Source organism: Phascolarctos cinereus, unplaced genomic scaffold, assembly GCF_003287225.1.
Source record: "Phascolarctos cinereus isolate Bilbo 61053 unplaced genomic scaffold, phaCin_HiC Scaffold_5;HRSCAF=322, whole genome shotgun sequence".
NCBI classification, from domain to species: Eukaryota; Metazoa; Chordata; class Mammalia; order Diprotodontia; family Phascolarctidae; genus Phascolarctos; species Phascolarctos cinereus.
This window is the reverse complement of record NW_027555958.1, coordinates 310,483,983-310,556,071: the sequence shown is the minus strand read 5'-3', so window position 1 is coordinate 310,556,071 and position 72,089 is coordinate 310,483,983.

The window sequence follows — 72,089 nt, the reverse complement described above, 5'->3', positions numbered from 1 at the left end:
GACTTAATTATATGGTCTCAAAGTTCCCTTGAAGCCCTAAATTTTATGATCCTATGAGCTAGCTATAGTATTCTAATTCCTGCAGGCTTCCAGGATGGTATGATGAGATTCTCTGATCTAAGATCATCTAGGTTGAGAGTCAAGGGAATACCTTTGGTTCAGACAGGGAGCTCCTGATGCCTGAATATCTCTGGAACTCCACAACTTTCAATATTTAAGGCTTCAGTGTTTAAGTCTTTCCCTAGAGGGGCTACAGGAGGATAGCAGAGAATCTTCCATTTCATTCACTAAAACAAACATATTAAGTGCTAGCTATGTGCTAGGTCTCAAAGATCCAAAGACAAAGATGAAGACAGTCCTTGTACTCAAGTTACTAAGCCTGTAGATGAAGGCTAAATTGCAATTGGACTGGAGCCATGCTATGCATCATCATCATCATTATCGTATTAATGATCACAGCAAATATCATTTACAGCCTTGTACTTATTGTGAAATGCTTCAGGCCAAATTCTGATTCTGACACTACTTAAGTAAAATTGACAAAGTCTCTTTATGTCCTTGAACCTTGCTTTGTTCTGTGGAGTGAGAATAAGCATCTTTATGCTACCTACTTCACAGGGCTATTGTGAGGAAAGTGCTTTGTAAGCCTTAAAGAAATCTACAAAAACAGATTAATTCATTTTGAGGGACTGTATGGATGTGAGAAACAGATGGTGAATTCAAGTGTTGAGGAGATTCCAAATGAAAGATCACCTAAGGGAAATTCTCTGGGAAAGTTTGATAAATAAGGTCAAATATTTCACTATGCTCAAGTTTAAAACAAATGTAGGACTAGGATTGAAAGAAAAGTGAGGGAAGAATATTCTAGATGGGGGGATAGCAAGAGCTAAGGCTCTGAAGGATGAATGAGCATGGTGGGCATGGGGACAAGCAAGGAGAAGTTAAGCTTGATTAGACCTGGGAACAGTGGGTATTAATAACATTGACAGATTGAAAATGTGGTTGCATTCTGCTGCTCTAAATGAGACAGGGAAAACATTCTTGTTGCTTCCCTCCCAACCCCCCCAGCTCTGTATGTGCTTGTTGAATTTTCTTGGGCTTCATCTTTAAAATAGGAATAGCACTCTTGATCTGCTCACAGATGTAAAACTACCAGTATTAATGGTTAGCCAAAGTGGAAGTTTCAGGTGGGTACTTAATTTCTTAATCACAAAAATTCATCATTTTATTGCCTCGAACCCTCTTCCACAGTGAACTTCAGATCTTAATTACCTGAGTCTCAGGCACAGATAAAAGCAAATAACAGCCTAGTGACAGGATATTTGCACTTCTCACAGATTTGTGAGATTAATAATAAAAGACTCTGCCATTTATTAACTGAACTAGCAAACAAACTCTGGAACATTTGTTTCTCCCATCAGCGGGTTAAGAAATGCAACTGAGCTTTCATATTGATCATCCAACAGTCCATATCATCATATAGAAAAAGTATACAGAGTATGTCCTAGGAAAGCACATCCCCAAAGATCTGTCTAAGCACATTTTAGCTTGAACCCGTCTGCATTTTTTTAGTAACAAAGATGGAGAAAGAGAATCATCTCTGAGGTTAACAATGAGTATGAATGAGTTCTCAAAACAAGCAATTAGGGTAATTGAATAGAATTAGAGATCATAGAATTAAGAGCTGGAGGAAATCTCGGATATTGTCTAGTCCAAGCTCCTTATTTTATTGATGTTGGGACTAATGCTCAGAAAGGGGAAGAGACTCTATTAAAATCATATAGTTAATAAGTGACAGATACATGATTTGAACCCAAATCACATAATCATGGAACCTGAGAGCTAGAAGGGACATCACTAGCCATGGCTCCTTGACCTTGAGATTTCACAGGCTTTGGTGACCAAATATAAGGAGAAATAGAAAGGAGAAAGAAGAATACCATTTGTGCCAGTTGCCAAACTCTGGAGGAAGTATGGAACAAGTGTGTTGCCTTTCTATAACATAAATACATGAGAGCAAAGTGTAAGCTGTAATTTCTTAGCAGAAGGGGCATAAAAGTGCAACAGGCACTGTTGAGAACAGGCTTGGAGTGAACTAGAGGCCACTGGAGAGGTGAAGAACAGATTGAACTGAACCAGCAGTGAGAATAAATAGAGCTCAGTCCACAACTTCTGGGCATAGTACCAGGGAAATGCAAAATGCATACACAGGCTTTAAACCTCAATCTCTTTTCCTTCTTGTACCCTCAGTTTTGCTAGGGGAAGAGGTGGGTAAAGAAAGGAGAATTCAACCCCGCGTGCACATCCAGTAACTGAAAGTGTTGTTTTGTCTATTTGTAATTTTATGCTATTTGAGAAAGCTAGTAAATTACATGACCATCAACAGTGAGCTATATAGAATCCTATATGTTTGAGGGCTCAGGATTAAGGAAGGAAGACAGGCTACATGAAAAAAATGAGACTCAAGCTAATTAGAGAGGGGAGAGAGAGGAGGGAAGTGAAGTGGAAAGGAGAAGAGAGGCAAGGGAAAAGGGAAGGAAGGAAAAAGAGACAGAGAAAGAAAAGGAGACATTGTGTATATCTATCTATCTATACACACACAATACATATATGAATGCTATATACATTTATACAATATACACACATACATATAGGTATATACATATGTACATGTAAATACACACACATATTCACACATGTATATGCATACTTATAGAGAGAGAGAAAGGGGGGAGAGACAGAGAGAGAGAGAGAGAGAGAGAGAGATAAGCAGGGAGGGAAGGGAAAAAGAGATAATTTGTATTTTTTTTATAATTTTTTAGTGTACCAAAGAGCATGCCCAACAGACTTCCTTTTAACTAAGAGAACAATAGATCAAGGAGATGAGACTTGGAGTGGTGTGGTGGTCCTTAAATACACCTTTTAGCATTGTTTCTGGTATATTGTAAAACAGGTGATCCATACCTCCTCAAACCCAATTCATAGAAGTAATAAGATGCTTTACAATTTGATGTCTTTATCAGATTTGGAATTCCTTTTTGATTAAACTCCAATGTCTATTAATCAAAGGTATAACCTAAGTGAGAACAAGGTCTAGACATCCCTTGAATCAATCTTTCAATCAAACATATAAACTAGGTATGAACTGAATGAAAACAGAGGAAGCATGCAGGCAGTGTGTGGTTACTGCTTAAAGAGAATCAGTCATGCCTTGCAGAACTTGGAAGCAAAGAGCAAGCCAGTTTTTAATCCACTATAATTTAGTGGTATAGCACCCCCAGTAAGGCCCCCAAAAGGGGATTGCTTGGGAGGGTGCAAAGAGTCTCTGTCTCCTTCTCTCAGCTTTGCCCCACGGATGATCTTGTGTGCTTTGAAGAGTCAGAAGATTTGGAATTCTCATTAACATTGGTAGCTGTGTCTCCAGAACAGCAGAAGCCGATGGCAGTACCTGCATTGGAAGTGGAGGACATATTTGACATGTTGAGGATAGAGAGCACCAGGATCTTCAAGCGCACTTACTCTTGGAGTCCTGTAGAAAGTTATACCAATCGAAGGGGATTTTCCCGAGGGCTCTGTAAAGGGAGAAAGGACTTCTAGAAACCAGAAACTGTGAGTTATGTCTTTGAATATATGTTCTCTAAGTTTGAGTCTACTCTGCTCAAGGATTTTGTGTATGTAAGGGGGAAAGTGTGCCCATGGTTTGGAGGGATGCTTCTGTAACAATGATTGTTATTATACTGCATCAGCACATATTCTTTTCTAAATGCCAATTAAATCTGGCTGGCTAATAATCAATGGCACCACGCTGAATGGGGGCTTGTGAGCATTAGTGTTAGAAAATAACCTCCAATATCAACCCTGGTTAACACTAGAACCCTAAATGGGAGAAATAGATAGCTGAGTATCCAGCCTGTCAGTTCGAGAGGAAGTTGGGAAGTGAGACTAATGAAATTACTAATGAAATTCCTACTGACCTTTTGCCTTATCATACTTGTGTTTGCTTTATTTTGAGAGGTAGTGTAGTATAGTAAGCTATAGAAAGCTGGCCTTCAAGCCAGCAATTCTTGAGTTTAAATCCTGTCTCTGACATATACTGATTGTGTGACTCTGGGCAAGTCATTTAACCTCCAGTTTTCTGTACAACTCTTTATGACTAAAGAGAATGTGTCAACTTATATCGGTGAAGGGAATTTCCTCTCCTATATGTATGTTCAGTTGTTTTTCAGTTGTGTCTGGCTCTTCATGACCCCATTTATTTTTGGGAGGGCAAAGATACTGGAGTGGTTTGCCATTTCCTTCTTCAACTCATTTTACAGATGAAGAACTGAGGCAAACAGGTTTAAGTGACTTGCCACGGGTTACACAGCTAATAAGTATCTGAAGCTGGGTTTGACCTCAGGAAGATGAGTCTTGCTGACTTCAGGCCTGCTACCCTGTCCACCTAGTCAATGAAATCACAGGTTCAGCATCTATCTTTGCATTGTATGTGTTTATGTACATGTTGTTTCCCTGATAGAATGTAAGGTCCTTGGGGGCATGGGTTGTTTGGTTTTTGTCTTTGTTGCTCTAGATGTAGTACTGGTACAAAGCAAATACTTAACAAATTCTTGCTGATTAGGTCAACAAATCTAAATTTCAATTCAATTTGCTAGCCGATGACCTTAGTCAAGATAGTTAATCTCTATGAGCCTTGGTTTCCTCACTTGTAAAAATAGGATAGCATTATTTTCATTCTCCCCCTTACATGGTTGATCTGAGGAAGCTGCCTTGTAAACCTTTAAAAACTATATGAAATGGGTTACTATAGTGAAAGAATTTTCACCTAGTGGACAACCTTACTCATTTTCTCATTTTAATTAATTTACTATTGCAGTTTATATAATTAGATGTAATTACTTATATAACTTTTATTAGTAGTAAGTCTTAATGTGTCAAATAAATATGAATTTGTATTATTACTACTAATAAACTCTAAAGAACTGCACAAAAATGATCTAGTAAAAGAACATAGTTTTGTCTGATCTTGAGGAAAGATTAATTGCAGCCAATTCCCTTTATATGACTCCATCTCTAAGTCTCAAGCTGGTTTACTGGTAGGATCATGGGCACAAACAGTTGTTCGTTTAAACAGGATGGAGAAGACGGGAAGGAGATTCCAGGACATCAAGATACCTGGACATTAGTTCTCCTAAGCTTTTGAAACTCATAAGTTAGTTCTCTAATCCTTTCTTCTAGAACAACATAAGGCCCACCAAAGCGGCCTGTGGGAGATATGGCCTGTGCAGGCCTGTTCTAGACCATAAAAAAGTGAATGCAGAGGCCATGAATTGAGGCCTGTTTCATGGGGCCACATTTCAGTGATGTAGGGGAAGGCCCTTACAGCATTCTTCCTTGCCAGAAACTGTCAAAGTGATCCACCAAGATTGGGAAGTAGGACAGAACAGCTCAAAGATGAAATGACTGAGGTCAACTAAGGTTCTTTTGCAGACATTCATGGCTCCATTTATGCAGCCAATCAAAAATTTTTCTCCTAAGCAAGTGGTTAGGAATCTGAGCCAGTTATGGAGGGTTTACACATACTCAAGGCTATCTAAAGTACTGCTATTACATACACCATGACTCCCTTGGAAGCAGGCTCCTCAACCTCTCTTCATGCAGAGGCACCATCAAAGACACTCTGAAAATGTGGCAGTCTCCATTACAAATGTAGGGGTGAATTGAATGTTTTGTTAGCTCTGTTTGTGAAGAAAAGGTTAAGAATCAATCAATAGGCAAAAAAAAAAAATCAAAGATTTATTTAGCAGCTGCCACACACCAGGCATTATGCCAAACACATCACAAATATTATCTCAGTTGATTGTCACAATAGTCCTGGGAGATAGGTACTGTTATTATTCTCATTTTACAGATGAGGAAATTGAGGCAAACAGAAGTTAAATGACTTGGCCATTTGCCTCAGTTCCTCATCTGTAAAATGAGCCAAGAAAACCCCAAATGGGGTCATGGAGAGTTGGACACAACTGAAAAACAAGTCAACAACAGCTTCTTATTGGTGAGGAGAATAATTACTTGATGCTTTGTGCCTGCATGAAGAGTATGGTTGGGTTAGAGATTGGGGGAAGAGAGATGCTAGGTTTTTGATTTCAAGATAGGACACATGTGGATCCAGGCTTTTTTCAGTGAGAAGTCCATGGAGGGAAAGAAAGATTCCAGGAAGAGATGAACATGTCCCTGTTTGGTGGAGACTTTGCAGACTTCCCTTTGGGTGATATTCAGGACTTTCCATTTTCGTTGAGCTAAGATATCTTACCACAAGTGGGAAGAATCATTCACTTCATGTATTATCTCGTGTATTCTACATTATCTCATGTATTGATATCTATTTCCTAGTAGCTTGATAAATGGGCTTATTTATTATTTACTGTGTATGTAGGTCTTTGTATAAAAGACATTTCATTTGAAGGAAATCAGTCCTTATGATGTGGGTTGGGGCACTCCTTCCTATGAATGAATAGTAACCAGGAGACTGGTTTGAATTTAAAAAAAAATAGTTTTCCCTAGACTAACAAGATTTAGAAAGTCAGATAAATAAAATTCTAATATGACACCCCTCCTACCCTCTTTGAAGAAAGCAGAGAAGCCAATTTCACGTCTCCAATTTTCTGTTTCCCTCCTGGAAGGAATAAAGTCTTCCTTGGGAAGGGATAGGCGAGATTCTAGCGATATCTAGTCATATCTACCTGTGAGCCACATTTAGACAGATCCATATGAACATTCACATAACTTATACAGGTAACATACATATCTTACATATATGTGTTATTATTATAATTGCAATCATATTCTTGTCTTTTTTGACAGGGACACAAATTCTCCTCCTTGATCAGAGGACAAGTTGCTATCTGGTTATGATTATTTTACATTTAATGCTTTATATTTAATGAGAACCAAAGCAGAGTTCAGATTGAAGAGGCATTCCCTGTATATGGTGAGGTGCTTCAGATGATCATTTGCAAATGACACTGTCATGATTCCTCAAAACACTGCAGAGAAGAGAACTGTAATCATTCGAAAGAGTGTAATCCACACAAGAAACACCGAGTGGATGAAAAATGTCTCATGCCAAGATTTCAACATATATTTGGATTAGAAGCTTCCTATGAAAGTAAAGGTTCACTCTAGTAAGAGATAGGAAAGAATGCAGAACACTAAAGTATTTTGCGTCCATTCAGAAATGGGGAATTAGACTTAAGAAATACGGTGTATTTAAAAAAAAAGTTTAAGACCTGGAGATTGGAGACCTGTATTTTAATCCTGTTTATGATATTTGCTAGCTGCTGACCTTTTCATCAAGTCGTCAAGTCTCTGAACCTCCCTTTACTCATCTCTACAATGCATATAACAATATTTGTTCTACCTTCCTCAAAATATTGTTGTGAGGAAAACACTGTATAAGCCTTAAAGAATTACATAAATGTAAGATTTTTTTATCCATAAAATGAGAATAGTAATGCTTGTACAACCTACCACACAGGCTTGTTATAAACTTTGAAGTCACACATGAATTATTAGGTAAAGAGACTGGAGCTGTGATTTCATGTATAGGGAATTCAGGTAAGGAAAATCTAGCAATGAAGTTTGGCACCTTCTTTGCAGCTTAGCTTCTTAGGCAGCTCTACAGAGCACTAAGAAGGAGCATTGATTTTCCAGGGATAAATAGTCAGTTATGTATTAGATGTTGGAATTGAACACAAGTCTTTCTGCCTTGGAGACCAGCTCTATAGCCATTAGTACCTCTGTGCCTCTCTTGTGAGTTATTCTAGTTGCTTAAAGAATAATGATAATAGCTAGTATTTACATAGTGCTTTAAGGTTTGCAAAGTACTTTACAAATATATCTCATTTTATCCTCACACTACCCAGGGAAGTGGGTGCTATTATTATCCCCATTTTACAGATGAAGAAACTGAAACAGGTAGATATTAAGTGACTTATCCACAGTCATGCAGGTAATAAGTGTTTGAGGTAGGTAGGATTTGAACTCAGGTCTGCCTAAGGATAAGACTAGTGCTCTTTCCATTGAGCTGCACACCTGCCTTAAAAGAAGCAAATTTGTGCTTCACTTCCCATCACCTGCTCAAGCACTTAGATATAGAGCTGCCTAAAACATGGGTTCTTAACCCTTTTTTTTCATGTCATGGGCACCTTGAGCAGTTTAGTGAAGCCTATGGATTTCTTCTCAGAATAACCCTATTAAGTATATGAAATAAAATACATAGCATTGCAAAGGAAAACAATTATATTGAAATGAAGTTTATAAAAGAATTTTAATAACCCAGTTCACAGACCCCAGGTTAAAAAGCCCTAGCCTAGATGGAAGGAGAAAGAGTAGATGAACCCTTGAGTTTCTATTTTGCTCTGTGAGTACAGAATTAATTATATACATATAACAACAACACAGCTAAATGTGACAAAATCCCACTTCTGGGAGTTTAGAATTTGCTATTTTAATTTTGACTCTGCTCTTGATCCAGAATATCGCTCTTTTGCTGTTTTTGTGTCTCCAAAGATCTCAAGACTGATCCCTTATTTCTCAAAACAAATTAAATAAGAATTTATTCTTTTATATACACATATGTTTATATACATATATGTTTATATATATTTGTACTAAACTGAGACTTAATTGATATAGTGGACTCCCAGTGAGAAAATCTTCTTCACTAATACAGATCATCACCTTCTTTGAAAATTATGTTCTTAGAGGGTTGCCTAGAGCACAAAGGTATAAGTGACTTGCCCAGGGTTATACTGCCAGGAAGTATCATAAGTGAGAGCTGAACTCAGATCTTCCTGATTCTAAAACTGACAGTCTACTCATGATTATATCAGGTTGCCCCTTGTGCTTGCATATGAAAGGTAGCAAATGTGGCTTAAAACATGTGAAAACAACTATTTTGTCAGCTAGGTGGTTAAATTTTTTCTCATAGTCTACACTAACGGTATCAAACTCATTATTAGTGGGAGGCCTGTACCTGATTAAAATATAATTGGGAGATATTTAACAAAATAAATAAAAATACAATACAATATAGATAATGTTAATTTATGGTTTTCTAAGTCAATATGTGGGCAGCTAGGTACAGTGGATAGTGCAGCTGTACCTGGAGTCAGGAAGACCTGAGTTCAAATGCAGCCTCAGACACTTACTAGGTGTGTGACCCTGGGCAAGTCACTTAACCTTACCAGCCTCAGTTTCCTTATCTGTAAAATGAGCTGGACAAGGAAATGGCAAACTACTCCAATATCTCTGGTAAGAAAACCCCAAATGGAGTCATGAAGAGTCAGACACTACTGAAATGACTGAATAACAAGTTGTTCTCTAGAAGCAAGTACTTTAAGGTGGAAAGAGTTGGTGGTGACAGAGACAAACCAGGTCACCAAAGAAAAGGAATAGCCACTCTTGAAGAAGGTGGGGAAGAGTGACAATGACATATTGACTTCAGTCTCTGGGATATGTTGGAGATTAAGTGACTGTAAATCCCTTTGTGATATGAAATACTCAAGAGGATACTCTTCACAGGACAGTGTATGCACATGTGCAAGATGTGGGCTAAAAGGATATGCTAGGCTGCTGCTTCCCTAGTTAGGGGAAGTGGAAAGAGTTTCAAGATTTGGACTCAATCAGAGGACCTGGATTTCAATCCTGGTTCTCCCCTTATCCCTTTTGTGACTAGGGGTATGTCACTGAACCTCTAAGACTTAGTTTTCTCATCTATAAAATGGAAGGGTTGAACTAGATAATTTCTAAGATCTATTTTCCTGTAAATCTATGATTCTTTGATTGTTTTGGCCTTTTTTGGATCTCCAATGCTTAGAGTAGTCTCTAGCACATAGTAGATGTTTAATGAATACTTGACTTACTGTTGCATGTTTTACCCTATTATAAAGATGCCATGAACTTCTGGAAGTGGTGAATGACATTCACTTCTTTATGAGATAGAATTTAAGACTTTAAAAACTCTTTTGAGGCTCTTTGAGGTTAAAACTTTTTTTTTCATAATAATACTACCACATTATTTGCCTATCAAAACACTCCTCCCTCTTCCAACCCCATGTCTATGTGAGGCCAGAATTTCTTCATATGTTTCAACCGAAACAAAAGAGATAGAATGCAGAAGCAGATACAAGAATCTAGTTATCTTCTATTAAGCCAGACATTAAAGAGATGTGTAAATATATGTAAAACAATGCCACTCTTCTCATTGATTTTATTTATTTTGGAAAATAATTTGATTTGACATTAACTTACTTAGACTTAAGTTACCACTGTGATTAAATGATTTTTAAAATATAATGACTTTGGAAGAGTCGATTTAGTAAGACACAGCTACAAGGGACAAATGAAAGTGGATAAACAGGTAGGGACCCACAAGCTGAGTAATTTAATTGGTAGATGTGAATCCACTCCTAGAACCCAAGTCTTCCTGACTCTGAGACTAGCTTTCTATCAAATATGACCCACTGTGTAAATAGATAAATTCTAATAACAATGGAAAATCAATGTATGTAGTGACAATTTATATGCCTTTAATGCCACCTGCATTTCTAACACTAGTATTCTCCATAAACCAAAATGTTACCCTTCTATGTTTATAATCATTGCTATGAACCATAGAGTTTTTAAGAGAATTTTGCAGAAGTGTGCCATTTTTTTCCCCTAAGCAAAATGATTCTTTCATTTCTATTGAATACCACCTAACACCAGAGGGCACTAACCAACCAGACTTCATTTCCTCTAATTCAGGGCATTATGGTAGCTGGTTGTCAGTGACCTATTAGTTATGCTCCTAGCCCTCACCCAAGTGGTGCTAGGATCTCTCATTTGTTTAGGGATGTGTTTGTACCTACCAATCAAATCACTCAGTTTCTAGGTCCTCATCTGCTTATCACTCTCATTTATCACCTGTGCCTGTGTCTTGCTAAACTGCCGGTATCAAAGTCATTACATTAAAAAAAATGATCAAAGTAGTAACATAAGCATGTTAACATCAAATTCCAATCCACCACCCACATCTGAGGTAGTAACTTATTCCATGTTTCATTCCTCCGTTTCTACTTTCCCTCCCCTCTCCTCACACCTCCAGGTAGTAGGGAAGTCAAAACGCCAGAAGCTCAGTTTTTGGCTTAATGCCCAGTCAGAAGCTGAGGAAAAGGGTTTTTCAGTCATCCAACATACAGTCATCATTCTGTGTGCTCTGATGAATGCAGGAATCTAGGGCCATTTAGTGACTCTCCTGAAGGTCTCCATATGCTGGTGCAAGTGGGGAGGAAGTCAGGGTTGATTTTACTTTCTCCAGCAGAGAGGACAAGCTGGTATCTGCAATCCTGTCTCTGCCATGATTGTTTCCTTCACTGAAGACAGAGTGTAGGCATCAATCGATACCTCCGATGATAGTTCTAGAACAAAAGCTATTGAGTTTTTCCACAGGGAGGCAGCAACACCTGTCAAGGGAAAAAGGAGTGAGAAGGTGGGGAGACTGTCTCATGTCCAACTACCTTTACTGCTTCCCCTGTCTTGTTACCTTCAATAATACACATGTGGGGGATATGTACACTTCACATCTCCATTACCCCAGAGCTTAAACATTTGTAATATACTTTCCTCACAACAACCTATGAGGTTAATAGTGAAATCATTCCAACTTTTTCGGAGCAAACTGAACCTGTGATGTCATTTGGTATAGAGAATTCCTGATGAGGAAACTCCATCTTTACAGACAAGGAAACTGAGGTATTGCAGGTGGTGTGCTGCCCAGGTCCCATAATAGGTAAGAATCTGAGTGGGATGGAAACCCAGTCTCTGAACTCCAAATGACCTAAAAAGTCTCTTCCCTGCTCTGGGGAGTTTTCAGAAGTGTTGGTATGACCATTTTATTCCTTTGCTCAAGGAGCTCTAGTGGTGCCCATGATGAAATATAAACTCTTTTGTTTGGCAATAAATGCCCTTCATTACCTGGCCCCTTCTTACTTTTCCACCTTTTCACACCTTACTCTTCTCTAGGAACCCTATGATTCAGCTACACAGGCTGATATGCCTTGAATGTTATACTCTATCTAGCTCCCGTTTTTGTGCCATAGCATTAGCTGTGCCTTGTGCCTGGAATGCTCTTCCTCTGTCTGTCATTCCTCTTCTCTGTCATTGCTTCCCCACTTTCCTTCAAGACTTGGCTCAAACACTACCTTTCACAAGACACCTTTTCTAGTCCCCTTTCCTTGCTGTTGTCCAGTCATTTCAGTCATGTCTGACTCTTCGTGTCTCCACTTGGGGTTTTCTTGGCAGAGACATGGAATGGTTTGCCATTTCCTTCTCCAGCTCATTTTACAAATGAGGAAACTGAGGCAGAGTTAAGTGACTTGCCCAGGGTCACATAGGTAGTGTCTGAGGCCAAATTTGAACTCGGCTCTTTCTGACTCTAGGTCTGACATTCTATCTACTGTGCTGCCCAGGTGCCCTCCTAGTTCCTTCCCAGTAGTTGATACTTTCCCTTTCCAGATTGCCTTCTTATATTCTATATATAGCTTTATGTACATAAATATCTCCATGTTCTCTCCCCTATTAGGACACATACTCATTGAAGGCAGTGACTCTTTAATCCTTTATTTACTTCCCTGGTACTTAACACAAATCTTGTCACACAGTAAGCATTTAATAAAGTCTTGTCAACTGACCCACACTATCTTTCAATTTACTTATGTTGCCCATAAGAATTCTCAGTTAACTGGAATAATTTAAGAATCTGAATGGTCCTTCCCTTTGCTCATTTCCCTCCCCCCTCACGCCTGTGCCATGGAAGCCCACCTTGCCAGATCATTCTGATTTTGAATTCCATTGTTTTTCAAGCTACCCAGAAGACCTGCACTACAGCACCACCTTTGTGGAAGCTCTCTTATGCCCCTTCCTTTGCATCATCCCAAAAAATCCTAGAGGCTCTTGGTTGCCTCCCCATTTCTTTCTGGGCTGTGGACATAGATAGTAGTTAAATGAAAGGAATGCCTTTGCCTACTGCCTTGTTAAATCAGAATAAGGCTCCTTGCCTGCATAGGGGCATATTTCCATAACTTTAAAATCAGCTTCCACTCAGTCCATTGGGACACATTCCCTTTAATCCATTTCTTCTCCCATGAGGGTATCTCATTATAGCAGCTCTGCCTTGACAGCCTGTGTAGGAGCTCATTCTGCTCATTAATTACTTCACGGGTAAAAATTGCTTCCTAAGCTTTACTCAGAACTGATTTCTTTTCTCCTTTACTTAATTCCCAGTTCCTTTCCCAGGTTCAATTGCCTGTGATAAATATGAGGGAGGAAAAATGCTCAGTGTCACTTGTACTTCAGAACCAAAAAATGTATACTTTCATTTTTCGGTTCCTTTATGAGAGTCAAAATGGTACAGTAGAAAGAATCCTCAATTTGGAGCCAAAGGATTTGGGTTTGAATCCAGGTTCTGGCTCTTACTACGTGTGAGATCTAGGCCTCTGGGCCTCATTATCCTTATCCGTAAGCTGAGGAAGTTGGAGTAGAAAACCTCTACCCTCTCTTCTAACTCTAAATTTGTAATCTAATTGTCTTTTTTGTTCCATGTAAAGATTTGTAACCTGTCTTGAAATTGTGAGCCTTTTATTTTCCCAATGAGCCTGGTTGCTGCTTGTTCTATTTTAATGCTAGGCCTGTTACTGCCTCTGCTCTCAATAATGCAGCAAGCAAAATAATATATGTGTGGAAAAATATAAATGCATTCAGGCTGACCTAAACCTATCAAATCCTATCACAATAATTCTTCCCCCCCACCCCCAGAGGAATTTATGGTGAATTGTTTAGCTCAATCTTGCTACCGACCATTATGAAAAGTCACATGTGCCACTGATGAAGGAATCGGGCTCTAGGGAGTTCAACCTTTGCTACTTGACGCATCATCTCTTGGGGGAATCCATTCTCCTTCCCTGCTGGTTGGGTGCAGGAAAGGGATTCATCATCTGAGCAATCATTGAACTTCCTTTGGTCTTTTTGTTTCAAATTATATCAGGCTGAAAAAGCATAAAAAAAATGCTTTGACACCTGATAATTGAGTTTTTCAGAATCTGGCCTAGTATGGTACACTTGTTTCCTATGATGTACTTGCCTTCACACATTCTATATTTCAATAAAACTAGCCTGCTTAAGGTTCTCTGAATTCAGTCTACTGTATCTCTGACTCCTGTGTCCTTGAGCAAGCTTTCTCCCATTCCTGGAATGTACTGCTCCTCTTTGAATTCTTGGCTTCTTTGAAGACTCTGCTTAGATGCTACCTCCCACTAGAAGCTCTTCCTGATCTCCTACTAGTTAATCCTTTCTCCTTAAAATACTTCCCCCTGGTCACCAAATCCTAGGTGAGTTCTGTAGGGGTGGTTAGTGGGGATGGAGAGAGACACTGGATGTCTTAGGACTAATGCTGGAGAGAGCTTGGATGTTTAGGAGAACATGTCAGGGTCTGTGCTAAGGATCAACTCTGTAGTCTTGTGTCTTAGGGTCTTTCCCTTCCCCAACTTAAAAAGTCAATCTGAAGGAATGTTTGTGAAGCTTTCCTCAGGAGCCAAAATTGTTAGCTACGGAAGAGATAAACTGATTATCCCATATGTAGGTGAATGATACATGAGTATTTGGGTTCTAGATTCTTACTTTGAAATCTTGGATAAATTATGGAATTTTTCCAGGCCTCAGTTTCCTCTCTGTAAAATGGGTATAAAACTAAATACACTGTAATAGTAAAATTCCTTGATTATCATGAAAGGGTTTGAAAATGAGGGAAAATGCTGTATAAATGCACATAATTAATTTTGGTGTTATATTATTCCAATTCAAGTGAATCCCACATATGCTCTTAATGAGGTTTGACATCAAAGGTACAAGTTGCAACATTGATTAAAATCACCTCATTAGCAAGTATCTAGAAATACTGGCTTAAAACAATGAATACTATAATTACCCTCTCTCCTCTCTACTTGTAAGCTTAATGTGGTGTAGTCCAAAGAGTAGAATTTGAAGCCAGGAAACCTGGGCTCAGGTCCTGCCTCTGATCTGCGATCCTGGCCAAGTCACTTAACTTTTTAGTGCTGTAGGCAACTCTCTAAGACTATAAATGGCAGAGAAACTGCCAACCTTCATTTAGAGAGGAAATTTTCTCTTTTCGGAGTTCCCTCTATCAATGAAATCACAGGTCTTGTCCCTATCCCCTCATAATTCTTACCATGTTCCACCTAGCATCACCAAAGTCCAGGGCAAAGACTCAGGCTCCTCATGTAAAAAAATGAGAGGGCTGAAATAGATGACCATTATGGTAACTTCCTTTTCTAACATTTGATTCTTTTATTTTCTTCCAGGGTCAGGAAAAGTCTAAGAAAAGGTCATCTGAAGGATGACACCTCAGAAAAGGGAGTGCTTTCAAAATGTAATATTGATATTAAACTTTTATGTGAATTGAATGGTGAGGGTATCTTTATGCCTAATCACAGCAAGATAATTATTGATAAATTAAAGAAATGACCTTGAAAAGTGAATTTCAAGTTCTACCTACACATGTGGAACAAATCTGACCATTGCTTTTTCAAAAATGAAGGCCCCATAAAGAAACTATTCTTGAGGGTGGAGATCATCTTTTGTGAATGAATTAGATTGGTTGTTGTTGGTGGTGGTGGTCCTTCATTCTCGAAGAAGACCAATGACATCCAGAGGGTGAAGTCTTGACTTGCAAGTGAATTGGAGTTAAGTAAGGTACAGCTGTGCAAAGCTATCATCCTCACTTACTTCTCCAGAGTTAACAGAGTCCAGTGGCAAGACATAGGGCCCCAGGTGCAGTGGGAGACCATGGGCTTTTTAAGCTAAGGTCTTTCCCATGTCTCAGTTTGTCTGAGGCAAGCCCATTCAGCAACTAAAGGCTAGGAAAGAATTGGACAAAAATTGCCAGTTTACTTTCATAAAAGAATCAGTCTGGAAGGAGAAGGCCCTCATCTGTGACATCAAAGAAGCACACAACAAATAAGTCAACTCTTCTCAGCTGAATCAGTTTATCTTTTATCTGGAGCCTAGGTGGGGTACCTCTAAACACAGCTCAACTCTACTGGGTTTGTAAGGTACCATTTAGGACAATTATGCAACATCTTGCTACATGAATTACCTGTACCTAACACATGCCATTGCACATAATAGGTTTTTAATGATTGTTTGTTGAATAAGTGAATGTTATTAAAGAAACTTGCACATTTTCTGCAAAAAAAGAACATTCCCTAACTGCCTGGCAGTTACTTAACTAAGGCATGATGACCCTAATAATCAAGGTAATGATCTAATTGTTTGATTGAGTCAAATATCAGGCCTTGTCAAAAGCAATAATTTCTCTTTCACTTATGAAACTGTTGAAATAGAGGAACATATATGAATACTGAGGGCATTGTGGTACGATATAAGTGATTTTATTTCCCTTTATTTTTGTCTTTTTGTGTTCTTGAACCTGTATGTTTCAGTGATTGCAACAGTCATTTATTTATATGTCAATAAAATACAGTCATGACTCCTGAGCTATTTGCATTTATAAATGAATTCTATGGAATATTTAAGGAAGAATTATTGCAAATACTATAAAAAAAATAGAGGCAGAAGGCATTTTACCAAACTGAATGAGGCAAATATAGGCCAGATGCCAAAATCAGGGAGTGACAAAGTAGAGGAAGACCACTATTTTCTTCTTAAAAATTTTTATTGATATTTTTGCTTGCGTCTAACCTTCTGTTTCCCTACCTATTAAACCATCTTTTGTACCAAAATCAGTATAGTAAAAAATCAAGCATATATGCGACATCATAACATTATTCCAATTTTTTTTTTGAGGGTGGAGGGTGAGATGGAAGGGTGATACAACTGTCTTGGGCCAGTGTTGGTTATTATAGTTACAGAGTGTTCCATTTCATTACATCTTGCTCTTTTCCTTTATACTGTTGTAGTCATTATGTTTATTGCTTCATGTCCAGCATTTCTAAAAGGCCTTCACTAGACCCTGCCATCTCCTGAAGAAATCAATTAACATTTCTCTTCTTTTTCACAGATATGTTCCTAGGGGAAAAAACAAAAAAGCTCTTTACATTCATTAACTTCATTTCTTCTTCTACCTTTAACTTCTCAAACATTTGCAAACTGCCTTCAGATTCCATTGAAATTCTTTTGTCCAAATTTGCCCTAATTGTTCCTTAATTGTCAAATCTGATGACCTTTACTCAGTCCTGGGACTTCTGAGGATCAACAGCATTTTATACTATTGATTAGCCTTTGAGATTATTGTCCATCCTCTCCTCCTCTTCTCTCTGGGTTTTTGTGAAACCCCATTGTCTTGTTTCTTCTACCACATTGCTCTTCCCATTTCTTTTATGTGATCATCACCAAATCGTGTACTTTAACTGTCAGGGCACCCCAAGGTTCTTTCCTGGACCCTTATCTCTGAACTCTTTCACCTTGATGACCTCATCAAGATCCTTGGGCTTCATTATCTTTTATGCAGAAATTACACACACACACACACACACACACACACACACACACACGCACACAAACACACACATTGGATTGACTGACAATTTCAGATTTCTGAATGCATTTCTCCTTGTGTATGTGTCAGAGGAATGTAAATAGTAACTATTTCTCTTTTGGCCAGCAGCCCTGAGGTTCTTCCACTCCCAGTCTGATTTTTTTTTTTTTACTTTTTTTTGGATTAAAGGAGCCATCCTTTGACTCACTTCTTAAAGAGACCTATTCACTGAATTGACCTTGTCTCACTCAAAGTGAGAACCTGAAAAGACCTTAGTTTAAAAAGACCAAGGTCTCTCATTGCATCCTGGGCCATCTCCAGTTGTCCTGATCAATATCTGGCCACTGGACCTCTCTGGAGGAGAAAGTGAATCTGGTGACCTTGCACAACACTCCCTCACTCAAAGTTAGTTGCAAATCATGTCATCATCTCCCTGATGTCATGGTCCTCTTTGAGAATAAAGGACAAACTGTAAATAATAATATTTGTATTGTGGAATATCCTAAAGAATAGCAGCTTTTTTTTATACTATTTTCCCAGCCATCCAAAATCACAAAAAATAGTTAGAATAAGTTAGAGAGGGGTCACCTGTAACTGTACAGCCACTCAAGATACATAGGAACCCTCATCTAGTTTTCCCCCCATAATCCTAAACCCTATAAAGAAGACTTATTGTATTACTGTTGCAGTATGTCTCAGAAGTCTACTATTTGACCTCACACCAAGGAAAAGGCCAAGACTAATTCTGTAATGCCCAGGTAAGATCAGGACAGGTCAGTATACCAGATGTTTTCACTTGCTTTCAGTATCCATGACTCATACTATAATCAATATAATACAGTGAGATAAGAATTAAACAAAATCCAGGAGACTAGTGTTTGAGTTCAGTTTCATTCAACGAACATTTCAGTGCCTACTGTATTTTATGATATTATGCTAGTTGCTTATGGTTACAAAGACAAAAGTAAAACATTTCTTTCTAATAGAGTTCATGCCCATCCACAAATGTATTTATCTTTAATAGTCATCCAGAGGGTATTTTCATCCTTCTTCATTTCAACATCACCGTGAGGAAGGATAAATTGTCCCAAAGAGAAGAATTGTCCAGTGTCATTTGTGTATGTATTGTATACATTATCTATCTATCTATCTATCTATCTATCTATCTATCTATCTATCTACAGATAGATATCATCTATCTATTTATCTTTTAAGTCAAAAACCCTCCCCAAATAATTCACACCCTCAAGAAGCCTACATTTTTTTCTTAGGAAATAATAATAACTTGCATTTATATTGCTTTAAAGTTTTCAAGAAAACTTAAATGAGTTCATTTTAGTCTCTTCACAATCCTATGAGTCTCAGTCCCAGCTCAACCAGTCATTCACTAGTTATTTTGCTTTTGGAATGTCTTTTTTCCCTTTGTGGTCTTGTTTTTCCTAATTTGTAAAATGAAGGATTTGCTTTAGATTATTTCCAAAGTCTGTATTGATTCTCAAATTCTATCATTTCTATAAGACTTACTTACTATCCTAACCCAGTCCAATCCAACAGACATTTACTATTAATACATGCAGGACATTAATATAGCTAATGGCAATAAGAAGACACAAATAGGGGGAAATTGCATTCTTTTGGTATGGCACGAAATAGAAACAGATAAGCATATATAAATTCAATTGAGGCTAGAAAGAGTATAAACAACTAGGGAGATCAGGAAAGGCTACCTGAAAAGGTGGCACCTGAATTGAACTTTGGATGAAGCAAGAGTCTTTTGTTATATGTAGTTCCCAGGAGCAACAATTCCTCTCTGCCCTTCTCCCACCAGCTTGTAGGACAGATTCTCCAGATAGCAGAGAATTTAAGGTATTTCATGGGTCTTCACTACTAAAACTATAGTTCATCAGCCCTTATCAATATTTTTACCTTTAATAGTTAGCCAAAGAACATTTCAGTTCTTCCTTGTTTCATTATTATGTTGAGAAAAAAGTCACCTGGTCCAACAAGAGAATCTCAGACCTACTCAATTTCCAAGTGAATAGGGCACCAGATTTGAAGTCAAGGACAACCTGGGTTTAAATCACACTTTAGACATTTACTAACCATTGGACCCTGGAAAAGCCACTAATTTATGCCTCAGTTTCTTCCTCTGTAAAATCAGGTGGTTGGATTTTAAGTTCCCTTCCAAGTCTGAAGCTATGATACATGACTCTGAAGACACAAAATTAGTACTAATACCAGCCTTCCAAAAGCAGTCTGACTTCCTTGCACTAACCAACCTTTCTCTGTTTATATATTTAATACTTATAAATTGACTTTTGTGTTTGAGGAGATACTGTCATTCCTGGAAACCATAAAAATTATCAATTAAAACTTTTTCCCCCTAAACTTCTATTAAATACACAATGAGCTCTGCATCAATAACGTGATATTGAATGAAATGGAAAATAAGATCTTCAGTCTTCCCTAATCTAATTATAGCAACCTGCTGATAATTAATGAAAGGACCAGAAGGTAATCATCCTCTTTTTCTGTAAGATCAGTTTTGCAGTTCAACTGCAACTGTCTGTGAATTTCAAGCTTCAGTGGTAGAAACCAATATGGAACCTGTAGATTGAACTCTTTTGGAAGCATTGTTTGGAGGCCACAGCAGAATTTATATTCCTCTCACCTGCTCCTAATCATTGACTTCCATTGCATTTTATAAGAAGATAAATACACTGAACTTCATCGAAGACAGCAGAAAATTGAATTACAATGGATTATCTCTGGTATTTCTACCAATTAACATCTAAATGCAGATTTCAATTATTTGTAGCACAGAATTAAAGAACACAATCAAATTTAATTAAATTTATAACTCAAAATGATTGCATAGAGAAATTTACCAAGAAATGACCATTAATTTCAGCCTTGCAGATAGGAGAAGAGTTCCTCACATTTCTCTTATTATTTTTCTATCTCAAATGATGTGATATCTTCACATATTTGAGCCGACAAATTACAAAGGACTTCCTGTGCCTTCATGGCTTTTAAAATCTCAGTGTAGTTAAGGAGTATGTTGCCCCACGCACATTATGTGGTATGTTTTTGTGGATGCCACCTGTAATCATATTTTTGTCTCTGGAATTCTATTTATATGAAAACATGAATTGAATGTCTATCCTGACCAAATTCATTGGTGGCTGCACAATGTTCCACTTCATTTTGGTTGCGTGAATCATAGCCAATAGTCAGTAAGTGTTTAATGACTGGAATGCATGATACACTTTAAAATGTAATCTACATTATTAACAGTTTCTGTTATCACTTTCTAAAGTCTAGACAATCAACAAAATAATAAATCAAGCTGGTTTCTATTTTTGCAGATTTACCATATTGAAAAGTTAACAGCCATAGGAGCTGGGTGCAGCATACTTCTTTCTAAGTGTCAACTCTAAAGGGTTGTAGTTGGAAAAGGAGACTAAAGGAGAAGGTGAGATCCTTTTTATTTGTTGAGTTGTGAGCTTCTGGGAGAGATAACTGACAAAGTGCTTGTAACTAAGGACAGTTGCCAGAATTTATTAGAGTTCTATCTTCTACTGCTGAGCATTTGTGTAAGTGGTCCCTAATGTTTGGACAGCACTTTTTCTTTGCCTCCAGCTCATAGAAACCCAAACTTGCCACTTCCTGTTTGAGGCTTTTCCTATCCCTCCCCTCATCCCCAGTTATTACTGAGCTTTTCTTGAAATTACTTGGAAGTAATTTGCATAAAGATAGAGAATAGGACTACTTTTGTCCATCCAATCAAATGGAAATATAAGTTCCTTAAAAAGGATGCATTGTATATATAGATCACGTATAATATAAATGTAATATTAAATATATAAAGATCATATACAATATAGCATATGATATAAACATATGTATGTCTATCTGTAGGTTTTGCATCCTCAACACTTAGCTCAGTGACTTGAGCATAGTACATGTGTAATCAATATGTTAGGTGGAATGGAATGAAATGTATTGACAACAAGCATTTATTAAGTGCCTGCTATGAACTGGTCCCTATGCTAAGCACTGGGGATACAAAGAAAGGCAACAAAGCAAAACTAATAAAACAGGCAAACAATAACAACAATAACAAACAAATCCCTTCTCTCAAGGAGTTGACAGACTAATAGGGGAGATGACATGAAAACAACTGTGTACCAACAAGACATATGCAGGATAAATTTGACATTATATTACAAGGAAAACACTAGTGTTAAAGGGGCCAAGAAAAGGCTTCCCAATACCATACCCCAAGTGTAAGGGAGGCTGCTAAAATAGATTTTTTTGTTTGTGGTTCTGAAGTCAAGTGTAAGGGTGGGAGTTGATTGTGAATCAATCAATCAGTTATCCCTCCCCAATTAAACTAAGAGACAAAATGCTAAGCCCTGATAGCATCTCTGTGAGAATAATCAATCAAATGCATGAAGTAGATCCGAACAAGGCCCAGATATGTCTATTGAATTAATTAATCAAACCCAGGCTTTAGATTAAGTTAAAAAAATTCTTTGTTAAACTGAGATGTCTTTGAAATTCATTAGATGAACTGGAGTGATATTGCTCAGGAAGCCTACTTAGATTGGTTGAGAGACTGGGTTATATCCTGTGGTGCTTTTATAACATCAGTGAGCTAGTCTAGAATTGATGATTTTTGTGCCTGGCAGCAGAGAAGAGAGGGAACCGAGCATCTAACAAGGATCCACCTGGATGTTGGAGAAGAACCTTAGTTTTGGCCTGGGCTTTGGTCATCTCTCCACCTACCTTGGCCAGAGAAGGTCCTTGACAGATACGAAAGAACTGGATGACTTTGGACTTTCCATTCATATCCTAGTAGTATCTTCAGGGCATTAGAAATGTCTGCAACTAGAACTGATGACAGACTGGACACAATGAGCAAAAGGTGGATTTAAGACTCTGCAAAAAAACCCAGCAGAAAAGCTGTATCATATTGAAGGTGAACATTTTGAGTACTCCAACAAAAGATTTCTGTGAGCTTTATTATATACTTTTGCACTTAAGCACATATTCCCCTGGATTCTACATATCTTAGTAATAAAATAGGGTATAGACTCTAGAGGAGCTATTTTGTACCAGCTATGCCACCATAACAAACACTCATTTCTAAAATCTGTCTAGCTGACTAATTGGTGTCAAGTGGTGCTCAATGGCAGAGATACATTGGTGGGGGCTACTGAACTATAGCATAAGAAGGACACTCCTATCCATTAAGGGTTACCTGTAGATCCTTGAGAGGCAACAGTAGATTAGCTGTGCTCTTCTAACCCAACCTGAAATTTTGAGTAGGGGTTGGGAGAATATCTCCAGAATCTACACTTGCTGTACAATTTAGAAGCCACATACAATTTGTCAGGATAAACACACTATCCAGGGAAAAGTAGATGTTGATGAAATGAGGATCACATGGGACTTCTTGCCTAAAAGGGTGCTCTTTTATTTTATGGTGGTGACTTTCTAGCCAAGTTCTCTCCTAATTTCATTGCATCCTTATCAACAGCAACAATCGTGATCATAGACATGGGAAGTCCGATATTTCCCCACTTCTGCTCAGCAGTCAAATTGATCTTCCTAAAGTAGAGGTCTGATCATGTCTTTCCTATACTTAATGGGCTCTAATGGCTCCTTATTATCTTCAGGACCAAATATAAAATCCTCTGTTTGGCATTGAAAGTGTGTTCCTCTTCTACGTTTCTAGTCTTCTTATATCTTACTCTCTCCTCACAACCCTTCACATACTCTTCAGTCTAGTGACACTGGCCTTATTATTCCTTAAACAAGATATTTCATCTTTAGATCCTTTGCATTTTTCACTAGCTGTGCCATATGCCAAGAATTTTTTCCCTCCTCGTCTCTACTTTCTGACTTCCTCCAAGTCTCAGCTTCTTTCCTGATCCCACTTAATGTTACTGCCTTCCCTCTGGTGATTATCTCCAATCTATCCTGAATATAACTTGTTTGGACATAAATGTTTTCATGTTTTCTCCCCTCCAATTAGACTGTGATTTCCTTGAGAGCAAGGACTGTTTTCCCCCAACTCCCTTTTTGTATTCTTAGCTTTAGTGCAGTGTCTGGAGCATAGCAGATGCTTAATATATGCTTGTTAACTGATGGACATATTAGATAGAGAGCTGGCCATGAAGCCAGGATTGCTCTGGTGTAGTTTCTACTACTGAAAAATATTGGCTGCATGATCCTGAATGTTGCTTAACTTTTCAATTCTGTGAACAATTCTTTAAAGATTGTAAGTCTAAGAATAGTTGCTAAACTGAATTAGTAGTCACAATTTCCTCACTGGGAGTTTTGGACGCCAACAAAATCACAGGTTTGGACTAAAAAATACACACATGAAAATAATATCTTATATTTATATCACACTTAAATATTTGCACAACACATTAGTGTTAATTCATATGAACCTTACAACAACTCAGTGAAGTAGGTACTGCCAGTATTGTTATTCCTATATTATAGATGACAGACAGATTGGCATGGGGCTAAAGAGCTGTCCTTAAAGCCAGGAAGACAGGAATGGGTTCAAATCCTGACTCTGATACATTCCAATTATGTGATTCTGGGCTAGCTACTTAACTTCTAAGGCCTTTAAACATCTTTCTAAGACTATGAGTTGAAGAAATGGGGCTACCTGTTTTGATAGAAAGCATTTCTTTTCTCCCCAGTCTCTTAAACTAATGGAATCACAGGTCTTATCTTCATCCTTATTATGGAAAAGAAAATTGAGATTGATAGAAGCTAAGTGACTTGCCAGTGGGGGCATAGCTAGCTGTAAAGTATCAGATTTTAACCAAAGTCCTTCTGACTCTGTCACTTGACATTGGTTTTGCCTCAAACTGAAGCATCAGAAGCCATGCCTGAGAGGAACTAGGCCATTCCACTCTTCCCTCTCTGGGAACATAGGTCTTCATCTTCACTCCAACATTTTTAGTCCTGCTACCACACCACCTTTCACCTCCCACTTTCATACTCACTATGTTTACCATTTTTTTCTCTAGAAACTATAAGCATATCACCACTAAGGTTGCCTTTGAAAAGGGTGCATTAATGGACTGCTCTATTATTCCATTTATCATCTTTTGGACTCCTCATATCATAACTTCTTTCTTTCTTTCTTTCTTTCTTTCTTTCCTTCTTTCTTTCTTCCTTCCTTCCTTCCTTCCTTCCTTCCTTCCTTCCTTCCTTTCTTTCTTTCTTTCTTTCTTTCTTTCTTTCTTTCTTTCTTTCTTTCTTTCTTTCTTTCTTTCTTTCTTTCTTTCTTTCTTTCTTCTTCCTTCCTTCCTTCCTTCCTTCCTTTCTTTTTTTCTTCTATTTTCTCTTTCTTTCCTTTTTCTCTCTCCCCTTCTCCCTCCTTCTCTCTCTCTCTCTTTCTCTCTCTCTGTCGATTGTCTGTCTGTCTGTCTATCTGTAATCTCCCCAACTAGAATGTAAGTGCTTTGAAGACAGGAACTATTTTACTTTCATGTCTGTATCACTGCCACATATAGTGGCAAATGGTACATGCTTAATAAAATTTTTAATTGCTTAATTCTTCAATTAATTCATTAGCATAGATAGCCAAGAAATCCTTTATGGTACTGCTGATTTGTGGAACTCATTAAAAACAATAATACTTGAGAAATTTTGTTTCCAAGCCAATAATGATATCGCATCAGCTTTTGTTTGGTGGTGATGAGGTCTCCAAGGCTGATTTGGATCAGTGGTGCCAAAGTCAAACTGAAACTGAGGACACTAATACAAACATAAGGATCCTTGTGGGCCACGTGTTGACTTAGTTTTGAAAGGTAGTATGTTCTATTGTATTTTTATTTATTTTGTTAAACATTTCCTACTCAGGAGTGTTGGGACCCACTTTTGGCACATGGGCTTGCTCTCTTTGATTTAAACCATCCTGAATTATCTGATTTGGATGCCTGACCTAACATAGTCATATCTTAACATTTCATTTTGATAATTGGAAGGTTATCTCAATTCAATTCAGTTCAACACAATTTATTAAATGCTTTCCATTTTCACAGCACTGAGATAGGCACAATATCTAAGAACAGGGATAGTAGCTATGATTTCATTGGTATAAGAAACTTCCAAGTGAGGAAACTCCCCTACCAATTCAGGTTGGTACTTTCTCTGCAGCTTGTAGTCTTAGAGAGTTGGCTACAGCATTGAGAAGTGTTCACTGAGCTAGCAAGTATTAAAGGCAGAACTTAATCTGGCTTTGATGCCAGTTCTCCATCCACTGTTCCATGTTGCCTCGACTCTAACTAGACGCACAAAGCAAAAGAAACCAACAACTACCAAATGTCTCCTGCCCATAAATACTTTGCAGTTTTCTGGATCTTACGAGTGATCTGGTTTTTATCATCTCTAGTCCCAACAATCAAAACAATGATAGAGTTGTGAATAAAGAAATTTAAAGGAAAAAATCCATCCCCAAGGGCAAATAGCTATCAATATTTAAATTAAAATAATCAAATTTCATCACATAGGACCATAACAATAATGACTTATCAGGAACTCCAAAAATGGTAGAAATCTCATATTGTGTTCCCCCAACAGGACTAAAGATCCTTGAGGGAAAGAACTCTGTCTTCCAATTCCTCTTTATCCTCTGAAACACTGTATTCATTGTTGTGGCCACAAAAGGTTCTCAATAAATTGTTATTCAGTGTATAAATGAGCAGAAAAGGGATTTCCTAAAGCTAAAACTTCCTTGTCAAGGAACTTCCTTTAAACTTCTGGGCAGGAGAAAAGCTCTCCTAAAATGGTAATTATTATGGTTGTTCTTACAAGGTAGTTATTTGTCCACCTTTATCGTGACCCAGCTCCATATAACCACAGGCAGTATTACCCGGAAGGGAGCTGAGCATGCGTGGTCTGTTCTTTTCTGTTCCATTTCATACGTCGTTTAGAACTTGCTGCAGTGATTCCACAAAGTCAGTACGCTTTAAAAAGTTAATGAGAAAGACAGAAAAAAAAAAACCCATAGCACTTATTATTTTGGAATGCCCTATAATGTCTAGGGTTTGTTACACGAGGCAGAGACGTTGTTTTCGTGACTTTCATTTTTATAGCACAGCATTTTGGGAAGTATCCTAGCTATACCTCCTCTGTTCGTGAATAAGAAATGGAATGCTCTCCAATTGGTTGGAAAGTTGTATCATGTTCAGCGCCACTCAGATGATGTACTCTTTGTCCCCAAGCTCCGATGTCAGAGCCTGAATCCCAAAGACTCCACAAGGGTTATTGCAAATCAGTTTTGCTTTTATAAAATAAACATTGGAATATTTTGGTCTGGAGGTACTGCTGTGAACTTGGAAGCCACAGCCTAAGGAATAAGTTTCATTCTTTATTATATACTGCGTTGTAACATCTCAGATTTTTAAAGAATCTTCTAATGTGCTCAGATTCTTAAAATCTAGCCAATACGAGAGTCACAAATGTTCAGATTCCTTAAGACTCTGGCCAACATGGCAAATCTTTAATAAACCTTGTCTTTGGCTGAAAAACATTCCCTAATATCATTTAATTTTGTGTGTTTGTCACTTAAGCTACATTTGCCTTGGTTTCTTTATCTGTAAACTGGGGATAATAATAGAACCTACCTCCCAGTGTTGTTGTGAGGATTAAATGAGACAATAATTACAAGGCATATAAATGTTAGCTATTATTAATAGTGAAAAAAAAATCAATAGACATTTTAAAGCGCCTACTACATGTCAGGAGCTGTGCTAAGAACTGGGGATATGAAGAGAGGTAAAAAATAGTCCCTGCCTAGGAGGAGTGATTAATCTGATGAGGGAGACAATATGCAAACAGCTATGCACAAACAGAATAAATAGAAAATAATAAACTGAGGGAAATCACTGAAATTAAAAGGGCTTGGGAAAGGCTTCCTGTAGAAGATGGGATTTTAGCCAGGACTTGAGGGAAACTTGGGAAATCAGGGGATGGAAATGAGAAAGGAGACTGCTCAAGGCATGAGAGATAGGCATTGAACATGCCTAGAGTCAGGAAATGGAGTGCTTGTTCATGGAACAGAAAAGAGGCCAGGTATCACTGGATCGAAGAGTATGTGGTGGGATGTAAGTCATAAGACTGGAAAGTAGTGGGAATGGTGGGTGGGGGTGGGAATAGAGGCTGAAGGGTTTTGAATGCCAAACAGCATTTTTCTTTTTGTACTTGATCCTGGAGGTGATGGAAGCTGTTTGACTTCGTTGAGGGAGTGGTGTTTCTGTGACATGGTTGGATATGCACTTTGGGAAAATAATGTTGGTGACTGAGTAGATGGTGGTATGTTTAGTATATGCCAGGCACTGTGCTAAGCATTGAGATAGAAATAGAAGGAAAGGGGCAGCTATGTGGCACAGTGGATAGAGCACCAGCCCTGAAATCAGGAGGACCTGAGTTCAAATCCAGCCTCAGACCAAACACTTGACGCTTACTATCTGTGTGACCCTGGGCAAGGCACTTAACCCCAATTGCCTATTAAAAAAAAAAAAGGAATAGAAGGAAAAAGAAAGATGGCTCTTGCCCTTAAGAAGCTTTCCTTATAATGGAGGAAAACAACACAACACATGAAAAGGAGCTAAAACCGGGAGACTGGGGTTGGGTGTGGGGTAGAAAGGAACCTGAACTGGGACAGGGTGGCAAAGTTTTTAGCAAGAGAAGTACAGTTGGGAAAGAAATGATTGATTGGCCTGGGCCCATCACCCAAAATGGAAGCTCCAGATGGAGCCGCTCATTAATGGGAGAAGGGACCCCAGAATGGCAGGGTAAGAAAGCCCCAGGCAATGAGGCAAATTTCAGGGCAAAAAAGGCAGCTTATCTTTTGGGTAGCAAAATCCATAGAGTAAGAAGCACAGCCAGGAGGGAAATGATTTGGTTGTGAAGATATCTATAGAGCTTCTCTTTAGCCAGATTAGAATTTTTAAGCTAGGGTTTGGGGACTTAAAAGAAAAGTGATAACTATATTTCGATATAATTGGTTTCCTTTGTAATTCTATGCATTTTATTTTATGCATTTAAAAGCAATATTCTGAGAAGGGGCCCACAGATGTCTCGGGTTGCCAATGGGATCCACACATAATATATGGACACCTTATACTGAATGTATATATGGCCATATTATACACATATGTCCACATGTGTGTACATGACGTATACACATGCTATATATGCACTCATATGCAAATATTTACGTATTTAAATGCATTTCTTGTTGTTTAGTCATTTTTCAGTCATGTCTGACTTCATGACCCCATTTGGGTTTTCTTGGGAAAGATACCAGAATGGTTTGCCAGTTCCTTCTCCCATTCATTTTATAGATGAGTAACTGAAGTGAACAGGGTTTAGTGACTTGCTAAGTCACACAGATAAGTGACCAAGACTAAATTTGAATTCAGGAAGAGGATTCTTTCTGACTCTAGGCCTGGTGTTCTATTTACTGTGCCACCCTACTTATAAGTATACATACATACATATGCACATATGTATGTATATATAAATAAATACACACGTATGTGCATGTATGTGTGAATATACATATATGCACACACATATATATATATATATTTATACACACATATATATATATATATGCACTTTTCAGTTTTAAAGACAGAGACCATGAATTATTATCTTCTATATTCCCCACAGGGCCTAGCACAGTCCTATGTAAATGATGATTTAGTTACTCAATAAGTAGTTATTTTGTGTATTGCCTTTATTAGGTTGTAAGCTCCTTGAGGGCAAGGACAGTCTTTCTTTTTTCATATTTATATCTTAATGCTTAGCATAGTAAATAGTAGGCACTTAATAGATGTTCATTGATTGATTGATTGAGAACAACATTTGTCACTTTTCTCATAGTACACAAGATACTATATTTCATCCTGATGCATCTGACTGCAAAGGTCCCCCTCGGACAAAGTATGCCAAAGAATTCAGATAAATTGATCAAAACTTTTTGAGCATCTATCGTGTGCAAATCACTGACAGAAATATTGAGGATACAAAATGAAAAACAGTATAATTCTTGTCCCTAAAGTTTCCAATCTAGTAAATTTAGAAGGTGAACAACACAGTTGTTACTTATCTTCTGACTTGGATTAATCACATCTCAATTCCAATTCCCTTCCCCCACTTTTTTTTTTTTGTATTTTGAATACTTCTTTTTTTTGGGGGGGAGTACTATTCAAGTAGTGTACAGTATAGTTAGTCACAAGTGTTCTACCTCTATAGTCAAGAATTCTGAAATTTCTATGTCTAACCTCTTTTCATTTTATCTCCCCCTACTTCTAACTTCTTTTTAACCTATTCTTTATCCACCTTTGACTGCTAATCTCTCCAATTATTGATACTCTTCTAGATCATCATCCCATTCTAGTTTCATATTCCTTTCCTCCTGATCTTTACCCTAGTGTTACATTGTCCACCATTCTTAAATTCCATATCCCCTTGTCCCACTGTTAATTACACACTGCTAAAACTCAACTAGGATTGTTGTTTTTCAGTGATCTGACTGTTCATGACTCCATGGTCCATAGCACACCAGGCCCTAATATCCTCATCTATCTCTCAAAGTCTGTCCAAGGTCATGTTCATTGTTTCCATGATACTACCCATCTCTTCCTCTACCATCCCCTTTTCCTTTCACCTTTCATCTTTCCCAATATCAAGATATTTTCCAATGAGTCCCACCTTCTCATGATGTGGCCAAAGTATTTAAGCGTTTCACATGCCAGTATTTCAACTTCTGGTGAATAGCCTGGATTAATTTATTTAAGTATTGACTGATTTGATCTTCTTGCTGTCCAAGAGATTCTCAAAAGTTTTCTTCAGCACCAAAATTTGAAAGCAACACTCAGCTTTCCTTATGGTCCAACTCTCATAGCTATACATTGCTACTGGAAAAAACAAAGCTTTTACTATATGGACCTTTGCTGGCAAAGCGATATTTCTGTTTTTTAGTGTACTGTACAGATTTGCCATAACTTTCCTTCCAAGGAGCAAGCATCTTTTAATTTCATAGCTATAGCCATCATTTGCAGTGATCTTTGAGCCCAAGAATATGAAATATGACACTGGTTCCATTTCTTCTCCCTCTATTTGCCAGGAAATGATGGGACTGGTTTCCAAGATCTTAGTTTATTTGATTCTTTAAGCCAGTTATTACATTCTCTTTTTTTCACCCTCATCAAGAGGCTTCTTAATTCCTCTTCACTTTCTCCCATCAGAGTGGTATCATCTGCATATCTGAGATTGTTGGTAGTCCTCTTGGCAGCCTTAATTCTGACTTTGGATTCATCCAGCCTAATATTTTGTATGTACTCTGCATATAAGTTAAATAAATAACATGACAATATACAGCCTTGTTGTATTCCTTTTCCAACCTTAAACTAATCAGTTGTTCCATGTCTGGGACTAACTTTTGCTTCTTAGCCAAAATACAGGTTTCACAGGAGAAAAATAAGATACTCTTGTAATCCCATCTCTTTGAGGACTTGCCACATTTTGTTGTGATCTATATCGTCAAAGGCTTTAGTTTAATTAATGAAGCAAAAGTAGAATTTTTTCTGGAACTCCCTTGCTTTCTCCGTAATCCAGCAAATGTTGGCAATTTGATCTCTAGTTCTTCTGCCTTTTTGAAAACCAGTCTGCTCTTCTGTTAATTCTTGGCTCACATATTGCTGAAGCCCAGCTTGCAGAATCTTAAGCACAGTCTTGCTGGCATGTGAAATGAGCACAATTGTTAGATAATCTGAACTCAGGATTACTCCTTTAAAATTTTATGCTATCTAATCTCACCTGGATTTTCACTGCAACAAGGCAATCCTTTTATTTTTCTCTAATTAATCCTCTATTGTACTCCCCCAAACAAACATTTCAGACTTTTTTCTTTCTTTCTTTCTTTCTTTCTTTCTTTCTTTCTTTCTTTCTTTCTTTCTTTCTTTCTTTCTTTCTTTCTTTCTTCCTTCCTTCCTTCCTTCCTTCCTTCGTTCCTCTCTCTCTCTCTCTCTTTCTTTCTTTCTTTCTTTCTTTCTTTCTTTCTTCCTTTCTTCCTTTCTCTCTTCCTTCCTTCCTTCCTTCCTTCCTTCCTTCCTTCCTTCCTTCCTTCCTTCCTTCCTTCCTTCCTTCCTTTCTTTCTTTCTTTCTTTCTTTCTTTCTTTCTTTCTTTCTTTCTTTCTTTCTTTCTTTCTTTCTTTCTTTCTGGCAATTGGGGTTAAGTGACTTGCCCAGGGTCATGCAGCTAGTAAGTGTCAAGTGTTTGGTCTGAGGCCAGATTTGAAGTCAGGTACTCCTGACTTCAGGGCTGGTGCTAAACCTTTTCTTTTCTCAGCCAGTGTCTTACACTTACTCTTTCCCTCACCCATTCAGTTGAAGATACTACTTTATACTTTACTGAGAAAATAGAGGCCATTCACTGTGAACTCGATATTTACTTTTTTTTTGGCCAGGCGATGGAGTTAAGTGACTTATCCAGAGTCACACAGCTAGTAAGAGTCAAGTGTCTGAGGCCGGATTTGAACTCAGGTCCTCCTGAAGCTCTCTATCCACTACACCACCTAGCTGCCCCTCCATATTTACTTTTACTTTATGTTTCTATATCTATATTTCTTGAGACCACTTTCCCCATTATCTACTTTATTATTCCATTTTTGATGAAAAATTCATCAAAGTCAACTCCTTGATTCTCACCCTTGCTCCCATCATCTCCTATCTCTTCTGATGGATTATTCTCACAATTATTTCAATAACTTCCTATCTATTGGTTCATTCTCTGCTGCCTACAAACATGCCCCTGTATCTCCAGTTCTAAAAATAAAACAAAAACCTTCATTTGACCTTACCATCTCATCAAACTATTAGCTTATAGCTCTTCTCCAAAACTCTTAGGAAAAAGTATCTAGACTTTTTCACTTCATCTCTGCTCACTCACTCTCCAACTCCTTACACTGTGGCTTGAGTGGAAGTAGGCATTAGAAGAGACATTTGTCTTTCTCTTCCTATTACAATATCAGTCAGTGAATAAGCATCTATTTAGTTCATATGATAACCGTGTACAGTACTAAGCAACGGGGATACAAAAGGGAAAAAATAAAAGATGGAAAGTAGTCATTAATCCCTTACGTATCTTTCATTGTTCAGATGTATGTACCTTTCTAGATTTCTTCCTGTGTTTGCATTTCAAAATTTCTAGCAATTCTGGTCTTTTCGATAGGAACATTTGAAAATCCTAAATTTTATTAAAGGTCCATTTCCACTCCTCACCCTTATAGAATTGTCCTATTATGTAAAGTAAATTATTTATAGTTGTACATTTGAATTTTTTTTTTTTAGATTTTGATGATTATATTCCAAGCTTTTTTTCTCCTTTGTGGTAGTTGATACTAATTATTGTACAATCCTGACTGTTGTTCCTTGATACTGGAACTCTGGTTTTAGGTTGCTTGTACCACATTTTCTTTGATTTGGAAGATTTTTTTTTGTCTGACATTCCTATATTTAAGATTGGAGTTTCTTTCAGAAGCTGATCACTAGATTTTTTTTCTGTTTTCATTTTGCTCACATATATTGATAGATTTGAGAAATTTCATTTTGTTTCTTGAAATATGGCATCTAGGTTTTTTGTCTGGTTGTGGTTTATAGGAAATCCAATGACTGACTCAAAGGTTTTTTTTTAATTTTTGAGCTATTTTCCAGATCAAATTTTTATAGCAAATGCTTTATATTTTATTGTTTTTCAATTTTTGAATTTGTTCTAATATTTCTTGTTTTTTTCACAGAGTAGTTGAGTCAGAATTCAAATGTCCCATTACATTTTTTTTTCAGGGAATTCATTACTTGGGAAAGGTTTTATACTTTCTCTGTGAAGTTATTTATTGTCCTGTATTTTTTTTTAATCCCTAAACCTAATTTCAATTGTAATTTCATTTTCTACATTTTGATTAATTTATTTTAGCTACTCTTGCAGTCATTGTGTCTTTGCAATCATTTCCTTCTCCTTTATAGTTTTGTGAGGCTGCTACTCTTTTCTTCTGAGTTTATCTCTTGGCTTTTCCTAACCCACCTTATTTTCTTCCTGTGCTGGCCACTTTCTGTTGCTCATATTTTGGGCCTTGTTTGTTGAATTGGAATTTTCTATTTGGACAAGTATCCTCCAGCATTTTTGGATGGGTGATGTTGGACTTGATTGCTACTCTCCGCTCTGTATCTTGGATGTTGCTGCTGCCATTCTTCATGAGCTAGCTTGTATTAGCTCCTCTAAACTGACCCCCTCCATCTCCATCTAGCCTTAATTCTTGGTTTCTCTACTGTCAAATTGTTTGCCTTCTGAAGGAGGGGGAAAGAGAAAGGATGGAGAAAATTTGAAACTCAAAATTTTAAAAAAGAATGTTAAAATCATTTTATATGTAATTGGGAAAAATAAAATATTACATATAAAATTCTTGTTTTCTATCTCAGTTCTCTGTTTTGGGTCATTGGTTTCTAACTTTGGCTCATTTCTATCTCCAATGGCTTCTGTCCCCTTTTATGGAGCCCTAGTGGGATGTGAGTGACCATACTGGTCTCAGGCCTCTTGTATGACCCTCTTAGTGTTGGCACTCAGGTACTTAGTTGTCCCTATATCCAGCTATGCCTCCCAGTGCTCCCAGGAGTGAAGAGATAGTTCCTATCTCTTTCTGCAGTGACTAAATGGATAGGCTCTGTTTACTGCTTGTATTCTAACAGGGCAAGGCTGGGATCCACTTTCAGGTCAGCAGCTACTGGAGCATATGCAGAATTGGACTCCCCTGTTGAGAGTACTGGCTGACTTCATGCTTGTTTGCCAAGTACAAGAGCTAGCTTCTCTGATGCAACTCCTCTATTAGCCTCAGCTAGCTTCTGGCCATCTTTTTCTGTACATCTGGATGGGATGATTGATTTTACATATTTTAAAAAAAGTCTACCATTTTTTTTTGTGATCTCTTTTCAGATGATTGTTGAGGTTTGTGTGAAAGACTTAGGTTCTTTATGACCTCTCACAATGATAGCTTAACAAGAAGTCTGGCATGAATATAAAGGAGAGGCAGTTTGGTAGAGGTGGTTTCATAGAGAGTTCAAAGGTGATAAGAATCATCAGTTCTTGGATCACCTGATGTTCTTACTCTGTGAAACTCATTACAAACATAAATAGGAATATCACCACGAAGATAATTGTAGTTTACATCTGTTCAGAGGATGAAGTGGGGAAATTCTACAAAGAACTTGACAAGCTCTTACAGATTATGTCAACATATAACTTGGTACTTATGAACTTCGAAACAAAGGTGGGCACAAAGGAAAATCAATCAACACAGAAGAGGTAGCAGCTGTGTGTCATAGTTGAAGAAAGCTCACAGCTGCTTGTGGTGATTGAGCACTCCCTGGACTACAAGAAAGTGTCAAGATGTTCTCTTGAGGAAGGTAATCAGTATAGTAGGTGTGCTTAGAAACCAAAGCTTATGGTGTATTTGCAAAATAGATGGATGATGGCGTGTAAACAGAGTTAACATTGGAGGTGTGAGGGATGGCATCAGTGTAAAGATTAGGGATATGAATCAGATGGTGAAAGAATATGAGGCTGACTATGTGACAATTTGTGGTGTGGAAGAAGAAGAAGGCTTGGATATTGGAATGAGTGTGGCTGGTATGCAACCTCATAAATTGGAAATCCCTAGGGGTGTGTGTTTTAGTATTTTAGCATTTTTTTCAAGGAAGAACGAAGATCAGAGAAGAATACGAAAGTAATCATTTTCTGCCTGTGTGGTTAGCCAGAGCAATTGAGTATGAATCCTGGGTGTTACTGCCAATTTCCACAGACTGATATTTGTACTTTGGGGGACTATAAGGAAAAGCCTAGGCAAATATCATGCTAAACTTCAGTAGTCTATATGTGGGGGGAAAGTTCCAGGACAGGAGTAGGGAAGAGTGGCACATACAGATCTGGAGCTCACGCAATGGAGTTTGACAGTATATTTGAGTGGATTCATGTCAAGGATGGTGTGGTGAGAGCAATATCGTAATTTCCCCTCTCCCTCCCTCTTCCATTGCTAGTTAAGCTATCTTTTCCTTAAAAGGCATTGGAACAGTCTTCAAAATTTAATTGGCTTAAAATGTTAATGGGGCTTCCTGGTCATGTGGTACAAACAGCCAAGGGGAGAAGACTGTAGCTCCTCTCCTAGGCCTCTGAACAGACTAATAATAATAATAACTAGGGCTTATAAAATGCTTTAAGGCTTTCAAAATGTTTTTTTAAATATTATCTAATTTGATCTTTACATCATCCCTATAAGTATCATATTTATCCTTATTTTGAAGATTAGGAAACTGAGGGAGACAGAGGTTAAATGACTTAGTCCCTTAAGCCAATCAAATTTTCTTATTTTTTTGTTTCTTTTTTTTAAAAATATTTTTAGTTTTCAACATTCATTTCCACAGGATTTTAAGTTCCAAATTTTCTTTCCATCTCTCCTCTCCTCCTACCCTAAGAGGGCCTGCATTCTGATTACTCCTACCCCCAATCTGCCCTTTCTTCATTCACCCCCCCCCTTTCCTTATCCCTTTCCCCTTCTATTTTCATATAGGATAAGATAGATCTCTATACCCCATTACCTGTATATCTTATTTCCCAGTTACATGAAAAAAAAATTTTTTAACATTCAGTTTTAGAACTTTGAGTTCCAAATTCTCTCCCTTCCTCCCTTCCCACCTACCTTGATTGAGAAGGCAACCAATTCGATATAGGTTATACATGTGTAGTCATGCAAAACACTTACATAATAGTCATGTTGTGAAAGATTAAGTATAATTCCCTCCATCCCATCCTGCCCCCCATTTATTCTATTCTCTCCTTTGACCCTGTCCCTCCTCAAAAGTGTTTGCTTCTGATTACCCTCTCCCCAAATCTGTCCTCCCTTTTATCACCCCTCTTCCCATTATCCCCTTCCCCCTTACTTTCCTGTAGGGTAAGATAGCTTTCTATACCCAATTGAGTGTGTATTTTATTCCTCCTTAAGCCAAATCCAATGATAGTAAAGTTCACTCATTCCCTCTTACCTCCCCCCTTTCACTCCACTGTAAAAGCTTTTTCTTGCTCTTTTATGTGAAATAATTTACCCCATTCTACCTCTCCCTTTCTTCTTCTCCCAGTACATTCCTCTCTCACCCCTTAATTTTATATTTTTGATATCATCCTTTCATATTCAACTGCCTTATGCCCCTATGCCCTCTGTCTATATATTTATTACCTTCAACTACCCTAATAATGAGAAAGGTCTCATGAGTTACAAATATCATCTTTCCACATAGGAATGTAAATAGTTTAACTTTAATAAGTCCCTTATTATTTCTCTTTCCTGTTTACCTCTTCATGCTTCTCCTGAGTCTTGTATTTGAAAGTCAATTTTTCCATTTAGCTCGGGATTCTGAAGAATGCATTAAATTCCCCTATATCATTGAATATCAATTTCCCCCTTCATTGATTACACTCAATTTTGCTGGGTAGGTGATTTTTGGTTTTTAATTCTAGCTCCTTTGACCTCTGGAATATTATATTCTAAGCCCTCCAGTATATAATGTAGAAGCTGCTAAATCTTGTGTTATTCTGATTGTGTTTCCACAATACTTGAGTTATTTCTTTCTGGCTACTTGCAATATTTTCTCCTTGACCTGGAGCCAATTAAATTTTAAGTGACTTGCCCAAATGTCTAAGGCTGGATTTGAACTCAAGTCATCCTGATTCTAGGTCCATTGTTCTATCTATTCCTCCACTTAACTGTCTAATATGACGAGCAATATGATTGACACTGTCCCAGAAGAATTAATTTCAGCCAAACCAAGGCTATCTTCTAGATAAACATCCCTTCACTGCTCTAAATGTCTTTCCTTTACTTTGGCAAAAGGAAATCTCCTTTTGTTAAATGTTAGGTGGACTATGAGTATCTAATATTGTTCCAATTTCAGAGCTAAACTATAAGGAGTCCAACCTAACTCAGAATTCAGACTGTGGAAGATGGCAAACACAATGTTGGAAAAAAAAATTTTTGTTGCTGAGTTATTTTAGTTGTGTTTGATTCTTTGTGACCCCATTTGAGGTTTTCTTGGCAGAGATACTGCAGTGGTTTGCCACTTCCTTCTCCAGCTCATTTAACAGATGAGGAAGCTGAGGCAAACAGGGTTAAGTGACTTGCCCTGGGTCACACATCTAGTAAGTGTCTAAGGGCTGGATTTGAACTCAGGAGCCACAGCTAGTAAGTATTTGAGGCCTAGACACCCTACCCACTGTGCCACCTAGGTGCCCCTGGAAAAATATAATTTGGAGCAATAAAAAAATAAGAAACAAAACTTTTATATGACTTGGAAGTCTTACATCTGTATATAATGATTTATTTCTTGAAGGAAAGACTTAGAAGCTGATGAAGTTAGTGGTGGGTCCCTAGCTGTGATGTCTTTTCATTTGTAAAGGATGCTACATGTAAGATGAGAATTATAAAAGGCAGTTAGGTAATACAGTGTATAAAGCACTGGGCCTGGAGTCCGCAAGACCTGAATTCAAATCTGGCCTCAGACACTTACTAATAGTGTAAATCTGGGCAAGTCACTTAACCTCTGTTTGCCTCAGTTTCCTCATATATAAAATAAGGTTAATAATATCGTTTACCTCCCAGGCTTGTTATGAAGAGCAAATGAGATATTTGTAAAGCACTTTACAAGCCTTAAAATGCTGTATAAATGCTAGCTATACCATCATCATCATCATCATCATCATCATCATCACCATCATCATTCAGGAACTACCTGCATAAACTATGAACTTTAGTTTTCTGTGCTTATAAATCACCAAATACTCCTATGCATAGATGAAATTTTACTAATGCAGCTGGGCCCTGGAAGAAATTTTCAACGAAATCTACAGTAATGATAAAGTGGTTGGAACAACCATCAACAAAGAAAAATCAAAGCTAATGAAAAATTTATATTACTCAAATAATTAAATATACCTAGATAGTCAAGCCACTGAGCTAGCCCAGTAGTATGGATGAATTATGAATTAAGCCTAAAACGGAGTAGGGACAAGAATGGATTGGATTGCATTTGGGAAACAGTGCATCAACTTCGATGGTCCAAGATGCTTCCTGTCACTAAAATAAAAAAAAATTTTACACTAATATTCTCCTTGTAGGGTCCGCTAGGTGCAGTGGATATAATGCTGGACCTGGAGCAGGAAGGCCTGGCTTCAGATACTTACTAGCTGTGTGACCTTGGGCAAGTCACTATACCGGGTTTGCCTTAACTCCTCATCTGTAAAATGAGTTGGAGAAGGAAATGGTGAACCGCTTCAGTAACTGTGCTGAGAAAACCCTAGATGGGGTCACAGAGGGTCAGAACAAGACTGAAAAATGACTTAATTACAACAAAAATTCTCTTGTGATGCTACAGGACTATATACATGGAAAACTACATTCTTAAAAGAAGCAAAATTATGAATAACTGTAAGGGCAATGAAAAGCTGTATGGTAGATATAAATAGGTGGCAGCATAATACCGACAATGACTTCAGCCAAAGTGTAAAAGTATATGTAATATAGTACATTGTAGAGAAATGCATCACTGAAAAGGGAGTTCCATTTTCTAAGTCCTGTAACTGGAAAAAAAAATGCAATTATTGATAGGATAGCAGTAACAATAGGTCTTATGCATATTAGGTACATTTTCTACTGGGTTTATGGGAAAGTATGGACATGAATTCTGGCTTGTGATCTATTGTAGCTGATGGAGTAGCCACATTGATGACAGTGCCATCAAAGTACATCAGAGTTCAGTCAGTTAACAGTCATTTCTTAGGTGCTTACTATGTAACAGGCACTTAACGCTGGTAAGACAAAGAAAGGCAAAAACAACCTCTCCCCTCCAGGGGCTCCCATTCTAAGAGCGAACTTAAAGCAATTCATCAAAAATGCAAACAAAGGAAAGTTATGCAAGGTTGGCAAAGTCCTTTTTTATTTTGCTTTCCATCGATTTTCATGTTGTAATTTGGACAATGTATCCTGGAGGCAACTTTTTTTCAGGAAAAAATTTAGATTGATGTGTAGCACAACCTCATAATTCAAAGGTTTATTAAACATATAGGGATTTGTCAGATCTTGGGTCAAATGAAGTTCCCTGAAACAAAGCTGTTACAGGGTGGATATAAAACTATTAAGTTAAAATAAGGCTTTTAGTTCTGCCTCCCACCGCAAGCAGTTTATATATTTTATTTTTTGGTGAGTCTGCTAATTGGTTTTTTCCCTAATTCTGTGCATGTATTAGTTTGCAACTTCATCTGTGATAAATGTAAAAATAATCATAAAAGACACTAAAGACTGTTTTAGGTAAGAAAAACATAAGAAAGGAGAGCAAACAAAAAAGTAAATATCCAAATAACAATTGTATACATTGATGAGATGTGACTAGATACTTTGAAGACATCTCAGAATCTGCAGTATTTCTTTCCTTTCAACCTTATTATACCTATGGGATCTGGTGGTTTTCTATTCTCACTACCTTAAATTCAACTTCTCTGTTCATCTGAAAATGTCCATTGACTTCCGCACATAATGGCAGCAACAGGAGTCCTGAGTGAAAGCAAGCTGTGAATTGGATGCTATCATTTCTGGCTAACAGAACAATATTAATGACTCTCTAAAGCTAGCAGTTACTTTTCTTGGATTCTACTGAATACAAACCTGTCCCCAGAGTGAATGACAGCTCCCTCTTTTTCCCTCTTAAATTGACCATTTGATTGAAGAACAAGAGGGAAGACATATCTTGATATCAAATTTATGCCCTGCAGAGAGGCATAGGTGGATAGAGTGAACAGAGTGCCAGGTCTGGAATCAGGAGGATTCATCTTCCCAAGTTCAAATCTAGCCTCACACACTAGCTGTGTGACCTTGGGCAAGTCACTTAACCCTGTTTGCTTCAGTTTTCTCATCTGTCAAATGAGCCAGAGAAGGAAATGGCAAACCAATATAGTACTCCTGCCAAGAAAACCTCAAATGGGGTCACAGATATGACTGAAATGTTTCAACAGCAAAGACAAAGATGCAGAGAGAACCTAGATTTGGAGGCAATTTCAATGAAAAAGGATGACCTTGTTTCACACAGTCAGTGACAGCAATTTCTTTAGCTCTTTCTTTCATTGTGCCTTTCAACATCCCAAGAACCACGCCTACTCTTCTTATGATTGGCAGATCAGCCATTTAAGGACATCAGGTTTTTGTGTACTCACTCACTTTTTCCCCCAATCTCATTTCCATGTTCTCTTAGTAGTACAAGACTTCAAATTCATTACATGTAATGTGGCAGAAAAAGCTTGTCCATCAAAGATCTTTTAGGGTCTGAGTAGATGAGGTTTAGTGTTTCTGCACAGTTGTGTATTCTTGCGCAATCCAAAAAATATAATTATTGATTTATATTCCTCCAAAGGATAGAGACTGAAACTGGACTGTTTCAACGCAATTAAGACATAGTGGGAAAAGATTGTGGGAGAAGGAATAGTTGCCAGAAAAGGACTTGAACTAAATAAGAAATAAATTGTGTAGGTGTTTTGGAGGAATTTGGACCTATGAAAGTCAGAGATTGAAGCTAGAAAGGAAATATTGCAGAATATTTTAAAGAGAATAATCTACAAGTCCAGATTCTACTTCTAGCTTCTGTGAGAGGTTATTGGAGAAAAAAAACAAGATCAAGGAGGATTACAGAGTGAGACTCAGGGAAAAAATTAAGAATGAGGAAAAGGAAAATGTGTTTGGGAAGGCAAGTTAAGTAAGAAAAGGTAAATAAAATGGTAGGTAAAGCAAATGGATAGAGTGAATTGATAAGCATGGAAAGTTGGTAAAATAGGTGGGTTGGTATAAGGAGGGTAGAGAAGCAGGGTATTACTGTGTATATAGAGTTTTTGAGACTAAGGAGAGGTAGATGTGGCTATCAAATTATTTAGGTGATATAACAGGATATAAGTGTCTTAAGAAGGTGCTTAATGAGGGGCTCAAGGAATGGGGAGTAAATACCCACAAATCCTTTTTAAAAGGGTAAAAAACCCTCACTGAGTATTGAAAACAGGGAGAATTTTGCAGTCACTTGTGAAGACATGGTAATATTTTTCCCACAGCCAAGTAGCTACTATCTATGTTCCAGGAGTAGGCTGATCTCCCTCAAAGGTGCTGGAATTAAAGAAACTCTCCACATTCCAGGTCCCCAGGAACAATGAAGATTTCTTTAAAAAAACAGAAATGGAATTTTGGAAAAGAAGAAAAGACAATATGACATGAAGGAGAGGAAACAACCTTCGTCAAAATGTTGTAGAGCAGAATAATGCCACATAAAGGAGGAAGGGAGGAAAAACAACAAGTCTACAACTGGAATTAAACAACAGATTTGAGGATATTGCTGAAGAGGAAGGAGCTGGAAGTACTGATGAAGCGGCTTTTGTCTTCTAAAGGCCTGATGGTTAGAAATAGTTTTGCTTAAAATGTATTGAAATTATCTTTGAGACTTGATTGGCGGAGGGGACTAATGGCTCTGCTGTTTGCCATCACTTCTTGGTTGGTGTGAGAATGAAAGAACTGTGATGAGCTCCAGAAACATTATGATGCTGGCTAGTGAAGCACCATGGGCAATGCTGAGGCAGGGAATTTCCATTTGACCAAATCAACTTGAAATGGCCTAGATGCGTATCCTTGCTGAACATCTTTTTTCTTGCTATGGCTAAATAAAGCACTTTTGGTTAACTGGAGAATGCTCTCCAAATGTCTAATTCGTTTCAATGTTGAACATAAAGTTCAGACTGGGTGGGCCAGCCCAAAACAGTGGATAACTCACCGACTGACTTGGGTTTTAAAAAGAAATGTGCAAAAGACTGAATGAGGGTCAGTAAAAGAAGATCAAAAGAAGTTTATAGTATGGTCTTGCAAAAATGAATGCCAGGAAGGCATGAAGAGTTGAGGCTGGTGAGGAAGTTAAAGATAGCAGAAAGCTTTTGTTTTTGTTTATTTGTCTTTAGTTATATTGAGTAAAGAAAAAGACCAAAGAATGAATATAACCACAGTTTGAGTGAATGGGGCAATGATAACTGACAATAAAGAGAAATTAGAATTATTCAATTCTTATTTGAAGGTATTTTTCTTTCACAAAAGAATGAGTATTGCCTTGGAAATGACAGATAAAAGATGGCAAAGAAAGAGGTAAAAATAAAGATAAATAAGAAGATAGTGAAAATGTTTTTAAAGGTAGCCAGGTAAGGCAATGGATAGAATGCCAGGGCCTAGAGTCAGGAAGACCTGAGTTCAAATCTGGCTTCCCTACTTAGAGATGTGTGACCCTAGGCAAGTCTCTTAACCTTATTTACCTCAGTTTCCCCATCTGTAAAATGAGCTGGAGAAGAAAATGGCAAACCAATCCAGTATCTTTGCCAAGAAAACCCCAAAGGAGGTCACAAAGAGTTGGGCATAACTGAAGAAACAAGTGAACAAGCTTAATATATCAATGGTGTAATGTGATTAACAAAAGAGTGAATGCAATCTCTGATTCTACTAGGAGAGGCATAGCTCCTGGGTGAAGGAGGTGATACTCTCTATTCCCACCCTAGTTATTTAAGTAGTACATTGATAAGGTAGGGTTATCTAGAGAGGGCAATTTAAATGGCAAAGGATCTTACATCCATATCTTAGGAAGATATGGTAAAAGAACTGGGAATATTTAACCTAGAGTTAACTAATAGTAATTAGTATGCTAATGCTAATTAACATAGGAGTACTAATCTGCAAGGATATGTTAACTGTGTTCTAGTACTTGAAGGTCTGTCATGTGGAAGATAGAATAGATTTGGTCTTTTTGGTCTTAGAGGCAGCTCAAACCAGCTCTCAAAAGTTGATTGTTAAATTTTTAGTATGAACATTTTTGCCTCAGAAATTGACAAATGCTACAAATCTGAGCTTCACTTAGGGAAGGGAAATGGTATAATCATCTATATAGTGTCAAGTATGTACCAGGGATTTTACTAAGTGCTTTTATAAATATTATTTCATCTCCACAACAGCCCTGCTTGATAGGTACTATTATTATTCCCATTTTACAGTTGAAAAAACTGAGTGAAACAGATTAAATGACTTGCCTGGGATCACATAGCGATTAAATATGTGAGGTCTATTTTGAACTTGGATCTTCCTGACTCTAGGACCAAAGTTCTAGCCACTGCACCACCTATCTGTCTCATTTATTCTTTTTGTTGATTGTCTACACTTAAGAAAATTTTAACAATAAAGATTAAATTTAAGAGTGTGTCACAGGCAATTTTATTTTCTGGACAGCTGATTGTTGAACATTTACCAAAACACTGTTGTCTGGAGGATACAACTAGGAACTATGGGCAAATTTAGGCTTGAGGTCAGGGGAAAAAAATAACAAAAAACAAAAAAACTCCATAGCAATTAAAGATGTCCAAAGACAAATGGACTATTCCTGGAGGTTGGAGAGAGAGAGAGGGAGAGAGAGAGAGAGAGAGAGAGAGAGAGAGAGAGAGAGAGTGTGTGTGTGTGTGTGTGTGTGTGTGTGTGTGTGTGTGTAGTTTCCCTTCCTCGGAGGTCTTCATAGGAAAGCTGGGGAATCACTTTTCAGTAATACTCTAACTGAGATTCATTTCTGGGTTTGCATTGAACTAACTGCTCATCTCACTCCACAATTCTCTAATTCTATTGTAAACTAAACCAAAGCCAGGCAACTTAGATAGAATGAAAGGCAGCATAGCATGATTTACTGCTTTAAGGTCTCAAACTCCACTAGAATATTTGTTTTAAATTGATAGCACTAATCTATTTGTACTGCTACTGTCTAAATCTTTGTTTCTCCTCATAAAGACTTGTTAGTCTAATTACATACATAGACAAAGGGATAAAAGGCTGCATTACATTAGCCCTAGGGCTTTGGGTTTGAAATCCCAGATATAATCAAAAGAACTCTGGGAAGAATTTGGAGTCTCTCCCAGTCTATTGCAGTTGCTTTTGGGAGACTTTGAGATTTCCAAAGAAGAAAAACAACCAATATTGTTAAAAATCAAATAAGTCTTTTGTTAACTGTATTATTTATTCGTATACAAAGAGAGGCGCTTAACTTTAGAAAACATGGGGAGGAATGCTGGGGACGAGGGGACAAAGAGTCTTTGATCAGTATCCAACAAAACATAATGTTCCAGTCAGATTTCTGGAGGGTATGGAACGCACAGGGTAGACTATGATGCTATTGACAGATTCCAGTGTGGGGCCTCTGATGGGTCTCCCAACCTTTTGGAAGCTCACAAAGTCATGACATAGTCTTTCCCATCTCTAATGTTCATTCACCTAAGATAAAGGAAAAAAAAATACAAATTAAGAAGCTAAGCAAAGGTGCCATTCATTCACAGGCAGCCTGGGTCCGGTGAGACTGGTGGCAGAGAGCAGGCTCCTGGTATTTCTGCTGCTAATTGTTGCTACCGTTCAGTTGTGTTCAACTCTTTGTGACTCCATTTGGGGTTTTCTTGGCAAAGATACTACAGTGGTTTGCAGTTTCCTCCTCCAGCTCATTTTACAGATGAGGAAACTGAGGCAAACAGGGTTAAGTGACTTGCCCAGGGTCACACAGCTACTGTCTTAGGCCAGATTTGAGCTCAAGTCTTCCTGATTCCAGGTCCTGGTGCCCTATCCACCTAGCTGCCCCTTTGCTGCCGGTATGTCTCCCCTTACGGGTTGCAGTTCTTTGTCACCCAAGTTCATCTGTCTGAGCCTTTTGTAAGCATACTCAATTCTGGCTCAGCACCCAATGAAAAGGCTTTTGGTCACCAGATACCTTGAAGCAGGAAAGGAAAGGAGCCCCAGCATATTTCATTTTCAGGTTCACAAACCTCCTACTCCAGGAATCCTGCTACAGCCTGCATATTGTACATGCTCTAAAGCCTGGGCTTCTCATCCTCCCATGACATGTAAGAAAGGAGATGTTTTCTAAAGCTTTATTTGTAGAAGTTTGTAGCTATACAAGATCAATTAAGAGAAATAAAGAACGACATTAAATTTTCACTTCTGTGACAGGGGCCAATATATTTCTCATTTGCTTGTGGTATTCATTTAAAATAAGTACGACACATAGAATGGATTCCAAACTCAAACCGGGGAGAGGTTTAACTCTTGTAAGTCTGAAATCATCCCGCAGTGCAGGAATGCCATTGCCTGATATATTCCTTGATTGTGTTTATAGACCTTGTATCTGCTTCACAATTAAGCAATTATTGCAAATTGCTTAGTCAAGGACATGATGAAATTAGAACAGTTCAACTGCTCCTGATCTATGGTTCTCAGTCTCTAATTTTATTCAGTTTAATAAAAAAAAAGTTAAGCATTGGTGTGGGTAGTGTATATGTTAATTATGAGAATACACTCCACATATAATTTTGAATATGTTTATATCTTTGTACCATAGCAAGAAAACAAAATGTCTCTATAGCAGCTACCAAGTGGCAGACACTGTGCCAAACATCTCATTTCATCTTCAAAACAACCCCGGGGATGGGTACTATTATTATTCCCGCTTTACAATTGAGAAAACTGAGGCAAGCAGATGTTAAATGATTTACCCAGGGTCACACAGCTAGGGACTGTCTGAGGCCAGATTTGAACGCAGATTTTGCTGACTCCAGGCTAAACACTTAAACCATGCCACCTAGATGCCTCTAGGTACTGGAATGGCAGCTCTTAAATTTGGAATGCACCTTCGATTTCCTTCAAGCCAAACTCTGACTCTGTTGGAGAATCTTTCCCTCAGTGTCCTGGCATTTCATCATTCCCCTTCTGTTTAAATATTTCCAAAGATACTATAAGAAGCCATTACAAGGCAGTTTATTTGGCTCTTGGGCATTTCTGTTAGTAATGTCTCCATTATCTTGACCTAAAAGTTGCTTCTTTGAAACTTATTATCCACGGAGTTGTTGTTGTTGTTGTTGTTGTGGGAGGGGGGCTGTTAAATGGAGGCGGGTAGTGCTAGGAAATGATAAAGATAATTAAAGAAGGTTTTGGGTGGCTTTATATCCTGGTAGTTCTAGTCCATATGTCAGTCTGAGGTTGTAGGAGCAGTAGGGAAGAGAAAGGAGTATTTAATCCCTTGATAAGATGCCTGCAGTGACAGAGTTAACAACAGGTTCAGACACTTACTGTATGCATGAAATGGCCTTCTCGAGGTATTTTCTTTCCTTACAGGTGGGAATCATGGCAGAGGAACTCTGCCTTTGACATATGCTTCTTCAGTATTTTGATTGATCTGTGATTTCATTGATGTGGGAGCACATATATGATTAGTCTGTGGCAAAGGGGCCTGAGCCTCAGGAAACATGTCCACATACTGTACCACAGGGTAGTCTTCCAGAGGCACAGTGCTTTTTCCTAATTCTCTGCTTCCATCCATAGGGTACCATCATGTCCCTCTTTTGGGCTATATTATATTCCAAATATATATTTTTATTTTTTTAGAGTGAGGTCTAACCTCTCTTAGTATGGCTTTTCCCCCATGGTGGGTGCTGTCCTCTGCATCAGCAACTATTCAACTCCCTTGAACACTTTCTCATGTCCGTAAAATCTTTATGAGAGTGATGTACGTATAAATTGTGCGTATCCTTGATGGAGGTAAGAGATGTAAAACAACATGTTTTTACAGATGATTTTCTGCAATAAAACACATCTTTGCAGCTACACAATTGACTGAGAAGTATAGAGAATACAAAATTCTACTGTGTTTATTATTGGTTAGTTGTAAAAAGCATTTGACTTAGTAGAGCAAAACAGCCTGAAAGACAGGCTTCTGCTAACAAGCCATCTGCCATGTGTATTTTAAGATTGTAGTGCTTAATAGAGCTCACCTCAGAGCAACCTTTATTCCTCTGTCCTCTGATTATTAGTGTCAAGCAAAATTTCAGGCAGGAAGATATATGCTTTGCAAAAGTCTTTACCGACGTTAACCAGGATAAACACTGGTCTGTGATTTTATTGATATAAGGAAGTCACAGACTTCCAACTCAAGTCGTCACCTTCTACGAATCTTACAGTTTCTGAGGATGTTGCCTTAGGTGTCTTGCCCAGATTCACACAGCCAGGATGTGTCAAATGTGATACTTGCATATAGGTCTTTTGGGCTGTAAGACCAATTCTTTATTTTAGGCGGGCAGGTGGCACAGTGGATGAGTTCTAAGCCTGGAGTCAGGAAGATCTGAGTTTGAATTTGACTTCAGACATTTACTAGCTGTGTGATGCTAAACAAGTTACTTAACAGCTGTTTGCCTCAGTTTCCTCAACTGTAAAATGTGGATACTGAAAATAACAGCACCTACTTTATAGAGTCGTTGCGAGAATTAAATGAGATAGTATTTGTAAAGTGCTTAGCACAGTGCCTGGTACATAGTAGGCACTTAATAAATGTTCATTTTCTCCCTTCCCACAATGCAACCACTCTTACTCAGTTTATACAAAGTAAAGTCCAAACGGAACAATTATTCTCTATGGATGGGTGGTAAGGTTTGCTTAACGTTCCTCAGGTTCAAGGGTGGAATAAAAATGAGTAACAAAGAGGGGTTAGCATCAGAGCTGTCATTTAAATGGCCCAGTGATTGTATGTAAGATTTCACTGGTATCAAGGAATCCAAGGTGAGGGAACTCCCTCTACTAAGACAGATCAGAACTTACATTTTTAGAGAAGTTACCTTGAAGTTATTTCATTTACCCAGGATCACAGAAGCCAGCTGGTTTCAAAAGGTGTACTAGAGCCAGGCTTGTCCTGGTTTCAAGGCTAGCTCTTTAACCTCATATGCTGTGTGGTCCATAATGATACTTTAAATGGTATCATTTACAGCAAGATTTCCTAATCTTTTCTGTGTCAGACATTTTTTGATATTCTGGTGAAGCCCAGGAATACCTTTTTAAAATAATATTTTAAATTCTAAAATTTAATATTTTAAATAAATAAATAAATAAAATATATGAAATTAGAAAGGAAACCCATTATGTTGAAATATGATTATCAAAATATTAAGAAAAAATCCATTGACTCCAGGTTAAAATTTAGCCATGATATTTTACAAAAACAAATTTGAATACTCTTCATGCTAAACAACACCATGCAAAATCAGTTGTACTGTGAATATCTGCAAATGTTTCACCCCTATAGGAACTGGAAGCACCCTGAGAGAGAAAAAAAGCCAGAAAAATTCAGACAAGTTTTTCTTTGATTTCATTTGTATAATGAGTATCGTATGTCTTGCCTTCTCAATGAGTGAGGAAAAGATGAAATTTGTCATTGAAAAAACAAAAATAAAATAAAAAAATACTACTGGGAAAAAAAAAGAATCAGGAAGCCAATGGGAGTGGGATTGCCTTAGATACCTTCTCACAAATGGCATAAAGCACTCAGAAAAAGATGAAGGAAGTGGTGAGTACTTGTATATATGGGTGCAGATTTACTTTTCCTCTTTTTCTTTTCTTCTGTTTCCCTTTTGAGAGGATTCCTCTCTGCACACAGGGGACATAGAAAGACATTGAAATCAGACTAGGAATCCTCAAGCAAAAATGGATCTTGGGAACTGGATTTTTGGAGTTGTCGGCATTGCTGAGGCTGTACTTGCAATCATCTCAAGTAGCCTACGGGAGAGATGAGTCTCAGGCCTGGAGCAGTGCAAGCTGCCATGTAAGACTTTGGGGATATTTTCTGCCTAGCTGCTGCATGTTAAAGGTGAGAAGCAGGGCAGCCTTCTATTTCATGGATTGAGGACACTCTGATTGTCAGGGGAAGGTATTTCCCTGTAGGCGTTAGGGAAACAAATAGGACCACTTGGCTGGCTTCTTAAATATACATAATTCTACTTGGTGGGTAAATAATATATTATACCTCCTTTCTGGTTAATTAATAAAGTGACATGCAATCTTTCTTAGGCTTAATGAGGCATGAAGCAGGCATATGGAATGTTTATATGTCAACAGAGCATGGGGCCAGTGACTGGGCACATCCACACACACCTGGATCATGTTCTCTATGTTCATGGCCAGAAGTGTCACATGCAATGCCCCATAAGGGCACATTCAGCTTATACCTCGATCATAAGTTTGTTACTGTTTTTGTTTTTTTTTTTCTGAGGGGGGTGTTGTAGGTAGGTGGGGAGGAAGAAATGAGGACTGGGGAAGTTCAGCTTTCCCATTAGCATTTAACTGTTCCTTTACTAATGTAACACTCGTATTGTAGGATCACTTCCAAACTCCCCACACATTTAGCAGACTAGGTCCACAGAAGATGACTTATTACTTCTCCCCTCAGATTTCTAGGGGTAACCATGATGGGTTGGGGTTTTCTAGTGTTACTGCTCATAAGGCCCCATCTGGTGTGCTCCTCATTAACTTTCACTTTGTCAGCTATAGTTACTCAGTTTTCAGAATTTTTTTTAATAATGTAGTATAGTAAGAGCAATGAGTAAAAGTCACTCCTCCCCCCAAACCAGGAGCATTCTCTCCATTTTCACTCAAGGTCCTGGGAAGAGTAAGCGCAAACTTAGAGAGTTCATATTGCTTAAGGATAAACTCATAACTTCTGGTTACTAGAAAACCTTTTCTTCATGAATAGCTTATGAAATTTTCTTTAGATATAGTTCTCTGCTGAGTTCAGAGGGTCAGTGCCCTTGAAGAGTTCAGAAGCTGCTTTTCCCTAGTGCATCTACTTTTATACTTGCTGTGTGTGATATAGATGCTGCTCTCAGCTCAGAGTCTGATAGGTGCAGCTGCAGAGGCTGTGAGGAACTCTAGCTCTTCAGGTCATTGGGGTGGTGTTATAGGAGTGTAACACATCCTCTATGCTTGTTCCTCCCATCACCTTGCTGCCCTCTAGTACAAGCAAAATGGGTCTGCCTTCTCAAGTCACTGCCCAAGCTGACTACTTTCCTGCTCTAATATCTTCTCTGATATGCATAGGCCTAGAAATGTGTCTAATGCTTTCAACAAACCCCAACATACTTCTCATCTAGTTTCATTTGATTTTATCCAATGTCTTGAAGCTCTCCATTTCCCCCCCAAAAAATGAGTTGTTTAAATTTTTGGCAGTGAGGTGGTACATACAGTGGATAGAGCTCTTGGCCTGGAGTCAGGAAGACTTGAGTTCAAATCCAGCCTCAGAGATTTATTAGCTATATGACCTTCAGCAAATCACTTAACCTGTGTTTGTCTCAATTTCCACAACTAGAAAAATGAGGATAATAATAGCACCTACCTCCCAGGGTTGTTGTGAGGACAAAATGAAATATTTATAAAGCTCTTAGGATAGTGCCTGGCACATAGAAGACACTGTAAATTATATCTATGTTATTTTTATTATTATTATTTTGATTGATATAATAAATGTGTTCAGGATTTTATTCCCAGCTAATTTACACTTTTGACTGATTGGCTTTATAATTTAATCAAAGAAGTATCCTTGCCTGATAAAGGTGTCAGAGTGTAGAGCTAATTGGAGTTGGAGGATGTGAGACACCTCTCTTACACTGATTTATCCTGGATCTTAGCTTGGAGTCAAAGTTCCTTTCTGGTGGCGTATCCTCAGTCTTCAGACTTGCTTGATTCTTATTTCTTAAAGGCTGGCTGATTTTTCTTTCCAGAAAAAAAAATATGCTCACTTCCCTTTTTCAACTATTCTAGTCCATCATGAAGATAATCATAATTTATCTTCCCATTCTCCCATCATCTGATTCACCAAGTGAAATCTGGATTTGAATGGGACCTCATATATGGTAATGTTAGTGTGAAGATCAAATTAGACAATAATTGTAGAGTGATTTAAATTTACAAGGAACTATATAGATACTGACTATTGTATGTGTCAGGAGAAAAAGAGATGATAAGGTTATCTCTGGAGGTCATCACACTCAGTAATGCATGAAAAGTCATGTAACTATTTTTCTCCAATGAGATGGAGGTATTTTCTACTAAAAGTTGTTTCCCACTTAGTTATCTAGAGCTGACTGATCTGCGTACCACATTTTGTTACTTTACAAACCCTCCCCAATTCCAGGAAGTGACGTAGTAGCTTAGGGTACCAAGGAATACACACACACACACACACACACACACACACACACACACACTCACACATGCATGTATACATATGCATATACACACATATATATGTGCGCATATATATATGTGTACATATACATACAATATGTACATATGCCTATAATTGCTTTTTTGGGTTATCAAGGAATACATATATGTATGTGTATATATATGTATGTGTGTATATATGTATGCATATATATGTACATATATGTATGTGTGTATATTATATATACAAACACATATAGACATATATGTATATACATATTTTAAATTGCTTTCTTTGAAATCCAGTATCTCTCACAGAGAACAGAACCTTTTGGAAAAAAAATGGAATAATATTTTGAACAGAGATTTCAACTGGATTCATCACAGCAACATATAATAATCAAAACATACAGAACCCTAGTTCAATGGTGATTTTTTTCAAAAAAATATCTTTGTGCTAGATCATAAGAAAGCAAGATCTGAAGCCTCCTCCTGGGGTAGAGGAAAGAAAATGACTTATAGACAAACTTCGCAGGCAGTTTTCCTTTTTAGATCTTTAGGGGATAAAGCAAAGAACAGGCAGGGAGAGTGAAAGAAGGAAGGGAGTTAAAGCCAAAATCTCTGCAAACAAACAATCTCCTACCATGTGACCTTGGTAGGGCTAAATGACCACCTCATGTGAAGAATATCCGACTTTCTACTCTAAATCTCTGATCATACAATTCCAGTGAGGTTCTGGAAGTCCTTGGGCACTAACAACTCTTCAAGGAGAAAGACCAGAAAAAATTTGATAAATTAGAGGAGTATCCCATTGGTGATTTAGAATCCTCCTGACTTCAGAGCAGGTGTAATTTTTCTCTGATTGCTTTCTGTCTACTATTAGAACACTTTTAATTCACTGACCAGATGAACTCCATGGAGATACTAAAGAGGAAATACTGGCCCCCAAGCCTCTCCTTACTTCTCCCTTTTGAGTGTGAAGATGACTCTGAACTCCAGTGTGAATGCTGGCTCCTGAGTAGATGCAATCCTATGTCTCGAGCCCCTCCAGTCTGTGTTGTCCTTTAGTACAAGGCCTTGTGAAATTTTGAAAGAAAGTTAGCATCCTCCTCCTTCCTGGGTACGTGAGGAACAAGCAGTGGTGGTGTTGGCTACCCAAGCAATCTCAGAAGTAGAAACAGCAGAAGTGGCAGAGACAGCAGCAGAGTGGCTGAGAAGGAGAGGGTTGCCCACAGAGAGAGAAAAACCGATAGAAAAAAAGAAAACATTTGGCATGGATTGAACTATACATTGTGGAGGTGAAGTATTACAAAGGTCACAATTCAATAGCCAATAAACTTTTATTAAGCATTTATTATGTGCCAGGCACTCTGCTAAGCATTGTGGATACAGATAGGGAGAAAGAAAGGCAGTTCCTGCCCTCAAGAAGCTTACAATAGAGAAAGGGAAGGAAACACAGGAAAGGAAGATGAAAAGCTGGGAAGGGGAGTGGTCAGAGAAGGAGGAAGGCACAATTATTTTAGGATTTTTTTTTTTATTGCTTAGCTTCCAAACAAAACTGCCTGTTCCATTCCTATTCATGTTTGCACTCTCAGACCCTTTTTTACTTTCTTCCTTGCTAGGGTTGACCCTTTAGACTAGAGCTGAGGATAGACTTGTTCCTCAGAAATCTGAGGTAGGGGTAGAAATGGAGTAATGGGAACTAGTTCTGTTACTGAGGAGACAGGTAACCCCTAGAAAGGCTATCTCAGAGTAAGGAGCCCAGGGCCAACCACAAAGGTTGGGCAAGGTCGGGAATTAACCACATACTCACTACCCCCTTACGCCTGGTCCAAGTGGTGCCTGCCTAGCCATTGTGTTAGATCAGAAACACACTCTTGATTTGAAATCCAAGGAAGAGCAAAATCCCCCAAACTCATTCCTAGTAACTTAGCTAATTTATGTTTGACCTCATTTCTTTAAAGAACTTCAAAACACTTCATCTCTTTAATACCTACAAAGTTTAATAAGATCAAGTAGAGTGGGTTCTATTAACCCAATGTTAAAGACAAGTAGGTTTTCTTATTTATTTAATGTAAACCATACCTTTTGTTGTAAACAGAAAATAAGGGGGATATAGCCCTGAAAAAGGAGTTGAGAACATTTTAGACTGTAGGATTTGAGATTCATACACATGTACATATGTAGGCATATGTATATATGATATATATGTATACGTGTATACTATATATATATATATATATATATACATAAATATTTTTTTTGTCAGTCAGTCAGCAAGAATTTATTAAACACTATATATAATGTGCTAAGTTTTGGGGAAATAAAGAAAGACAAAACTCACATTTTAATACAACATACAATAGCTATGTTCAAACAAGATATATAGTGGGCAAATTGGAGATAATTTCAGAGGTGTTTTTTTTCTTTTTAAACTGTTGAATATTTTTAGTTGTATGTTAGTATTTGTTTAACCAAGAATAGAAATAGCTCAATGATTCTCCATCACTATAACAACCAAATATTCTGTCAATAGATATTTTACTACATGATGTGGAATTTCACATGAGTATGTTACTAGGATATCTACTATCATTGTCATTTCTTATTAAAATGGAATAATATATTTCTCCATGAAGTTTTTTTTTCCCATTTCTCCTAAGGAGTGGTATAAGTAGGAAAAAATGTCTACCTACTGCTATTCCTATCTTAAAGTTGCTTTTCAGTCTGCACTGGATTTATTTCCAAAAAATGTTATTAAAAGTAAGATTACTCACATGCAATTCACATATAATACACTTGTTTCAAAGGGATGCCCATAATATTTAGGTGTAGTTGACTCTGGTAATTCTTTCTTCAGTAGTCTGGAGATAAGGGAGTACTCAGGTACTTCTTACCATCACTTCTACCCCAAATTCCCCTGCTCCATATATTACAAGAAGGTCCCCTATAAATTGGGAAGGGAAGAGTGGAACTCTGGATTTGGCCTTAGTCTCTTCTATTCTTCCACCTTGGATAGGGGAGTCATGTGAAATTTGATGAGTCTGGAGAATTTGGATTTTTTGCCACACATGCTTTCTAAGCTTGAGCCCATGTATTTTGGAACTATACATATATTGGTGAGAAACTGTATTGCAGTCTTTGGGGGGAATATTTGTAGCAACTCTATCAATGATATCATCTTAGAAAATACTACTCTTGAAAATTCTGGCTGCCTGCTGTCAGCTGATAATCATGATGATGAGCCCACTGGTCAGGACTCAAGGGTTACAATGATAGAAAGATACCTTACTATTTTCATAGCCTCAGGAAGATATAGTGGGCATTCTCAGGGCAACCAAATTTTCAGTGCTCATGAAAGTTGGAATAGTTTTTTTAGAGCTTGTGTTCTACACCTAATCCCAAGTCTAGGAATTAAGAAAGACTTTGTGGAGGAGTGAAAGTGGAAGCCCTAAATTTTTTTCTGAAAGCATGGCATGGGCCCCAAAGAAGTCTAGGCCTGAAAGAGTGTCGATCCAGATGGTTAGGTGTACCCAGAGAAGTAAGAAACTTACAGAACTTTTTTTGCAGGAGTTATATTCCTAAAGAAGTTCTTTTAGACAGTGCACTAGAATTGGATCTGATAAAGTCAAATTTTGCCATTTCTTTTTCTATAACATCTCTTATATTTGACTCTTTTTATTCATACAAGATGCTATCACCTCCTTGGCCCTTGTTTGGACTATTGAAATAGTCTATTAATTGACCTCCTCTACCCAACTTCTCCTAACTTCTGTCTCTCTTCTATATAGTATCCAAAATGATTTTCCATTAGTAAAGATATAACAAGGTCAACACCCCTACTCAATAACCTCTTCATCAGAGGATAGGGGAAAAGAGATGAATACAGAAGGATGTAAAGGGCTTATGAGATGAAGATAAAGGGAGGGAGAAGAGAGAGCTCAGTTGTCAATAGCCTTGATCTTCTCAGTAAATTGCAAGGGAAGGTCTTCAGGTGGGAAGTTGGTGGGCATAAAGTAGGGGAGGTAATCTTGAAAGACCATGATAACCTCAATAGAAGGTTGTGTGTTTGAAACCCTACCTACTTTAGGATATGCTATTGAGACTATACTAGATGAAAGGGGAGGGAGAGAGGTTTACTGGCTTCTATGGTTATTTTATAGGGTTTATGTCACAAATGTCTGCAGGTCCTCTGACTATATTAACTTGTTCATTCTTTAAACCTTGTAAACTTTAGTATTCTCCCAACTAGAAGTATTCCTTCCCATCTCAAATCTCTCATGCCACTGTATTTGACCTGTCTAATGAACTTTTACCATATTTTAATTGGTACTAATAGCTACATATTTACATGTCCCTTCCCCTCTCAAGGCTACAAACTTTTGGAAGGCAGTAACTGCACCATTTTCATTTTTGTCTTTGCAGCCTTTAGCATAGTGATATATACACTAGCAGAAGAAGGATTATACCTGTTCATTCAAATAGGGAGTCCCAGATGAGGATATAACCTCCAACATTTCAAGACAACACCTGCTCTACATCTTATAGTCTTAGAGTATCACCTTCTTAGCTTTGGGGCCAGATCTCTATCCACTACGCTAGACTGTTTCTTTCTCTCCCCTCCTATGAATATGTATATACATACATACATGTATATGCATACATATATAACATATATTCACAACACAATATACATGTACTAAATTTATGTAACTGTGTACCTTTATATGCACATATGCATGTATGTATGCACTTATATGTCTATGCATTTATCTATTCACATATATGCATATATATGTATATATGCTTATACATAAACTCCTATCATGTGTGTATACATGTTTGCATACATCTATGTTGCTATAACTATACATCAATATATACATCTACTTATATAAAATTCAATAAATATTTGTGCTTCCAAAAAGTTTCAAATGAGTTTTGGTAAATTGGGTCATATTTTAAATGTATTTTAATATATTTAACACATTTAAAGGAATCCTGAAGGACCACTCTTCTTTCAATTTTTGTATATGGGGTTTTCTTAAAGTGAAGGCAGTGAGGCCAGAAGAAGATGAACTGACAGCGTTTAATTCTTGGGAGTGGATTCTTTTGCCCTGAAAATTTAATAGTCACATAATATAGCTGCAGCACATTGACCAGTGTTCTCCTTTAGGAAGCTGCTTTTGTATTCCAGAGATGTTCTGAGTTTCTAGCCACTCCACAATGTGGAGAGTTGTTATGGTAACTATGTTTTCCTGAATGGCAAAGCATTAAACATGCATGTCCTGCATTTGGCTGATGTATTCAGCTTCTTATTCTAATGTATCATTTTCCTCAATTTGAAATGAATAATGAACTCTTTCTTAAGTGAGTAAATGCACTTTTCCTTTTAGGGAAACAAAAATCCATCCAATGCCTTTCATCAGTCTAAATTTGGAATGCCTTTGGCAATGGTTATCATAGGAAAGACTTTGTTTATGTAGGAATAAAAATTTCATGAACTACAAATATCTGAGTTTACTGGTACCCACCAATATCCCAGAGATAGTATCTAAACGGCATATTTTTAACAGTGTGATTTAGCTTCTGTTCATGTTGTTATGAGCATATGGGAAAAGGGTAGGGGAAAAAATCCTTTCTTTTGCTATTCAGAACACTTACAGACCTCAAATGCTTTGCCTGAAAATGTCTTCTTCTTGTAATCAGTTTATCATTACCAATTTCAGACTGATATTTTCTAGGTTAGTGAACAGGGCTTTTATTAATTTGCCTGAGCTGTTTTATCTATTTAATGTTTAATGGGATTTCAAGCAATCATGCCCGCCAGATGACTTTTTTTCCGTTTGTTACGACTTTATCAAAGACACAGACAGTCTTCTTTTTCTGAATAAATTGTGATGTTTCCTTTTACTCATGGGATTGAAGATATGGGCTATGGAGAGGGTTTTATTTGGATAGGAGAAGTCTCTGTTTCAACATAAAAGATGATGGATCTGGAATCAGAGGACCTACATAACCTCTAGGGCCTTGGTTTTTTCATCTACAAAACAGGGTCATCAATTGGATGATCTCTAAAGCTCCTTCCAGCTCTAGCTCTATCAAATTTAAATCCTCTGGCATTCAAAGATCTTCAAAACCTGTCTCCCCATCCCACCCCAAACTTTCCAGTCTCCTTAGACCTTACCAAACCCCCTCTCCACCCCTCCACACATTCTATGATCTGGTGACATTGGCCTCCTTGCTAGTCTTCAAACAAGACATTCAATCTCAAGATTCCAACCATTTTGCTGACTGTTCACCATACCTTGAATGCTCTTCCTCTTCATCTCTTCCTCCTGGCTTTCCTGTATTCTTTCAAGACATAGCTGAAGTCTAATCTTCTACAAGAAGCTTCTTCTAATCCACCTTAATTCTAGCGCCTTGATGTTGTTGATTATCTCCAGTTCATTGTCTGTCTGTCTGTCTATCTATCTGTCTATCTATCTTTCTACTTATCTATCGCTATCTGTCCATCTATCATCTGTATCTTGTTAGTACATAGCCGTTTTCATGTTGTCTCTTCCATTAGATTGTGAGCTCCTTGTGAGCAAGGAGTGACGTTTGCCAGTCTTTGTAGCCCCAGCACTGAGCACAAGTGCCTGGCATGTAGTAGGCGCTTAATAAATATTTATTGGCTGAATAATTGTCTTATAATCTACTCCTAAGGGAATATGTAGTGAAGGACATGGTCAAGTGCCTTAAAAGTTTAAGAAATCACAGAGTTGTTGGATGATTCTTGAGTTGAAAGAGACTTTAGGAGCCATCTAATTTAATCCCCTTCATTTTGTAAATGAGGAAACTGAGGCTAAGTGATGTTAAATGATATAACCAAGGTCACAGAGATAGTACCAAAAATGACATTTGAAACCAGTCCGCTGACTCTTAAGCCTTTTTCAGGCTTTTGCTCATATTAAGTAATGTAACTTATCCTATGTGTGTAATGACTTTGTTTCTCAAAACTACTCTTATCTAGGGGCAGCTAGGTGGCACAGTGGATAAAGCATTGGCCCTGAAATCAAGAGGACCTGAGTTCAAATCTGGCCTCAGACCAAATACTTGACATGTACTAGCTGTGTGGCCCTGGACAAGTCACTTAACTCCAATTGCCTAAAAAAACAAAACCAAAAAAATGTACTCTTATCTACTCCATGAGAAGATGAATATTTTAATATGCAAATGTAGAACCCTCCCAGAGATTCCTTCCAACTTTCACACATGTTTGCAAGTTGTGGTCCATCAGATGGTGACTACTACCCTGGATTTTAAGGTACTCTGATGGGTCCACTCTTAAAATTATCACTCATGGCCTTTGCTACTATGGTGACCTTAACTACTCAATAAGAAGACATAACTAGATCAAAAGAAAAACATTTACTAAGGAGGTACCATAAGAAAAGTAGCTACAAAACCTGAAAACCTAGTGAACACATTCCTAACAATACACATAGCATCAGTGAAGAAGCCTAATTTTATAATTATAGAATTTGAGAGTTTGAAGGAACATTGGTAGTCATCAAATCCTAATCATATACCAAAAGAAGCTCCCCAGTAGCATCCTGGTCAAGTGCTAGTATAGCCTCTCCTTGAAGACCTTCAAGGAAGGATAAAATACCATGAGAAGGAGATCTATAACAGGTACCTCCATTCCCTTTCCTCTTCCTTTCTTCTTAATTCTCTCTCCAGTTCAGTTTCTGACTTCAGCAATCTAAGTTGCTCTCTTCAAAGTTACCAATGATCTCTTAATTGCCAAATCGAATGGCTTTTTCTCAGTCCTCATCTTCCTTGACCTTTCTGCCAGAGAAATTCTCTACTCCTCTTCCACTCACTGCTGCCCTCTGGTAGGATGTCAGAGGTCTCACTCCACTTTCTTCTTCTTCTTCTTCTTCTTCTTCTTCTTCTTCTCTTCTTCTTCTTCTTCTTCTTCTTCTTCTTCTTCTTGTTCTTCTTGTTCTTCTTCTTGTTCTTGTTCTTGTTCTTCTTCTTCTTCTTCTTCTTCTCCTTCTCCTTCTTCTCCTCCTTCTTTTTCTCCTCCTCCTCCTCCTCCTCTTCCTCCTCCTCCTTCTTCTTCTTCTTTGACTAGGCAATGGGGTTAAGCAGCTTGCCTAGGGTCACACAGCTAGTAAGTGTCAAGTGTCTGAGGCCAGATGTGAACTCGGGTCCTCCTGACTCCAGGGCTGGTGCTCTATCCATTGCACTACCTAGGAGCCCCACACAAAGACACTTCTTGACTTGAACTGCCTCACCTGTCTGTAGGGCTGGCAAGTTTAGATTTTAAAAGCTATCAGGGGCCTGGACAATCTTTATCCAGCCAATGGCAAGTTGACTTTCTCCTTCCATGAGAACTACACACTTTACAAATTGTGAAGACAAACATCCTTACTTCGGTGGTGAATATAGTAGCAACTCATCTTCTATTAGCTACCCTTTGTTTTCTGTGATGGTGTCAATGGACTGCAGTTGTGGTGGTTAGTGAAGTAGAGAAACTCTCCCTTCCACTATCCATACAGATAAAGAGATACACATAATAACCCTTAACAAATATCTCCTTCAGCTTGCCCTCCGGCCTTTTTCAGAGCTGAGACCCATTCTGATGATGTGCCATTTTAATGAAAAAAAATTTATATCTTGAGATAAAGAAAGCTGAATAAAAGGGATCTTTTTTTTTACGCACAAATCTTTTCCAAAAGTCAGGGGATAGGCAGTGGGAGAGGTGTCTTAGTAAATCACTAGTCTGCTGTGAAAAAGAGTTTATGCTACATGTTTAGCATGCAATACAAATGTGAAGAATCACTGAGGGAAAATGTTAATTTGACAGTAGAATGGCTGGGCTCCATGTATCTTTCACTATGTCTTTTCAAGCATGCATTATTTGGGGGAAGGACAAAGCTTCAAAAATCACTAGGTGATAAAAGCATCTTTGTACTGTTAATTAAAAGTTAGCATAGAGACAAGCAAGTCAGCATTTGATGGCAGGGGAATGAATTGCAATTGTGCAGTGACCATGTGTGGACGTGGGATGTAAGGCAATTATTGAGTCAATGAACCACCCAATCCATCTTTGTTCTGTGTTCATAAAAATTCTCTCGAAAGTACAACTTATAAGTCATATTTGGTTTACCTGATGAAGGGCCAGTGCCACTAACATTAGAGAGGTCAGGAGACACCAGCTTTTGTTTAAACTTGTCTACTAACTAGTTACATTAGGGTGAGCAAGTCACTTCTTCTCTGGGCCAACTGTAAAACAAGAGGATTAGACTAGAGGGGTAAGGTCATTAGTGGGTCACAGTAAAAGGGAAGTTGTTGGTGAGGTTCCACTCACAAACCAATTATATGTAGATACATATGTGTATGTATATACACTCATGTGTATGTATAGGGCACATGTGCATATACCCATATATATGTGTGTATATATGTGTATGTGTGTGTGTACATATACACAATATATATAACTATACATACTCACACACAATACACATATGCATGTGTGTACGCACACACGTGTGTGTATATATATATACACAATATATGTATATGTGTGTGTATATATGTATATGTGGATATATATTATATCTATATATCTTTATCAGGTAGGTGGTACAGTGGATAGATTGCTGGCTTGAAGTCAAAAAGACTCATTTAAATCTGACCTTAAACACTTACTTGGGCAAGTCCCTTAACACTACTTGCCTCAGTTCCTCATCCATAAAATGAGCTGGAGAGGGCAAATCACTCCAGCATGTATGTATGTATGTATGTATACATATATGTATGCATATATGTATAGATATAGATGTATGTATAAGTTTATGTGTATATTTGTAGACATGTACACACATATAAACATATATTCACACACATACACATTTGTATGCATATATTTTAAACTATAAATATATATATACTGTAATAAAAATTACAAACAAAATGTAAAATAAAATCTTATGTTATATGAAATATATGCTACATAATATAATATACAAACATAAGTATATAATTTATAATTCATCTTGACAATTGATACCCAAAGGATCAATCTTATATGTCTTATTTTGAAATCAGGAGTGACATTTATTGAGTTGGCAGAATTAAAATAATATCCTATTGGCAGCATTTCAGAAAAGAAAGCAAATCATTGATCATCGAAATGAGAACTGGGGAGGAGGGATCTGGATCCATGATTTTGTCAGTGTAGGGAATTCCTTATGTGGAAACTCCATTTTTCAATATATCAGCAAATTATCTGTGATTTATGGTCTTAGGTCATCATGTGGACTCATAGCTTAAAAGATTTATCCATAGCTAATATATTTCAGAGGCACGACTTGAACTCATGTCTTTCTGAGTCCCAGGATAACCACATCACAGTGCTTCTCAAAATGACAGTAAATCACAGAGAAGACACAAACACAGAAGGGAGATGAGCAGGGTAAGTTTCATGAGAAGAAAAAGACATACTCAGAATTAAAATAGGACAGAAATTTTGCAGTGAAAATACAAACAATACCCAGAATGAGAGAAAATAGTTATCTTCCCCAAAGTCTCATTGTATCTTTCTTTCTGGGATGTCTTGGGGGATCCTGGTTAGGAAAAACAAAAACAAACACATAAACAAAAAAACAAACCAAAACAAGAGTGTCTCAGGCCTTGAGAAGAAAGAATGGGGGATGGCCAGGAAGACAGAGACAGAGAAAAACACAGAGAGATGGAGAGACAAGAACAGACCCAGAAAGATACAGAGAAACAGATACACAGAGAAAGAGAGAGATACAGCAGTACAAAGACCCACTCAGAGAGAGGATAAAAACAGAACCTCAAATTTCCCTTTCTTTCAAATAGAAACATAAGAGAGTACTCACAAGAAGGAAAAGCCCACTCAAAAACCAAAACATACGAAAAAAAATACATCTCAATTCTTCAGTACATATATGATATAGATAGATAGATAGATAGATAGATAGATGAACAAATAGCTTTTCTTTTCCAGACTGAAAAGCATAGAAATATCACTTGCTCTCCCAATATCCAATGGTAGGAATACATTGAAGGGTTATTTGTCCTAGCATATCTTTTTTGTTTGTTTGTTTGTTTGAATTTGTCCTTATAAAGAGATTTCTCTTCTACAAAGTCAACTTAGTGATCCAACAGATTAATATGGAATACTTAGGTACTTTCTTAAAGTATAAATCTAATTTACTATGGAAAGTGAGGGAAAAAATTACCTTTTGGTGAATATTGTAAATTGCATATATATGGATCTCCCCAATTCTGGGCATTTTCACTGTTTGTCCCTATGGTTGGAATGCTCCCACCTTCCATGTTTCTTCCAACCACAGATTTTCTTCTGACCCATTGTAATTTTAATCACAACACCTTCTCTCTGCTGTTTATCTCCAATTTATCCTGGATATTTCTTATCGGTACATAGTTGTTTACATGTTGTCTCTTCTATTAAACGTATGAAATCCATGAGAGAAACTATCTTTTCCCTTTCTTTGTATCTTCAGTGCCTTTAGTTTGCACATTGCTTGGCAAACAATAGACACTTTTAATAAATGTCTATTGGCTTGACTGCCATTTTAAGAAGCACCCTTCATCAACAATGCATTGTCTTTTTGTCTGAAGTTTCTCCAATAGAACATTATTTTAATTCTGTAAACTCCATAATTGTGCACTCCTGTTTTCAGAGAAAAACCTATAAGAGTATAAACTTTTGATATAAACTTCCAAGACTGAGTTATTACCAATTTTCAAAAGAAGCCTATTCCTATTAAAAAAGTTTTCCCATAAAATTTTTCTCTGTGACCCACTAATGGTGATGCCTTCTACTTAATACCTTTAAAAGCTGAAGGTCATTAACTGGTTATTCTTCAAAATGTCCTTGCCAAGGGTAAAACTTACTTTTGTTGTTGTTCTTTTTAATTGTAAATCTAACACACTGTTTGGGGCTCAGCCAAAAAGCCTTGGGCCCAAAACAAGAGGGAATGGTGACTGGGCAGTTTGCTGGAAGGCAGCACCCTTTGTGAGAATTTTTTAAACTCCAAATGATTTCACATTCTCCCTGACAGCAAACTACCGTAACACCTTGAATCCTGATTTTGAGAAGGGGTGTATGGGTAGAAAAGGCAAAAGATAAATCCCACAAGGGCAACAATGAAGCAAATCATAAGTAAGAGAAAACAGACATCAAGGCAAGCAAAAGGGAAGGAGGCCGAGAGAAAAAATGAGGAGTCCTGAGACAGGTACTTGAGGATATTGAAAGCACAAACCATGTTTGGACTGAACTTTGCCTACCTATTAGAGTATAGATTGAAGACAGTCATGAATAACCTTCTTCACTTCCTCATTGTTGTGGTTGAAGACTTTGCCTACAACTTTTGAAACTTCTGTCTTTGTCAAAAGTATAGTTTTGAGCATTTTCCTAGTATATGTGTGATAATGTGTTAAAGTCTGGCTGACCTTTCAAATCTGTGCCAATTCTCGAATGCTAATGGTGAGACTGGAAAGGGGTAGATCACTGGGAAGAAAAGTATATACAAATTATTTAGGTTTTATAAACTCAGTTTGGATTTTATCAGTGAAAACTGCTAGGGAGGATCAATCCCTCCTGTTTAATTGAGAACATAGTGTGTGAGAGTGAGAAAAGAATAGTATTCAGGTCATTTTTCCTTAGATATGAACTATCAAGAAAGGAAGTTGGACTTCTAAGGCAGCATCCTGTGTGTATTTTCCTCATTTTTGCTTTCAGCTGGATGTAGCCCTCTTCCCTTTTAGACTTTAAAAGTGAGTCATGAACTGTCTAAAGAAGATAGATGGAACAGGTTTTATGAGTACACTCAATACTTGCCTGGATGAGTGGAGACTGATAGCTCAGGCTGTCTAGTTTGCCAGCATCACCTACTGTCTATACATAGATGAAAAATCATGCTAAGAATGCTTTTGATAGAAAAAAGTGAGTAGTGAGCTGCTGCTCACTTGGGTCTTGGAATAAATGTGTAAGCCATTAAGATACATGCCTGTTACTTCCATAATACTCCTTTACTGTTTAAGATAGTATGACTTCTACCTCTACGACTCTACTGACATTGCTCTGAACCACTCCAATCATCCCTCATGCTAAAAGAATGATATTGGATATATTTTTACCTATTGTCAGGTACCTACTCAAGCCCTAGCAAGAGGATAATGAATGAATGTGAAAGCATTTATTAGGCACTTTCTATGTGGGTAGGTTCTGAGTTAGCTTACATTCTGATAGAGGAGCCAACACATATAGGAGAAAGATGGCTTGGAGGAATAGTTGGGTTTGAAAAGTTATAGGGATGCTAAGGAATCTCTCTCTCTCTCTCTCTCTCTCACTCCCTCCTTCCCTTATGATTTTGGTTAGTGCAATTAATTCCCTAAAGCCTAATTTAATAATCAGACCTGGGGTGGATTGATCATTTAAGAGAACACATTTAAGTCACTTTGCAAAATAATAATCACTATTAAAAATATCACCTACAATCATCTCACTACCAATACCATCACTATTAATTATGAAATTAACTTTCTGAGCCTGGCAAGCTCATAACCATATATTGAATCTGAGAGGTTCTCACCAAGTAAGGGCCACCAAACCAAGAACCCATTAAAAATAGCCATCCCACCACATTATTGTAGATTTGGCAATTTTTTTTTCATGTAGAAATATCTGTGTTAGGTATGGAGCAGGGGCATCAGATAAAAAGAAGGCAAGGTTCTTGCCTTTGAGGAGTTCATAATCAAGGTGAAGTGACCAGGTGAGTTCATAGATATTTCTCTTTAAAAACAAAAATGATCTTTTCCTTTTTATTCAACACCGCTATCACTTTCCAATGATTTTGACCACTCTCACCTCCCCTACAGAGCCCCTCCTTTGTAATAAAAAAGTGTAAACAAGCAAAACCAATCCACATATTGACCACATATGTTTCTTTGTGTTTCTACAATCTACTATTTCTTTCTAAAAAGAAGGTGGCATGCTTTGCCATCAGTTCCCTGAAATCAGAATTGGTAGATGCATTGACTGAGGAGAGTTGTGTCATTTGCCTTTACATTATCAATGTCATTATATAAATTGATTGAGATGTGGAAAAGACATGGGAACATTTACCAAACAGCAAATCAAGAAATATAGATGAGCACTTGGCCATCCATTCCTTCATTCAGGTAATGAACTAATTGAGCTCTACATAAAAGGAACTAAGCCTCTGGGAAGTCATTAGATTATGATTTGCTAAACTTCAAACACGTTCTTAACCTTAGGCTTCAGCTTTGAGGGCTCATTATAGCTTCTCCCTCTATAAAAATATTGTACCTACAATGTTAATTCAATTCATTTCCCTCAACTACATTTTTTTCGTTATTTAATTTCGGTTCTCTTCGACAACTTTATATATCACACTGATTGTTAATCTGAGTCTGGCACTACAAACTTATGAATAATGATGATGATCATGATAATGATAATAGCATTTATTTGGCTCTTTAAAGTTTTCAAAGCACTTTACATATCTCATTTGATCCTCACAACAACCCTGTAGAGCATTTGCAGTTATTATCCTGGTTTTACAGTTGAGGAAACTGAGGTGAAAATGATTGTTACTTGCCTAGGGTCACACAGTTAATTATTAACTTTAGCATAGTATGTTAATGTTTAGCCTACAGCTTGAGTAAATTTAGACCCATTTTCTAACTTAAGAACACTGGTCTTTCTGAAATATGGCCAAGACACTATCAAAATGCAAACTATTTGGGTTTTTAGAATATTGGTTCAATATATTGTCCAGAACTATTATAAATAATTGCATCTGCTTAGTTTAAAAACTAAACCAAACCAAATAGTATAGCACTTTCATGAATGAGAATAGTTTATGATATGAGACAATACTTTTAACATTTGAAATGTTATTCTTTCTCCAATAGATCTAATCCCACAAAATGTCCTTCTTTTCAAATGTTGCTTTATATTGTATGTGTTAGAGTGATGAAAATTTCAGTTTTGAATTATTAACTTTTGAGTCAAAGCATTTAATTGCTTTCCTATAAGATGAATGCTGACTCAATTCCATTTTGCAAATAATTCATGAGATTTCATGAATATGCATAGGCTATTCTGTGGAGTAGACCATTATTAATCAGCCTTTTCCCAAGAGTAAAAAAATAATGGATTAAATAAAAGGGAATTTAAGAAGAATAATGGATTATATACAAAAGCATTTAAAGAAATTACCTTTATCTGTTGGGGTTAAGAAAATGCATTCAAGTTTGAATCACTTTAAACTTTCTAACATTTAGGACAATATGTTACTGATCACCATTTTAAAAAATTTTATTCATATGTCATAGCTAAAGAGAGAATAGACGCAGGATGAAAACAAATGACTACTAGGGGAAGAACAATTAGTAAATTTGTTAAATGAGGTCCCCTTTATACAATTAATACCATAGCTAATCACTTGCTTGATTTAAATGAGATGATCTGCCATGTTAAAAACCATTAGAACTATTAAGAAATGAAATATGTATTTGAGCTTTTTTCTTTCTTTTTTTTATTAAACGTTTTTGTTAGAATATCTTTGTAGGGTAATAGTTTTTGAGTTACACATAAAATTGAATGGCATTACAAACAAATAAACTATTGACTATAACATTTAAGATATTTAACTCCAGGCTTTGTCTTCTGGGACAGTGATGGTTGAGTGAGACCCCTAACTGACTGCATTTTGGGTGAGACAGAATGGGTTTTGTGAGAGGAATGGACATCGATGGGTGTCACAGATCTCATTACATTATCTTTCCCCTGAAATCACCACTTTCCCAAACTTTGTTTCTGTTGTGGAAACTACCATCTTCCAGTCACCTTCACAATCCTCAACTCCTTACTTTGATTCATCCCACATATCAAAGCATTTGCCAAATCTTGTTTAAATCTCCATGATTTTCCTTATGTACATATATATTCCCTTCTCTATATTCACAGAACTCTAGCTCATCTAACTCCAAAGGCATGTAATGATCCCTAAAATGAAAGAAGGAGAACAATTATCTAATAAGACTGGGAAGAAAGGTTGGGGCCAGGTTGCAAATGGTCCATTACATGCATGTAATAGCTGGGTAGATAGCTGTGACTGGGAAAAGTTAGAACTCTCTCTCTCTCTCTCTCTCTCTTTCTCTCTGTCTCTCTCTCTGTCTTCCCACCCATCCTTCTCTGTTCCTCAAGTGAGGGTAAGGGGAAATGCTTAGCCCTAGAGCCTTGCCACCTGCTAGCCTCTTTCTCTCCCAAGGAGCCATACCAGGTGATTATACCTAAGAGAAACAAAAGATGAATCATGGAACACTCCTCTACTATGGCTGCCATACTGGTTGCTGGTACCTTTTTGATGGATGTCTGGTTTTACTTAAATAGCCTTTGCTCTGTCAATCTCTTGGTTCCCTGAAACTTCACATAGCTATCTGACCTCACTCCATCTTGCCCCAAAACCTTCATAAACCCACTGAATCCCCTCCCTTCAGTGAGCTATTTCTGTAGATCTGAAAACTTTCAGAAGGGGCTACAAGATACAATGCATTTTTGTTTATTGTTTTTGAATTAGACACGGCAAATATCTACATATAGAGAAATATGAATCCTGCTGAATATTATGATTTTGCTTGATTATTAAATCATCTATAATACTAAAAATGTGTCAATTCAATGGCAATGTATCTAAAATTCACCTGTTTACCTGGCTTCATTAACCAAACAAGTTAATTGATTAATCACTAAAAATAATTAGTATCTAAGAGTCCATTCTATTCCATAGTAAACACACAATGATTTTTTTAAAAAAAGTCCAACATATTCAATAACATTGCTCTCATTTTAAATATTATCCTAAAATATTATTTTAAATAATATTCGAGTGAGAGCAAAAAAGTGTTTTAAGCCATTAATAAGCAAGATAAAAATATTTATTTCATCTTTATCACATACTTTATAACATTTGTATTTTGTGTCTGTTTAATAACATATGTATTAATATGATAATTATACTATGTAACATTGTCATACCATATAATTTGTGGTTAATTTTCATGCACTGAAGAGATTGTTAAAATGTTTTACTGATGGAGAGCATAATCAAAAATGTTTGGTGATCCTCAGTTTAGATAAGCAAGAAATAGGGACAATTAGTAGTTAGGAAATATTTTAAAAGCCTCTTTTATTTTCTCTAGAAATATTAAGAAGTAATATTTCTCCTGTCTAAAACCCTTTCCAGACTTTTCCCTTTAGGAAAGTGGATAGACCAAAAGCCATTTTTAGGGAAATGTATTAAAGTGGAGAACCCATTTTAACTCTTGTTTAGTTGTGATCATTGCCTCCCCCCCCCACCTGAAGTGTTTGGCATCATAATCTATGTAAGTGCAAGGTCAACAAGCATTTATTAAGCCCCTATTATGTCATTCAGTCAGCCAAGTCACATCTTTTAAGCTTGCTCTATGTGCCAGGGATTGTATGCCAGTATTATGAAGAAAGGCAAAAACAAGCAAATAAATAAGTAGATAAATGAATTAATGAATGAATGAACAGACAGACAGATAGATATGTAGATAGGTAGATAGGTAGATAGATAGATAGATAGATAGATAGATAGATAGATAGATAGATAGATGATAGATAGATAGACAAATAGATAGTCAAATAAAAAGTCCTATTCTTAAGGAACTCACAGTCTAACAGGGGACACAATATGCAAAAAACTATATATAGATATAGATAGGATAAATTGGAGATAACCAACTGAAGGAAGGGGCTAGTGTTAAGGGGCATCAGGAAAGGCTTCTTGCAGCAGGTGGGATTTTAACAGGGACTTAAAGGAATTTATAGAAGTCAAAAGGAAGAGATAAGACGGGAGAGCAATCCAGGCATGGAGACAGCCAATTAAAATTCCCAGAAATGGGATGATGAGTCACTTGGGTAAGGAACAGTATAAAAGCCCATATTACTGGAGGGGAGTACGGTACAAGAAGACTGGAAAAGTAGAAGGGGACAGATTATGAAAAGATTTGAATACTAAAGGATTTTATGTTCAGAGTTGAAACTCCAAGAACGCAGACTGTTGGCTATAGGGGTCAGACTTGTGCTTTGAGGATTTGTACAGCTGTTTTCAGAGATACTTCTAGGGACCTGTACATTTTCAGAGATATTTCTAGGGACCTGTAGGTTTTCAGTTCCTCCAATCAAGGGCAAGGTGTTTGCTCCTTTCCTGGCCTGTGCTCTGGTCTATGAGTGACTATAAGCACTCTTTTCTGCCTTGGAACTGTGAGGAAGATTTCCTCTTCACTGTGACTTCCACGCAGAACTGTGACCCACATCCAAGCAAGTGCAAAGCAAGAGATTCCTGTCTCAGAACCAGTAAAGAGATTCCTGTAATCCTCCTCTGATCAGCCACTTGATTACCCCTCAGTCAGTGGGCTGAGAGCTCTGGAAGCTACTACCATCCCAAGGCTGCACTGGGATTGGGGCTAGGACCTGTTTCTCTCTCACTGTGGTCACAGACCTTTCCTACTGATCTTCTAAGTTGTCTTTGGCATTTGTGGGTTGAGAAGTCTGGAAACCACAACAGCTGCCCATAATTCAGTCCCCTGAGGCCTACTCCAGGTTCACTGAGGCCTGTTCTTTGCCTGTGCACCCATGCTGAACTGTATTCCTCTCCCAGTCTGGTGCAATACACCTTTCCAATCAACCAAGGTTGTCTTGGGTTGGAAATTTGTTTCACTGCCTTTTTGTGGGTTCTGCTGCTCTAGAATTTGTTTAGAGCCATTTTTACAGGTATTTGGAGCGGTTTAGGGGACAGCTCAAGAAGTCACTACTTTTATTCCACCATCTTGGCTCTCCCTCTTGTGGTTGATTTTGATGAGATGTTTTACTCTTTTTATATCAAGGGAAGACTTTCTGGGTAGGGGAGATATAGGGGCATAGTCATAAATGTATGCTATGTAAAAGAAAAAGTAATCAGTAAGACTTTAGAAAAAGCCAATATAGTGACCTTTTGGGCATAAACATATACTCACAGGTGGTACTGGAGCTCTCATTCTATGAAGTTCCCTCAAGATTCATATATGGGAGTGGAAGCGTTTGTTTCTTAGCACACTGTTTGTTAAAGAACAAAAAGTTTTCAATTGAATTGGATTGAATTGAATAGAATTATTTGATCGTTTCATAATAAAATCAGAAGCTCACCTTACAGACACAAATCTACCCATTGCATTTCAATCAGCTGTGTGTAACAGGCAACTTCAAGGTCCCTGATGCTGTTTCTTTTATGACCCAATTATGTTGTACCCTCTAGACGATTTATCCTCCCTGATCAGTTTTAATTCATAGTCTCCCCAGAAAAAACCCTGTACATTATCTGAAATGTCCCAGAAACTTGTATGTAGAATCTAACTGGGCAAGTATCATTATATCCATTCTGCTGATGAGAAAATAAAGGGACAACAAACATAATGCTACTAATAATACCATTACTAATGCTAGTAGTTACTATCATATAGTACTCTAAGATTTGCAAAGCACTATACAAATGTTTTCTTATGTTATACTGACAGTGACTTTTGGATGGAAGCCATATTATTATCTCCATTTTACAAATAAGGAAACAGAGGCACAGGAAGTTTAAGTGAATTGCCCAGAATCACAGTGCTAGTAAATGTATAGGGCCAGATTAGCACTCAGAATTTCTTGGCTCCAAGTAACACTCTAACCATTGTGCTCCCAGCTGCCTTTAATATATTGTTATTCAGTCCTTTAGTCGTATCCATTTCTACTTGGCCCCATAGGCTTTTTATGTGGGATTTTCTTGGCAAAGATACCAGAATGGTTTGCTATTTCCTTCTCCAACATATCCTCATTTTACAGACAAGGACTGAGGTGAATAGGGCTTAAGTGACTCTTGCCCAGGGTCACATAGCTAGTAAGTGTCTGAGGCTGGATTTGAACTCAGATCTTCCTGACTCCTGGCCTAGTGCTCTTTACATTGTACCACCTAGCTGCCCCATTTCTAATATATAATCTCTCTCAAATATACTTGTATGTATATGTGCACATATATGTATAATATGCACATACTAAATATTGTATGTGTTTGTCTATATAAGGATAAATGTATCTACCTACATACATAACTAGTTACACAGTAAGTCAGTCGGAAAACTGAAATAGA